General features: G+C 43.3%; 2 protein-coding genes and 1 non-coding gene across 8 annotated transcripts; all 3 read right to left on the reverse strand.

Moving 5' to 3' along the window:
• Positions 1-26,820: 26,820 nt before the first annotated feature.
• Positions 26,821-29,000, reverse strand: Phlda1 (pleckstrin homology like domain family A member 1). The gene is made up of 2 exons (XM_075954354.1): positions 27,721-29,000; positions 26,821-27,348 (listed from the first exon to the last, which is right to left on the reverse strand). The coding sequence occupies exon 1, from the start codon at positions 28,957-28,959 to the stop codon at positions 27,748-27,750; it is 1,212 nt and encodes a 403-aa protein (XP_075810469.1). The 5' UTR covers positions 28,960-29,000; the 3' UTR covers positions 26,821-27,348; positions 27,721-27,747.
• A 4,954-nt stretch (positions 29,001-33,954) lies between these two features.
• On the reverse strand, positions 33,955-59,424 carry Nap1l1 (nucleosome assembly protein 1 like 1). 6 transcript variants are annotated; one of them, XM_075954780.1, is made up of 16 exons: positions 59,297-59,424; positions 51,844-51,880; positions 47,756-47,841; positions 46,677-46,779; positions 41,728-41,869; positions 41,444-41,524; positions 40,545-40,673; positions 39,746-39,817; positions 39,026-39,165; positions 38,545-38,690; positions 38,430-38,449; positions 37,695-37,817; positions 37,249-37,278; positions 36,692-36,742; positions 35,989-36,058; positions 35,223-35,346 (listed from the first exon to the last, which is right to left on the reverse strand). In XM_075954780.1, the coding sequence occupies exons 2-15, from the start codon at positions 51,858-51,860 to the stop codon at positions 36,023-36,025; spliced, it is 1,176 nt and encodes a 391-aa protein (XP_075810895.1). In that variant the 5' UTR covers positions 51,861-51,880; positions 59,297-59,424; the 3' UTR covers positions 35,223-35,346; positions 35,989-36,022. The 6 variants fall into 6 exon arrangements, 4 of the variants coding, with proteins under 4 accessions (XP_075810894.1, XP_075810897.1, XP_075810895.1 ...); XM_075954779.1 differs by having other exon boundaries at positions 33,955-36,058; XR_012908662.1 differs by having other exon boundaries at positions 35,223-36,058; positions 36,692-37,016.
• LOC142839074 (small nucleolar RNA SNORA48) lies at positions 51,497-51,638 on the reverse strand. Its single transcript, XR_012908681.1, has one exon. It is a non-coding gene; the product is annotated as a small nucleolar RNA SNORA48 (small nucleolar RNA).
• Positions 59,425-71,889: the final 12,465 nt, after the last annotated feature.

The raw sequence follows: 71,889 nt of genomic DNA on the forward strand, positions 1-71,889 counted from the left end.
GTTTACATCTCCCAAATGTTCCACCAGAGGAATCAAACCGGGGGAGGGGAGGGGGATGAGTCAGGTTTCTTTCTGTCAGTTAGCATACCACACGGGACTCTCCACGCTGCCGTGGGGGTCAGCAATCTTCTGGTTTTGGTTAAGAAGCCGTTTCCATGGAATGGACATCCCTACCCTCTGTTCACGCTTCGCCAATGATAAAAATTGAGCCTCTCCACTTCCCAGCGATCAGGAGTAAATGTAAACAGACGCATACGGGCTTCTGTGGAAGCCAATCTCATCGTTTCTCGTACATACAGAAGGAGACGTTAGGATGCTCTGGGTTCTGTGGAACCCAGGTCGATAGGAAACCACCCACCAGGATTTCAAAGCATCCGTCCTTCCTTGTATTCACATAAGCAAGTAACAGTAAGCTACTGTTCCAGTAACCCCACGTTCTTGCCAGCACTATAAAGTCGGTCTAATGGGCATCTCACTACCACTTCACCCTTCGTCTGCAGAATGACTAATGATGTTGGCTATCTCTTTGAATGCTTATCTGATGTCTGTAAATCTTCATAGGTAAACGTTAGTTGAAGCCTTTACTCTACGGGTTATTGAGTGTTTTAGTCTTCGTCGTCTTATATTGTATTAGCGGGGAGGTGTGGTGTATGCGCGGTTGTGCCCATGCCAGAGAACAATCTTGTGGAGTTAGTTTTCTCTCTTTACATTTACGTGGGTTTTCAGGGATCGACCCCGATCATCAGGCTTGCAAAGCAAGCACCTTTTTTCCTGAGCTCTGGCATTGTTCCTAAATTAATTTTTGAGGTTAAAAAAATATATATCTGTGGGGCCGGGCGATGGTGGCGCACGCCTTTAATCCCAGCACTCGGGAGGCAGAGGCAGGCGGATCTCTGTGAGTTCGAGGCCAGCCTGGTCTACAAGAGCTAGTTCCAGGACAGGAACCAAAAGCTACAGAGAAACACTGTCTCAAAAAATAATATATATATATCTATGACCTGTTTCGCAACAATGTAATTATATTTGATACTCCTGAACTGCACACTTTTGAAAACAAGAGGGTGATTTTTTTTGTTTTGTATTTCTTTTTTTCTATCTATGTATACCCATTTGTTTCTTCTACATGAGTTTCATTGTAAGATTTTTCACCACAATGTTTCATTCATATATATATACATATATATATATAATTTTCTGAATTACACTCTGTGAATCAAATTGGAGTAATTTGGGCTTTTCCAGGAAATCATCCAAGAACCCAGCTGCTAATATTCCCTCACATACCAGAGACAAACATCTCCATCTCTGGGAAGGGCAGAGAACCAGTCCCAGGCAAGGCTAACGGAAGTCACCCTTGAAGTTCTCAAGGACAAGGAGGCCCCTGAGAAAGTCTTAGTGAAGGGTGTGGTGAGATGGTTAGGATTATTGCCACAGGGTTCTATGGGATGTGTGAGACAAGTGCTAGCCCTGGGCCATAGCCGAAGTCTTGGTACAAAGCACCAAGATAGCCAAGTGTCTCCAGCTTTCCTAGAACTCACTCTGTTACTACATGTGAGATGCCTTACCTACGTCATCGGTCTCGCTCCAACGACTAGCTGCATGAAGTCAAACTGAATCTAGTTCCCGGGAAATGTCCTCAGGATTCTACCCGCATGTGTCATTTCTCTTGTAATGTAGACATAACTGTTTCAATTGAACCTTTTCTTTTGAACTAATTTTAAACTTATGTAAGTCACCCAAAATACTAATATCCTTATATCCCTCACCTTGCTTCCCTTAAGGTCCACAATACCATGCACTCATCAAAGACAGGAAGCTCCAATCAATGTATCACCATTAACAACAAAGCAGGCCTTCCAGATTTCACAGCTGTCTTCTGATTTCCTTCTGTCCAACCCAGGATCTCATATTGCATTTGCCATAACTCTTTAGTCTCCTCCCGTGTGACCCTCAGTGCTCCTGCTTTTTCTGACCTTGACACTTGAGTAATACTGGAAAGTTATTTAGTCAGTTTTGTTTTGCCTGGTCCCCTATGACTAGAACCAGTCTGGGTTGGGAGACACACACAGGGGAGGCAGGCCTTTCTTTGTGTTATATCAGCTCCATTTTTTTGTTTTGTTTTGATTTATTTTTATTTATGACAGTTTTCTCTGTGTAACAGCCCTGGTTGTCTGGGAAGTCTATGTAGACCGGGCTGGCTTCAAACTCAAGAGATCTGCCTGACTCCACCTCCCAAGTCCTGGGATTAAAGGTGTGCACCACCACCATCCCGGCCGTAGGTTCCGTTGGCAAGATGAAGATTCGAAGTTCACAAACGGCTACACAGCATGAGAAAACAAGTTTGCCTTTGACTCTGCCATTCAGGGCCTTTGCGCTGGAGCGGACAAGAAAGCATTTAGACTGAGATTTTGTGGTAGGCAGCGTGGGAGGCCTTGCAATGTCAGACAGGCAAGTTGGGGCTCTATTCTGTGGGAATGGGGTAATTATTAAAAAGATCTTGAGCCGGGGCTTAAGAATTCAAAAGCAGTGTTGGGAGGTGGTTAAGCTGGCCACCGATTTAAAACTGGGCTTGAAAGGGAAAGGGTTAGTGGGGGAGGAAACCAGACAGGCTCTAATGAGTCAGCACAAACAGAAGGTAATGGGGGCCAGTTTTCCTCCAGGTATGTAGGTGTGGCCGAGGGAATGGTCACATCAGAACCAGCATTAGCTTTTTGGTTATATTTTTTGTTTGTTTTTTTATTTTGTTTTGTTTCAGATAGGGTTTCTTTGTGTAGCCCTGACTGTCCTGGAACTCTGTTAAAGCTCTGTAAACCAAGCTGACCTTGAACTCAGAGATCTGCCTGTTTCTGCCTCCTGAGTGCTAGGATTAAAGGCCTTCACCACAATGCCTGACATAATGTCAGGTTTTTAAAAAAGAGGATATTGGTGTTACATTAGGACCTCCAGTGACTCAGAATCTCTGTATTCAGGTTCAAGTCTTTATATTTTGAACATGTTCCCTGACTCATTCAGCACATCAATTAAATGCAATTGGGTCTCAGTGTTTGTGTTGAATTGTATCGTTTAGAAACCGTGATAAAAAAATGTGTACATGACCAGTACTGGCAAATTTTTCAAATGTTTTCAAGCCACAGCTACTTGAGTCAATAGGTGTAGATATGGAATGCTAAATGTAACTACAAACAGAAGAAAAGAGAAGGTCATAGCGGTCATGGCAACTTCTGTTAAGGAGCCAATGTTTAGTATCTTGGGCTCTGCAGCTTCTGATATCAAGAGATAATATATAATCTGAAGGGACCAATGCAAAAGGAAAAAGAGAGGTGGGAATATTTATCCAAAATAACTAAAAAAAAAAGAAAGTAAATAAATAACACGGGAGATCATTACACCAAACATGGACCTTTTGAAGCGTTGACCCTGGAGACCCACGCAGGTCATGCTGGGTAGCTAGTCCTGTCTGCTGCCGCTGACTGGCTCCACCACTGCAGTGCAGAAATAGCCATGGACAAAAAAATGGACGGGCAGGCTGTGGGCAGGATTGAGCCGGGGCTGCTGTCTGCCAAGCCCTCGGGCAGACCATCTGTTAGCATGTGGGTGTGTTCCCTCCAGTTCAGAAGGCAAGGGGAAGCTAATAAAAAAATAGAAGGGGGAGCGATACAGAATGCATTCATTCATTTGCCAGATAAACCCAGCTCACAAGCAAGCTCAGGAAATCTTTAAGTAAAAATCTGGGGGTTCTGTTGCTGTTTTTCTTTTCAAGACAGGGTCTTGCATAGCTCAAACCGGTCTCAGATTTATTACGTGGCCAAGGATGACCTTGAATTCCCGACCCTCCTGCCTCCACTCTCCGAGTGCATCCTCCATGCGAGCAGCACCATACCTGGCTGTCAAGTAAAATATTAAAATTGATATCCATATTTAGTGCAAGGAAGTGGACGGGTGGTATTGAAGGGAGACAGAAACAGGGACATTAGACATCAAAAGAATCTCCTAGACCTCAGGGCCTGACCAGTGCAAGCCGTGCCCCAGATTTATCAGCTGTAGCCTACTGGATTCCATAAGATCATTACAGAAGGTAAAGACAGTTTGGGTGCTTGCAAAAGAAATCAGATAACGTATGATATTCCAGACTGTTCTAGCAGAAATTAGGGAATGGAAGCAGCATCCAGATAGCCCTGTGTGTCATTTTCCCCTTAGGTAACATTCCACCCGTGCACTGTGTCTTACAGTCCAATGACATCATCATTGTCTTCTGCTATTAAGAATTCCAGCCTTAGCCTATCTCAACACTAATACAACTAGAATCATTAAAAGCGAGGGAGAGAGAAACATAATATATATAAGCACGATGATATTTAAACAAAGCAACCAACACATGATAGGTGCTCAAAATCTGTTTGCTCTGTTCCTTCCAGTGATAAAAAGCTACACGAACCCAAGAATTTAAAGAGAGTCCTCAGTTCATCACAGGCATCTTTTTAATGGTTCCTAGCATTTTTTTTTTCCTGGTCCTAATGGTTCTGATGCCCGTGGCCATGGCTGTTCTAGAAAAACATATGCTTCACAGCTGCATACGCAAACCTGATTGCCTCTAAATTAATAATAACAAGGAGGCAGTCCCCGGAGCTGCGAGGGAACCGGGACGCATCATGGTCCCCCAACATTTGCAACCATTTAGTTAGTCATAAATACCTTTAAATCATTATATTAAAAATGCCTGCATGGGAGGACAACAAATGCAATAAAACTCACCACAACCACTTGGGGCCGTGGTCACGGGAGGCCAAGTGGTTTTCCCCCTGTGATTTGTGGGCTCTGGGAATGCGGAATTGGTCAGCAGCTTCAGGAGCCCCTGGGGAAGGCTGCAGAGATACTTTCTGCCGCCCAGGGGCTGCCGTCAGACACCTCATGTCAAACATGGGAAGTTACAGTGCAAATCCTTTTGTCCTGGTAGTCCCATCACCTTACCCATCTAAAATGTCATGTTCGGGAGTAGGAGAGACGGCGCTGCGGTTAAAGCATTTGCTCTTCTTGCTGAGAACCCACGTCCAGTTTCCAGCACCCACACCGTGGCTCACAATCATCTATAACTCTGGTCCCAAGGACTCTGACACCTTCTTCTCACCTCCTTTGACACCATTCATGCATGCGGTGCACAGATACCCGTGCAGACAAACATCCATACGCAGAAAATAAAAATACATCTTTAAAAAGTGCCATGTTCAGAGACTCGGTTTCTTCTTACTAGACTCTCCCTTCGTTTGTGTCAGATCCTGATTTAGCTAATAATACTCATGGGTACCCACATGCCAGACCTCTTAACAGACTCGGATAATCCTCAGGTAACCAGGGGAGTGGGCACTATTCTAAGCCACTGTACAGAGGAGGGAATCTAAACTCAGAGAAGGTGAGCTATGCCCTACAGACATAACATAGCCCACTCAGCCCCCTAGGAGTTTGCTACACCGTTGGGCACTCAGTACACTGTGATTTTATAAGAATATAGCATTCTTCCTCAACGGGTGTAGAGTGAAGCCTCTAGATGGAGAACGGAGTCTCTCTTTAAAGTTACCGTCAGAGCTAACTAGGCAGCAGGTTAATCCACACCACCAATTCCCGTTGAGTAAGTACTCTTCGACGAAATAAATACTGGGCTTGGATTTCATCAGTCTACGGGAGGGAATCCCACGGTGCCTTGTGTCCCGAGGGCACCCAAGCCTGCTTTTAGCTCTCCCACCTAAGAATGGCTACAATCGAGACTGGGGGCTTCTTTTAGTCACGAATTAACAGTGGGGCGTGGTTGATAGACTTTTCACGGAACAGCTTTCTAATCAACTGCCCTTTTTCCTATTTCAAAGAAAATGAGCATCGAAGGCCCAAAGGGACATTGAGGCATTCCCCAGCAGCTGCCTCTGTATGCGAATAGCAGGACCATCCTCTCTACATCACCTACGTCGTCAGCCACTGCCTGTCCCTCTCCAGCTCCACCCTCCCCTGTCTTCTGTCTGAATGAAATGAATCTGAGTCACTTCCAGCCACACTGGTGGGTCACCCTCTTACATGAGTGCAGTTCAGTGCATTCCTGCAAGGATGTGTCTTCTAACACTTTTATCCTGTCTGATCGGGGAGCAAAATCCGAGTAATTGAATTCCGTGTTGTCCCCTGACAGGTTGGGAGCTAATAACTAAAAAAAAAAAAACTCCGCAAGACATCCTTAGTCATATTTATTAGCTTCTTATTTATTCATCAGGGCATTGACTGTCTTACTCGAGTTTTTAATCATAGGTCTTATCAAAATTCACGGAAAGTAGAAATTATTCAATAAGTGTTTGCTGGATGGAATGCAGAAATGAAAGAGGAGCAAGGTGACAGAGCACACACCAGTGATTTCCTGCCCCTCAGATGCTCGCACATTCATGTGCACACATGTACAGACACCGTCCATATGCGTATATGCACCCACACACATGGCTACAGAAAGATTCCAACAGAGACGCCATAAACTCACATATATGCGCATGTATCCACACGCACAAAAACCACACAGTCACCACCATAGAAACACATGCATGGATAAGCACAGAAACCACATGCACAAATCACACACGTCCATCACCACACACACAAATATAAGTGCACACACACTCACAGATACTACACATGTATGACTACCTCCCCACACAGGAGCACACATATACCCCATAGCTCACTAGGGCCCAGCTCAGGAATACCTCAAGAGAAGTGGTGACCAGCTGCTGGCCCTGGTCCCCGAGTTCTCCCTAAAGCAAGCCCCACTATCACCGGTTGGAGTGAGGCAGGGTTCCTTCCAACCTCTCTTGGGCCTCTGGGTGTCTCTTCCAGACCCCGCGCTGCTGCTCTAGACCCTCAAGCCCACATTTTGTGTTTCACCAGCTCCAGTCACTGCTGAGTCCTCTAGCCCTTCATCCTGGGTAAAACAGCATTACCCGTGTCTACCCTCACCTCCCGTGAAGGGGTCTCTGGCAGGGTGCGCAAAAATGCTGTAATTAACCGGGTACTTGAGCATCGCTCACAATAGAACCAGTGTGTCCCAAGTCAATGAATACAGAACAGTAACAGGTGGCACACTGAGCCCTTAGCAGGTGTCAAGACTTTAATCTTTGAAGCAATTTATTAAGCTAGACATTGATATTCTAGTGCCTTTGTTATAGATGACAAACTGTCTGGAGGCATTAAATCACTCGCGGCCAAGCTAGAATGAAAAATCTATGAAATCTGAAAACCAAATAGATATTCTTACTACCGATACACCAACTCTCCTGAATATATTTTATTATCTAGTAAATCGGAATATTGGATTCCAAGGATCCCGTGAAGGATTCCTGATTTTACCACAAACCATGTTGGGCAAGTTATTTAACCTACCTTTGAAATTCAATAACAATAACTAACTTGCAGATTCACTTTAGGAATTAAAATAGTAAGATAGATGAAGTTCCCTATGACTAGGGTCTAACGTCACAAAGAGGTCAATAATGTCTCCCACATCAATGTAGTCTTTATCCATTAATGAGATGTCAGAGGAAAATGCATTAAATTCACAACTGTGTCCCAAATAAAGAAAAGTCAACCTGCTGGCCAAATTGTCCCACTTAAAGGCAAAGCAAGGTATCCCAGAGACATACCAGTTAGGCCACTGTCAGCAGACCGACTATATTCCTAATGACGCTCAGAGTCCGTCTGTCTGCCCAGACTGCTCCCTCCATGTTGTCCAACCACACCTCACAGACAGCTCTCATTCAACTCTTCAGCCCTTCTCTTGCTTAGATTGGAGACACTCTGCACAGAACATAATTGGTACATGGTATGTGGAGGGCTCATGGTTCCCGACTCCTTGTAGACATGGTTCAGAACAGGAACGGTGTCCTTTCTGCCTCACGCAGCATTGAATTCTAAGTTGGGCCTCGTGGTTCATGCCTGTAACCTCTGCACCCGTAAGACTGAGGCAAGAAGGTCATAAATCCAAGACCAGACTGGGGTACAGTTAAGGTTAGCCAGGGATACAAAATAACACCCTGCCTTAGACAGAGACAGAGAGAGCACACAGGGAAATTTTAAACACAGTAGTATTTTAAAACAGTATTAAGCCAGGCAGTGTTGACACACATCTTTAATTATAGCGTTCAAGAGACAGAGGTAGGTGGGTTTCTGGCAGTTTGAGGCCAGCCTAGTCTACAAAGTGAGTTCCAGAACAGTCGGGGATACACAGAGAAATCCTGTCTCAAAAACCCAACAAACAAACAATCAAAAACAATATTAAGGCATGGCGGTGGTGGCGCACGCCTTTAATCCCAGCACTCGGGAGGCAGAGGCAGGCGGATCTCTGTGAGTTCGAGACCAGCCTGGTCTACAAGAGCTAGTTCCAGGACAGGCTCCAAAACCACAGAGAAACCCTGTCTCGAAAAACCAAAAAAAACAATATTAAAATGTTATATATAGACAGTTGTAGCAGCACAGGCCTTTAAACTCTGTATTCACTGGGAAGGCAAAGGCAGGCAAATCTCTGTGAGTTCTAGGCAATCCTGCTCTACAAGGTGACGTCCAGACCACCCAAGGCTATACAGCAAAACTCTGCTTCAAAACAATATGAAAATAAAAATTTGTATTTAGGGCTAAACATTCAGCATTCTGGTACAATGCTTGCCTAACATGCTTGAGGCCTTGCTTTTAATCTCAACAGCGGGAAAAAAAGGAAGGGGAAAGGTTACAGTGTGTGTGTGGTGGGGGAGAGAGAGAGAGAAAGAGAGAGATGAACTAAGATAATAAAATAATTAAAATAGTTCCTATTGTTGGGCCTCAATTATTTGATAATCGCCTTAAAGCAACTTTTCATCTACTTTATAGAGTCAACTGTCTCAATTCTTAATATCCCTTTAGAAGCCTAGACAAGTCAGGATTAACACCTGCTGGAATACAGTATCGTCGCTTGGCATAAGAATAGATGGCTTGTGAAATATAATGAGCGAATTTCAGGTAAGCAAATGCAAACAGAGCTGTCAGTCTGTTTAACTCCCAATATCACACTCTTATTTAATTTGATTGAAATGGTGTAATACTCCACCGTGTCATAAACTGTGATTTAAAAAAAAAACAGTTTCATATGAGAAATAGTGGACACAAAATATTAACCAGTAGTGGTTTTTTTTGTTTGTTTGTTTTGTTTTTACTGTTTGGGAACCCGCCACCCAGCTCCCAAATAAATACACATGGAGACTTATTCTTATGGATGCCCCGCCTTAGCTTGGCTTTGTTTTTTGAGACAGGGTTTCCCTGTGTAGCTTTGGGGCCTATCCTGGAACTCGTTCTGTAGACCAGGCTGGCCTTGAACCCACAGAGATTCATCTGCCTCTGCCTCCCAGGTGCTGCAATTAAATGTGTGCGCCACCGCCCAGCTGCCTGGCTTATTTCTAACCAACTTTTCTAACAAATCGTCCCGTTTCTCTTTAACTATGCTTTGCCTCTGGGCTTTTTACCTTCCTTTATTCTATATACCATTCTTTCCTTCTTACTCTATGGCTGGCCGCGTGGCTGACCCCTGGCGTCCTCCTCGCCTCCTTTTCTAGCTCCTCGACCTTCCCCAGATTTCTTCCCCTCCTTATTCTTTCTGCCCTCCAGGCCCATCTGTTTCTCTCTCCTGCCTAGCTATTGGCCAATGAGTTCTTTATTAGACCAATCAGATGTTTTAGGCAGACAAAGTAGCATAGTTTTACCAAGTGAAACAAATGCCACACATCTTAGCATCATTAAACCAATATTCCACAGCACAAACACATTTGACACATCTTTAACTACTAGCCCACAACATTAACCCAATACCAAGCATATGGCAAGCACTCAGTAGCCAGCTGGTTGTGGGTTCCAGGAGTACTGCAAGCGGTGGCAGTGCCTCCTGTATGTCAGGCACTAAACATTATGTGTTGTATGCACTTATAATGCAAAATAGGGTTTAGCCATAGATCAGGATTTGTGGATTCTATTTTTTTAATTATTTATTCTTATTTTATGTGCATCGGTGTTTTGCATGTATGTCTGTGTGAAGGTGTCAGATCCCCTGGAACTGGAGTTACAAACAGCTGTGAACTGCCAAGTAGGTTCTTGAATTGAACCCAAGTCCTTTTGAAGAATAGCTACTGCTCTTCCCCGCTGAGCCATCTCTCTAACCCGGGGTTTCTATTTTACAGAAGAGGAAACATGCAATGGTATCAAGTCCAGCGTATCAGATCAGAGGGCTGAGTGTTTGGAACTTGGGCTATTTAAGGCCCAAGTCTGCACATGCCTTGTCCTGGGAGTCCAGACTATGCTGAACTGGACTAATAGGGAAACTAGAAAGATTGCATTGAGACCCTGACCACCAGCGATTTGCTTTCTGTTGCTGTCTGTTGTTTTGAGGCAGGGTTTCTCTGTGTAACAGTCCTGGCTGTCCTGGAACTCACTACGTAGACCAGGCTGGCCTCAAATTCACAGAGATCTGCCTGTCTCTGACTCCCAAATGCTGCGATTGATGGCGTGTGCCACCACTGCCCGGCACTCTCTGTGTCTATTAAAGGAGACCTGTAACCTGGACAACTTGACCTCTTCTCTCCTCTCCTCTGACCCCCTTCACCACATCTCAAACCGAGGGTCTTTTACTCCCTTCTTCCCAACCTTGGGATGAGAAGTCACAAGACTCTGGGGCTCCTGTTGAGTTTTAGAACACCGCCCCAAGTAAAGAAAATGTGAGTTTTCTTGGTTCAATTGCAGAGTCTTGGCACGAGACAGGCTATGAGTTGCCAAAAGCCGGGAGGGCATTTTCCTATTTGCTGAGGTTGACGCTCATGCATATAGATCGCTATTCTTTGAAGTTGATCTGCTTTGTTTACAATTATGCCCTAGTCATTAGCCAGCAGGGACTTGGGGAGTAGAATGTTCTGGGAATACTTCCTATGAGGTTTTTCCCAGCCCCTCTGGAATGCCTCTGAGATCCACTTTGTATCTCTGGGGGTGGTCTGTGCGCCCAAAGGGACTTGGCCTTTATCCTCAAAAGGGTTCTCAGCAATCAGCCTCAAAAATAACCCAGGGCTTAGAGAGAGACCTCACTGAAACAGTGTCTGGTTTTGCTTAAAGATGAAAGTCTGGCCTGGTTTCTACAAATTACTTGTAAAGATTTATTTTGCTTCTTGTCAAATTATGTGTCAATGTACAGAACTAATCTTGTGCTTATTTTGTAGACTCTAGGAAATGGGCTAGGGAAGAAAGACATCTCTATCTGGGGAGGCTTTAAGCCTCTGAGGAGAAAGAGCAAAAGGTATAAATCTGACAGACAGACAGACATGCGAAGCACCACTGAACTAAGGGGAGGCAAATTCTGCTTTATTGTCTCAGAAGAAGAGGTGAGAAAGGATACATGTTAATTATTGGAGCACCAGAGGCAAGAACCTTTGAGACCAGGCCCTGAATAGCAATCCATCCTGAAGGATACTTTAAGATAGTATCTCAGTGAATATAGCCCAGGCCAAGGGGAAGCCTCAGGGGTGACATTGTGAACTTTAAAGGCCAATTTCACCTCTGTGACTCTCAAAAAGCCCTGAGGGGGTCATAAAAGTGTCAAACAGACTCTTCTATCCAGGACACAGTAGCAGCCAAGACTGATGAAAAAGACAGGAAGATCAAGTAGGGAGGGGGAAGAGAAGCAAGGGTAGAAGAAGATATGGGAAGGCACAGCTCAAACGAAGGAGCATTTGAGGGGTTGCATGGAAACCCAATACAGTAGAAGTTTCTTAAATATATTCATGTATGAAGGTGATCTGAATGAAGTCACCAAAGAAAGGGGAAGTCAGAGCCCCAACTAGGCATCTCTCATCACCAAATGAAGCTTCCAGTATGGGGAATGAGTTACATATAATCAATATTTGGTCAAGAGGGTCCTATGGGAACCCCCAAACGCTCCAAGGCTATTGGTGGCCCTATTGCTGAAGACAGAGCCTGCGCAACTCCTTGGAAATGGGGAGGTAGAGCTGGTTCCCACCTAGAGCCTTTGCCCCTATGGACTGGTGCTTGTGGCTCTAGAAGGTGTTCTGCATGGTACCAAAGAAGAAAGCTAAATACCAACACTGCTACAAAACCTTAGAGCTACCCTGGTGACCTGCCTGCAAGTTACACTGATACAATAGTGGCACAAAGCCTATGGGAGCAACCAACCAACATCAGATTTAAGATCCACTTCATGAGATGGACCCGTACCCAATGCTGCTTGGGTGGGTGGGCAAGAACCTGAGACTAAATAACCCAGGGCCCTAGGGAAAACCAAACACTATTGCTTTGCTAAAGAAACATAGCAAGTGACTCTTTACTGCTTTCGGCTATACTCAGAGATCAGTGGCTGTTCAGCCATCATCAGAGAAGCTTCCTCCTGCTCAGATGGGAAGAAATACAGAGAGCCACAGCCAGACAATGTACAGAGTGAGAATCCTTGGAACGCTCAGCCCCAAAAGGAATGTCTCCACCGAATCTCTCCCCTCAGGGCTTAGGAAACTCTGTGGAACAGGAGGTAGAAAGAGTGGAAGAGCCAGAAAGGATGGAGGACGCCAAGAATCAAAGCCTTCTAGACACTGCAGGGCTGGCACACGTATGAATTCACAGAGACTGTGGCAGCAGGCACAGGGCCTGCATAAATCTGCATCTGATGGGGTCCTAGAGCTGGAAGGAGAAGTGGGCACAGACACCCATTCTAGCCCAGAAGCTGTCTCCAACCGATAGCCACCAGCAAATGAAAACTCAATTTTCAAACTAGTTTTCCCCAAGGAAGTCTCACTAGGAAATCAGAACGCTCTTAAGAACAGGTCCCATGCCCAGCAGTGGATGGCCAACACAAAATGAACTCAACCTCTCTGGTGGTTCTTTGCCTCATAATTGTCAGATCCTAAGGAAATTTCACCTCCCCAGATTCTAGAAGGCAGAAGGGACAAATGGCCTGTTTGTGGTGTTGAGGCCCAGGCTGGCCTCTGGCCTTCCAGTATTACAAACACAAGTAACACATTTCTAAGCCTGTGCTAGCCTCCTGCTCTTCTCACGGCCTCCTCTACCTAACCCCCTCCACTCATTCTTCCTCTCTCTCTCTCTCTCTCTCTCTCTCTCTCTCTCTCTCTCTCTCTCTCTCTGTCATCTACAAAAAAAAAAAAAAAGTCTTCCCCTTAACCACACTGTGGAGAAAGTCCATGGTATCAGTTTATACAATGATGTTAAGTCAAGACTTTTTAAAAAAAAACCTTTTAGGTCCTTGGCATATCCATATGGCTTCAGGTTTTATGTTTTTATGGGATTCCTGTGTGTGTAAATGGGTGTGTCTCTGCATCTATATTCATTTCCTGTGACTTTTTCTCTGGCTCTTTTCCTTGTTTGATTGTTTTTGCCCTATTCCGATTTGTTTGCTTTTGTTTTATCTTATTTTATTATTATTCCTTAAATTCCTGTTTGTTTCCTAACAATAGAGAGAAAGGGTGTGGAGCCCAATGGGATAGGAGGTGGGGAGAAACTGGGAGGAGTGGAGGGAAGTGAAAATGTCTCATCAGATTATATATTGCATGAAAAATAATCCATTTTCGATAAAAGAAAAAAAAAGACTGACAAACAGCTTAGGACCCCCTCCCCGCCCCAGAGCAGGAGTCAAGGTGGATAGAAGGATCAACCCAGGAAAGGTTGCCGTGGCCTCAGTGATCTGAGATGACTGGGTTCTTAATGCCAGCTACAGCATTCGTGAAGACAGTAGCAGCCCGGTTCACTTCCTGCCACCCTTGACTTCTTCTCTGTGACCCCTACATGACCTCCATCTTTCCTTAGCTGAACTGTCTCCCCACTGTATTCTCCATCTCCACTTTCTTTGTGGGGGATGTGCCACCACACACGCCACCATAGGCCTCGGGACAGGCCACAGGGTCACTCTACCGCTGGGGTCCTGGCCTCTTCCTAGCCCAGGCATTCCACCAGGGAGGCTTCCTTCCCCAGAGCATTGTGGGCGTCTTGAGCCGGGGGTCCATGCACAAGGAGAATGACGGTGCCACTGTCTGGGTAAGAGCAAGGCGGGGGCATTGGACAAAAACCAAAGATGAAGGTCTTGCCAAACATAGTAGGCAGTGTCCACACAGCAAGGGCGAGACTCCAGGGGCAATGGATTTCAGGCAGATCAGGATGGCATGTTGGGAAGAGTTCACACTGCTGTTTCGCTGGCGTTGCCTGCCGGGCAGAGGCACCCCACCTCTACAGGAACCAGATAGGACCCCAGAGTGACAGTACTTCCCGACTCTTCCTGGCCCCCCGTTTCTAATCTACTTATGAAACCACGGGCCACTTTTTGCTGTCCTGGGTGTTGTTGCCTGTTCTGTCTCTGGTGCCTCAATCTTCCATGTCGCTCCTTAGAAAACTACTTCTCGGAAAGTGTCTCTACCCATGCTCTCTCACCCTCTGCTCCCTCTCTGGAAAGTTCCTTTGCTCCTTTATGGAAAGGAAGTGTCCTTCCTACCTGGACACAGCCATGCATTCCGTAGCCTTTGGAGCTTTCTTTCTGCAGACTCGGGTATTTTGAAGGCTCTGTATGCAGTCTCTGAAAGAAAAAAAAAACTTAAAAAAAATCTGGTAGGGATGGAGGAGTGGAGACTGGGATCACTCCCCTTCAGCCACTCCAACCCGAGCCTCAGCACTGTCTCTGCTTGGGAAGCAGCCCTTCCTTCATGACCAGGGACCCGGAGAGTTAGGTCTGAGCCTGGTACTCATGTAGGAATGATGAGAAAAGGACTTAAGAGGATTTAGTGATGATGCCACTGCCAACACATCCCCCTGGGGTGGGGAGGGATCGATTCTAGCACCACTTTAGGAAAGTTCTCTGTGTAGCACTGGCTTTATTATTAAATGAAATGTCTTCTTTCTGCAGAAAAATTAACGTATAGAATACAATCCTGATGCCAGGCGGTGGTGGCGCACGCCTTTAATCCCAGCACTCGGGAGGCAGAGGCAGGCGGATCTCTGTGAGTTCGAGGCCAGCCTGGTCTACAAGAGCTAGTTCCAGGACAGGCTCCAAAACCACAGAGAAACCCTGTCTCGAAAAACCAAAATAAAAATAAATAAATTAATTAAAAAAATAAATTAAAAAAAAAGAATACAATCCTGAGGAGCCTGGCAAACTAGACTGGGAACACCAACTGCTGCCCCCTGTCAGGTGTCCCCAGCAGCCTTATAATGACTATCACCTTCCTTTATGGGTCACTCACAAGGAGCCCCAGGCTAGGCTAAGCCTTTTGTTGCTGTGTTGGAAGTAATCTTCCAGGCAGCTGCTGTTGGAGAGGTAAGATTCCCTGGTCTCTTACGGGACGTCTAGGATCCAGGCAGCAACGTATAACAGACGGCAGCTTTTCCAAATCAAATCAAATCGCGCAGCAAACATTTCTTAAGGGATGTGTGTCCAAAAAAAAAAAAAAAAAAAAAAAAGACAGGATACACAAAAAGTTCTACTAAATTTAATGTTTATTTCCTTCTCTGGCGACTCTTGTTAGGAGAGAAAAGTTGAATTTCTTTTTTATGGAGTGGCTGAGGTCTAACAGATGCATTAGAATCTGTGCCTGTTCAGTACACACACGGCTGGATCATTGTGGAGTGTTTGCTCCTTCGCTTCCCTAGTCTTCTACGGTAGACTCCAACCACTGTTAGAGGTCAGTTGTTCAGAACGCAGCTACCTAATCAGTTGTTAGAAGCCAACCGAAGTCTTCATAGAGGGAGTTTGCGTCCTAGGAAAAGGTTGTTTTCCCTCTGACAAAAGGGCAGTGTCCTGGGAGCTTCGGAAAGTGTGAGCCGAGGAAGTCTTGGGGAAAGTTCCTTCCTCTCTGCCTCCTTCATAGAACTTCAGCAACCCTTGCCCTTCCTCTGTGGGCTGGAGGGTGAGGGAGTGAGTCCTCCCACCCACCTCGCAACTCATGAACTTCTAATTTTATACTTTTTATGTCTCTCTCAGAAAAATATGAGACGTGTAAAAATCCATATTTTTATTTTGTGCTGATTTCTAGCTGGCAAATTCAAAATGAAAATACATGTGAAAAAGACTGTCCCCTGATTCGGCCACTAACACAGCCGTCAGAGGGTTGAGGACACTGAGAACCAGTTAATTTCACAGAAGCCGCCCCGCGGTCCTATTCTACATCCATTTGGCGGCGCTGGATATTCTGTGTGAAAGCCACATTGAAATCAAAGTGTTTTCCCAGGCTCTTGGAGTGCCCGGGTCAAGAACGCTGACAATCTGCTGTCACAGAGCGAGCCTGTCAGCATTGCCCTCTGTCACAGGGCCCAGCCGTCACTCCAGCAAGAACAAGCAGGCAACCTGCTGCCTCGTGACAACCGTGACAACCGCTGTGACTCCCGAGGGAGCCAAGTGCTATGAATGAAACCCCCGGCAAAGGTCATTGTTCGCCAGAGGAAACATGGCATCGCCTGCGGCACACGCACAATTCTGAATTAAAAAGTGGGTTACTGCAAACCCAAGGACAATACGCTTACTGGGGACTCATCTCCTTTCTATAATCTTGGAGTTCTGAACTCTGCTTCAGTCTGAACCCTTCAGTCAAAGGAAAGAGGAAATGTGTTATTTGGGGTTATTGATGTTTTAGGTAGGGGAGTTTTGTTTTTTGTTTTTGTTTTTTTAATTCCCCCTTTCCCTCCTTCCTTCCTTCCTTCCTTCCTTAATATCAGTTAAAGACAGGGTCTCACTATGTAGCCCCAGCTGGCCTTGAACTCAGAGATTCTCCTACTTCTGGCTCCTGCGTGCGCACGCTGGAACATCCAGCTCAAGTGTTGCTGAGTTTAATTTGGTGTTAGGCACATGGCATTCGCCTAGTTCTTCAGAAGGGCCATGTAGTGATCCATGAGGATCTCATAGGTGCTCTTAGAGCTATTACGGCTCAACAAACCTTTTTGGTGACGGGGTGTAGCTAAGTGGTAGTGTCTTCCTAGCCTGTGGGGGACTTCAAGTTAAATCTCCGCCACCAAAACAAAACACAAAAATAAACAAAACCTGAAAGCCTTTCTCAGACACCATTTTCTCTGACACCCAGTGAAGCAAGGAAGTCTCGTCAGCTATGTCCTCAAGTAACAGAATAAATGGTCAAGGCAATGCCACTGTTTTCTTAAACTCCACATGGAATTCCAAGACCTCAGGGTGACTAACAAACACCGAAGCAATCCATGAATATTTTATGTCATAAGAAAAAGTAAATTCCAAATAGCTTTTTAAACCCAGTTTCTAAATAAGTTGTTTTCAATGAAAAAAAATTAAAGAATATAGTCTAAAAATCACACTTAAGATATATGTCTGTTTGCCCAGCAGGGGTAATACAGGCCTTTAATCCCACCACTTAGGAGGCAGCAGCAGGCAGATCTCCGAGTTCAAAGGTCAGACTGCTTTACAGAGCGAGTTCCAGGACAGCCAAGACTACATGGTGAAACCCTCGAAAAATCAAAAATAACTAAAGAAATAAAATATGCCTGTTTTTAAAAATTATGCTTTTAGCTTCCTTTGTGAATTGGCCCCATGTTTGAGGTTTTTGTTCACGCTGGCAGATTATATTTGAAAGGGCTGAGTCACTATAAAAACTATAAAATTAAATAGATTATTTTCAATATTTATAAGGACCTTAAAGACTTCAGTAAATTAAAATAAAAATCTACACTCGGGAGGGAAAAAAAATTCGATGAATCTTTCTTTACCTGGATGCTGAAAAGGCCACAAACAAGTCTAAAAGCTCCAAGTGGTTCTGTGTAAGAATAATCACCTGTTGGGAGGAGTGGGTGGAGTGGGGGGGAGGGAGGCGAGGGGGAGCCGAAGGTGGGGTAGGAGGGAGAACTTTGGTTGGAATGTGAAATGAAATTAAAAATAAGTAAAGTAATTCAAAAATAAAGAATAATCACCTACAGGGCCACCGACATGCTCAGAGTGTAAGGGTTCTTACCTTGCAAGTCTTGTGACCCGAGCTCAATTCCCGAAACACCCATAAAGGTGGGAAAAGGGAATTGGCACCAGGAAGTTGTTCTCACACACACGGACAGGCATACGTGCACTCACGCACACGCACGCACGCACGCACGCACTAGACCCCTGGGTGGGTAACTAGTACCGCGATGCTTCACTTCCGCCTCTGTGAAGGAACGAGGATGGATGATGCTTTGGCTCAACTCCTAAAATGGCATTAGGGTTCTGACTTACCTAACAAAACAAAACAAAATGAATTAAAATTATTCAACAAAAATTATTAAAGACAAAACAAAATGAATACAAACTAGGTTCTACCTGTGGAGACATTCATGAAACTCGGGCCCCCCAGTAGCCCCCTGGCACTAGCATCAGGAATGTCGTGTAAACCTCTGGCGACAGTTACAATCACTCCGTTCTAAGCGTGTATGCTGTAGGAAGGACCACGTTCATTCTCACGGCTTATAATACAGCTTGATAGACACCTTAGGAGTCTCCTCTGCTGCTGTGTCTAAGAGTGAGTCACGGAATTCTCCTCCTACTGAGAAGAGCCCGTTCCCTCCAGCCAAGTCTTGAAATTTCATCACAGGAAATTACATGGGACCTGCACCTCTGCTACAAAACAGGTCTCTGTTTTGTAATGAATGTTTAGAGTGAGTAGAATCAACCCTCAGAGCAAGGTCTGAGAAGCCTCTGAAGAAGCCAGGTCTCTTCTCAGTCCTGTCCCAAGGTCTCAGGTGTAAATTGCACACCATAAAGTTGGTCTGCCTGTCCTACTGGGTCATGAAAATTACTGGGGGGGGGGGAGGGTGGAAAAAAATAACATTCCACCCAACACACACACCTCAAAATGTATGGATTTGGGGTCTCTTGGAAGAATATTTACTTCCTGTAGCCAAGATTTATAAAACACGAGAGACAGACACAGAGACAGGCAGAGGCATAAAGACAGACAGACAGACAGACACACACACACACACACACAGAGGGAGGCTTCTTTGGTCTAAGTGAATCATGAAGCCAGTCTGCCCTTCTGAGGCAATGAGTCACCCCTGACCAGAGCCATACTCCTGGCTAACTGGCTAGAAGCCGCAGAGCTCAGACTTCTTCCAAGACAGTGAGCGATCGGCTTCAGCAGAACTGACTTGAACGAACTACCAGCTTCAGGAGAAAGGCAGCAGAGAGCAGGGACATCATAAAAACTTCAAAACTTGGAGACTCATTTCCTGTTTCTGTCTAGGCGCTAGCTGAGTAACCGTCCAGTGGCTTTGGGAGCACAGGATGTGTGGTCTTAGGGACCGAGGAACGGGTTGGCTCACTCTATTGTAAATGACTTTGGCAGGGCTTGAGAAAATGCAACATGATCCGAGTGTTTTTTTCAAGTTTCCACTTCCGGAGTGTAACTAAACATGGAACGCTTCAGGTGAATGGATGGGCCGGCAGGGAGCGAGCCATTCTCACAGGTTTTCTGTCTCGGAGGCAGTGAATCTGACTCTATCCAGGGACAGCACAGCAGAATCTTTGTCCTCAGGTTCTGGCTCGAGTTCTAGGACATGCGTGCCACGACACTAACTTGTCTATAGTCTTCCTCTGTTGTTGGTGGAATAAGACAAAGCGCCCTGCTGAAGAGACAGGCACAGCCAGCATCTTAGCTTTTCATCACCGGCGTGGCCCACTTCATATGAGGAAGGGCAGTGCTGGAAAGATGGCTCAGCAGTGAAGACTACTGACTGCTCTTCCAGAGGACCTGAGTTCAATTCCCAGCACCAACATGACAGCTCACAACTGTCTATAACTCCAATACATACATAAATACATATACATACATATGTATAATATATATTATGTATAACACCTTTACACAAACAGACAGATATGTAGGTAAAAGGAGGTAGGGCAGCCAGGTAGTGGTGGCGCCCGCCTTTAATCCCAGCACTCGGGAGGCAGAGGCAGGTGGATGTCTGTGAGTTCAAAGCCAGCCTGGTCTACAAGAGCTAGTTCCAGGAAAGGCACCAAGAAACCCTATCTCAAAAAAACCATAAAGAAAAGAAAAAAAGAAAACCAAAAAAAAACCTCCAAACACTGCTAAATGTTCCTGCAGAACAGAATCATCCAAAGTTAAGACTACCCTTTCAAGTTCAATCTTCTTGCAATGTTACAGACGCCGTCCCCGCATCCAAGGCCTGGTGGTGGCTGTCACAAACACAGTCATACATGACATTCCTTGAGGAACAGCCTCTGAGACTATGACTTAGCTACAAGAGATGGGGGGTGGAGCACAGAAATTTTGAGAAAAACAAGGGAAGCAGAATTGGGCAGAGTTGAATGACCGTGCCAACCCCAACAGGGGCATCTGAGGTTAATGACCCTTTAGAGCTGGGTTGACAGAGAAAGCGGGGGAGGGGGGAACTTGCCCTATTTCCTTCCCCTTACACCACTATCTAGATATGGGCAACACCCAAGGAAGGTGTGTGTTTTCAAGCAAGGTGACATTCTGTGAAGGCAATTCTGGGGAGCACAGCAGCCACAAACTCCGTGGTGTCCGCCCTCTGTCTAACTGGCCATTCTGGGTGGAGCTCGGTGGTCATAGAGATGATACTGATTATCTAACCATAGCCAGTAGAATACATTGAGTCCATAGAAGAGGGATGGAAAATGATATCAACATAGTCATCACACTGATTGAGCTGGGGGGAGGTGAGACGGCTCAGGACTTAGGAGGTCCGACTGATCAGTCATGAGGACATGGGTTGGATCCTGGGGCCTACATGGCGGAAGAGAACTGAATCACACAAATAGTCCTTTTGCTTTCGAAGCGTGCTGTCTCCACTTCCTCTGCATAATAAGTAAATACATGCAAAAAACATTTTTAAGACTCTGGCACTATGAATACTTTATTTTCTTCTTGTTTTTCAAGGTCTGGCATGATGGTTCACACCTGTAACCCCAGCCTCTTGGAGGATGAGACAGAGGATTGCCCCTCCAAGGACAGCCTGGGCTACACAGTGAGGTCCTGTCTCCACAATGACGTCATTCCTGCCATCCCATGAGATGTGCTACCGCCTCAAAAAATGCAGTTCATGGCTTCATAATACTGCATTACATATTCTCATGGCTGCAATGATTTCAAACCCGTGTCAGCTGGCCTGAAACACTGGAAACTCCCTTCTGTAGAAATGCTAGGCAGTTTAAGTACTTTAAACACAAACAATCTCTAGAACTCTCCGGTAAGCGTTTAAGTCCATTTTACAGAAGATTTGATTAAGTGAATCAAGATCTATATCATAGGTAAATGGCAGCACTAAGGCTTGAATCCACGACTCCCAGTCTTGCCTTTTTTTTTTTTCGAGACAGGGTTTCTCCGTAGCTTTTTGGTTCCTGTCCTGGAACTAGCTCTTGTAGACCAGGCTGGCCTCGAACTCACAGAGATCCGCCTGCCTCTGCCTCCCAAGTGCTGGGATTAAAGGCGTGCACCACCACCACCCGGCTACCAGTCTTGCCTTTTACCAACCCTGTTTGATAACCTCTATACATCTATTTCAAGTGGCCTTAAAGTTCCTTCTCTATCAGTAATGTACCTTCTGATTGAAGTTCTTCAGAGAAACAGTAGGAAAAGCTGCCAATGTTAAGACTATGGGATTTTTAAAATGTCTTCAAAGATCTACTTTAAAGTTTTTTTGGTACTTAAAAGCATTTAGATGCCAATGGAGATTGCAGGCCTTAGAGATGGAAATTGCATTGGTGTGGATCTTGATTTATTGATACAAATTTAAGATCAATTTTGTTTTACATATATTTCTGCTCTTGATTAAGGTATTGTGTTTGTGCAGCTCATTTAAAAATGTAATATACAATTAACAAATATAGGTTAATAGATAATCATCTATAATAGTCAAGTGTGTAGTCATGTTAGATTTTTCTTGATGTACAAAGATATATTTCAGATGGATAGTTATTCTTCAACTGTGGCTTAGGAGTATTTTTAACTAGCTTTTATGTCTTAAATTAACCCATTTCTATTATTTTATATTTTATCATGAGGCTTGTAGACTACCAGCAAGGTTCTGCCTGGCAGCTTTCTCCTCTGTCAGCTACGTGGCTCTGCCTTTTTTCTCCCAGCATTCAGTTTAGTTTTCCTGCCTAGCTCTATTCTACTAAGCCACTGGCCAAAACAGCTTTATTCATTAACAAATAAAAGCAACACAAATACAGAAGGACCTCCCACATCACAGCTCTCAACTCTAAACAGAATACTTTGAAGGTACCTGTTTGAAGGATGATTCTCTAGTCAAACTTTTACTCTTCCTGGAAACTTAAGGCTCAAGACAAAAAACCCTTTCCAGATAATTCCCTAGGCACCGTTTCTCATCGTCTGGGATAAAAATAATTCAGCTCAAATTCATTAGCATTTTCTCCATTCCTCCTCCTCTTTAGAAGAAGAAATATAGAAAGAGCATACCTCCCCTCCCCAGGAAGAACTGGAGTGGGCTTAGCTCCAAGACCTAATTAGCATTTGAAAAGCTAATTATTTCACCAAAAGATGAGTGAAATTCTAGATTCAAAGTTCTCAATCTTTTAAAAAAGTGAATATAAACTTAACCTTAAAGATACCTCTTCCATCTGAGAATGGTCCTGGCCTTTTGTAAGTCAAGCTCTTCAGAACCTCTGTCACACAGGAATTCAGTGGACATGCCGGGCATTAAAGCCTTCCAAGACACACAAGCAAGTCATTTCAAAAGATACTTTATGTGAAAGGGAATGCATTCTGAAAGCATGAAAAATAACTCCTTTCTACACATTCACACGAATTCTGATCTGACCATGTTCTCAGGTTTACAAAGCAGTTGTGTTTAAAGCCCTTGGCACAGCCAGGTGGGGCTTACTTTAGGGAAGTTGGTACTTCCATTTTCTGAAAACCTGAATTACAAGGCTGGACACAGAAAGGTAACCATCAGGAGAGTTACCCTTAAAGAACAAACAAACAAACATGAACCTGCTTCCCCACTGCTTAGGCAGTCACCAGCCAGTCAGCTACTGAGAACCAAGGAGGATGTGTCTAAAGATGAGATCTTTCCTCCATTGGAGAAAAATTCCTTTCAGAGTGATCAAACCCAGGGTTCTATATTCTACCACTACACTTACAGTCCCAGGCCTAAGAATGCCCCCTTTTCTCTTTGGCGAATAACTTGCTGACAAAGTCACAGCTATCTTTGGCACCCGATCTGATACACTGGCTGCTTATTCAAACTGCAGATTAAAAAAAAAGTCACTTTTCAGAACTAGGTCAAGAATTTAACGATTAGAGCTGGGGATATAGATCAGTTGGAAAGTGCTCGCCTAGCTTGTACAAGGTCCCAGAAGTGAAAACAAAAGGTTCAGAAGTTCAAGGTCATCCTAAGGTACCTACCAAGTATGGGGTCAGCCTGCGCTATATGAGCCTCCCCCTCAATATCTAGATCAGTGGTTCTCAGCCTCCCTCATGCTGTGACACTTTATGTTGTAGTGACCTCCAACCACAAAATGATTTTTGTTGCTACTTCATAACTGTAATTTTGCCGCCGGTATGAATCGGAATGTATCTGTGTTTTCTAACGGGCTTAGGCAACTCCTGTGGAAGGGCCCTTGGGTTGCTAGATCTATAATTTCCTCACTTAAAAGTGATTCTGCTGAGGGTGTTTCTTCACTGAGCCAAACCCAAGCAGATTGCCAGTTACACGAAAAGAGAAAAATGTTCATAGACTGTTCCGTCCCACACAGCACTGTCTGTCAGCTGCAGAATCACTCTACATCCATTCGAATCTCAGACCCTTCCAATCCGGCCCCAAATATGATATGTTAACACCGTCCCCCGAATAAATCATGTCCCCTTCCCTGTGGATAGAAACAAAGCTGGAAACACAGGCGGACCATACTTTCTATCTGGTTTAAAATTGGGACTTACGAGAATTAGAGAGGGCAGGAAAAAGAGCTAACACAGACAGGCCTTTCAGGGGCAGCCAGACTTGTTGACACTGTTTACGTTCAGAGGAAACGCTAAAATATACTACTTCCTTTTTAACTGTCACTGGAAAAAAAAATACATGAATTGAAACGAGAAAGTTGGTTCGATCCATCCAGGATTCAGAAGCCCTTGCTTGTTTGATAAAGTCAGGCTTTCTGAAAGGATCTCACACACTTCGGGACAAAGCAGATCCAACCTGATTTCTACTGAGAAAGTGCATCTGAGGAAGGTCACAGCATCCAGCCTGTTCCCTCAGTGTCTCGGGACACATGAGAGCAAATAAAGGAAACAGTGAAGCAAGAGACCACCTCCTGGGTGCTGAGGTGTCACCCACCCTTCCTTTTTTTCGAGTTATTGAGCTGTGTGCAAGGTTGGCAGCCAACACAAATTCAAGGGCAATAGTTCAAGTTCCAGATGGGACATTCCTTTTCATTTTTCAATGAATACATATAAGTGTGTGTGTGTGTGTGTGTGTGTGTGTGTGTGTGTGTGTGTGTGTGTGTATATATATAAATTGGACCTGCCCCCTTTGCTCTTTCTTGAGGTAAACATATTTTCCAACTTTTCCATGATGAAACCACCTTCCTGACCAGACAGGTTTCCCAGTGTCCTGGGTGGTTTATATCACTTTTCTACAGGTAGAATGAAGCTATCAGGCACACTTCTATTTTGTTTTGTTGAGTATGCTTACCACCCTCGTCCCCCCCCCAAAGGTAGTAATTTCAGAGTATCAAAACAATTTAAAGAAGTAGGGTGGTGGTGGCACACATCTTTAATCCCAGCACTTGGGATTAAAGCAGGCAGATCTCTATGAGTTCAAAGTCAGCCTAGAGCACAGAGCAAGTTCCAGGACAGCCAGGATGGCCAGGACTGTTAGACAGAGAAACCCTGTCTTGAAAAACAAAACACCATTTCAAGAAACTCATCTTTCCAATCTCTGAGATTTCACAGTTTAATGTCCAGAGAAACCTTTGGAGAGGGTCAGTTTAACATGCCATTGCAGATACAAGGCTACAACAAGACAAGAGGCCACAGTTGCATTGATCCCATCAAGAGTCATGGCTACAGTAAGAAAGAAAACATTCTAGCCACCCAGATGAAGCCTGGTTTTGGTTTTTCAATGAGATGACCTAGTTCTATATTTAATCCAACAATAGATGTATCTTTTTTAAAAAAAAAAAAACCTACATTAATCTTAATTTCCCCCTCATTTGGGATGGGTTTTACTATTCTGATAATCCATAAATTTCAGAAGGAAAATTCTGCAGCTGGGAAGAGCAGGGGGCTAACCTGGGTTATATGATCTGCATGTATAAACTACTACCTGAGGGCAGTCTATCAGAAGCTAGCTCCAAGGAAGCCAAATCAAACCTGGGAAATGTGTCAAGACGGGCTCTCAGGGCTCTGTTACACAGGCTATACGCTTTAAACCTTGGCAGGGTATTTTCACAACTACATCTTAGATAGGCCTGACAATGGGAACTGGTCAGCCTTTCTTTCATGTTTGGAGTTCTCATTTCCCCCTGCAACTTTCTAACTAAATTTACGACCTCCCAATCGCAGCGTTCCCCTCACCAAATCTTTCTGTTCTCAGTTCTGGAAAAGAGCATTACAATCTGGATGCTGGAAAAACACTGGTGCCATGAAAATGTCAGGGCGAAAAGGAACAGTTAGTAAAGCCAGGCAGCTAGGAAGTGATTTTCAGCCCCAAGAGACTTTGGTATTACCCGAGACTGCTCTGCTAAAACGGTGTCTGTCTGCTGGCCTTTGTGGCTCTTGATCATCCCTCTGATTTTACACAGAGGAGGGTTTGTTCTACCTTTTAAAAGCACATTCTCCTCCTCCACCCCCTCAGCGTCCTGAACGAGAGGCCGCGAAAGCAAGAGTCTTCTTCTTTACGAGAGGCCGCGAAAGCAAGAGTCTTCTTACTGACAAATTTAGAAGTGGTGGTCCTCAGGCTATAAAGCTGTGACCCTTTTATATAGCTCTTCATGTTGTGGTGACCTCCCCCAACCAAAAGACTATATTCAATGCTACCTCATTATTCTAATTCTGCCGCTGTTGTGAATCATAATGCAAATATTTGCTATACAGAGTACCTGGTATGCCACCCCTGTGAAAAGGCCGGTCAACCTCAAGGGGGTCGCGACTCACAGGTTGAGCCCTCCTTCCTGCCTGAGACTTTAGCCGTCTAACCAAAACGTGGAAGGTTCCGCTTTCTCCCAGAGCAATGCAGAGGAACGAGTCGCCAGCTCTGCTCAGTATTATTTCCAGGCTGACAGATGTTATGACTCCTGGTCATATTCACAGATTGTTTTCAGGGTGCACGGCGAGGGGTTAAAACATGGTCGGAGCCGAGCATGCAGAACTCTTGGTGAGCAGCATGGCATTCTGAACAGTGGTAGAAATACCGTCACAGCTAAGAGGAGCACCCCCTACATTTTAAAATAAAAACGTGGGTGCACTGATAGTCACAATCAAAATGACGTTTTTTGGGGGGTGCCAGGACTGAATCCCAGGGGCCTTTCTATCACTTGAATCCCGCCTCTCGGTTCCATAAAGACTCAGTAAGTTTCCTCCCTCCCGCAGACTCAGTTTACCACGGTACCAAGCCAGCCATTGTGTTCTCGGCTGGGCAGGGCTGAAATATTTTTGAAATCCTGTGTCATTCCTACTGAGTTCTTTATAGCAGAGCATGACCCTGACCTTCAGATTTTCAAAATTATATATTCTGACCCTTTGGCTTAAAAAAAAGAAACTGTACAAACTACACATCTATGAAAGAGACCTAAACAAGTAAAAGTAACGTCCGAGTTTAATTTCAACCTCTTCAAATACAATGAAAGAGCCGCCGTTCTGAGGACGTCGAAGGGATAAGGAATCAGTTTTTAGTGTTTGCCCCCTCCACCACCCCTCTTCTTTTCCGAGTAGGCTTACTAGGAAAAAGGTTTCTGAAAATAAAGTTTCATTGGGGGGAGGGGTTGGCCTACATTCAGAAATGTCTTAGAATAGGCATAAAAAAAACTAATAAATAATCATAAACCAAAATACATTAAAATAAAATTACAGTACATAAATTGCTCCTACAAGGTCCATTACGTTAGAAGATCCTTCCCAAGGTTCATAAATAAAGTCGTCTTGACTCAAAATCGCTTCCTGCACGGTGATGAAGATTATGCAGAAACCTAAGTGAACTGCAAGCAAGTTATCGGTCGGGTGATATCCAAACTACTTGAGCGGGCACGGGTGAGGGAGACTGTTGTTTTTGATCCAAGTGAAACACAATAGCAATGCATTTGTCCCACTTCTCCGAAGTCCTCGAAACCTGGAAAGAAATGACACGGATTGAAATGAATGGCTCAGAAGTCAATAAGTCAGTTCCCTCCCGGTCAGCCCAAAGGATAGTGTCCAGAAAGACACCATGTTGTTATCTTGGTGCAGAGACACACGATAAAGCAGTACACGGCACTGACCAAGGGCGATCATGGTGGTGGGAAAGTGGTCCATCCACCGTGCCGGCTCCCTGGCCGAGTTGCTGTCCTTCCCTCCCCCGCATGGCCTCTACCAGTTATAGCTAGCCCATCTTCTCGTCACCTCTCCAGAAACTTGCAAGGATCTTTCATTTTGTCTCGAGCTCTCTATCCTTCCCAACAACCACGCTGACGTTTCTTGGTGTCCCAAGTTGCTAGGACCTTACCTAGAGGGGCCCTGGGTGCCGCCCTCTTCAGGCAGAGTTAGAGGTGCTGCGGAGAAGCCGGTGGCCGAGCGGAGGCTGCGAGTGAGCAGGCTGGTGCGCGTGCTGGAGTTGGTGTGGATGAGGGTGGGGGTGAGGGTGCGGGTGCTGGTGCGGATGGGGATGAGGATGAGGATGCGGATGCGGGTAGGAGTGGAGCTGTTGGGACTGAGGCTTGGGTTGAGGTTGAGGCGGCATCTGCGGTTGAGGCTGGATCTGCGGCTGGGACTGGGGCTGGAGCTGGGGCTGGAGCTGGGGCTGCGGCTGGGGTTGGGGCTGGGGCTGGATCTGCTGCGTCTGCGGAGGCTGCTGCTGGACCAGGTGTTGCTGCTTCTGCCGCGTAGACTTGACCGCCAGTATGGCCTGCCGATTTTTGTACTGCACCATCTGCAACGTGATCTCCGCGTTCCAGCCCTGGTCCTGGGGGCACCGAAAGTCGATCTCTTTGCCCTCCGCCATCACCACAGTGAAGTACATGTACTTGCCCTTGCGCTCCACGCAGTCTACAGTCTTCATGTTTGAAAAGTGCAATTCCTTGAGCTTCACTGGTGGCTCAAGGCCGGCGACGGTGGGGCCACTAGGTTGGGACGATTCAGCTGTCCCCTGCCCGGGCTGCTGCTGCTGCTGCTGTTGCTGTTGCAGCTGCTTAGGCGGGATAAGCAGCAGCCCTTCCTCGGTGAGGATGCAGCACTTTTTCTTCCAGAGCTGCAGCAGCCCGTCGCTGCGCTTCTCCAGCACTCCTTCCTTCAGTGCCTTGCAGCCGCTGCTCTCCAGCATCCTTCCGGCATAAGGGGTGCCGATGCTCGGCTCGGCCTTTCGGCTTCCAGACGCCCGGGATGGGGGCAGCAGCAGCCGCCGCGCGCTGTCCTCACCCCAGCGGCTTCCGCGGCCGCCTGCCCGGAGCGCGCAGAGGAGGCTGACTCGCAGGAGGCAGAGGGGTGGCGGTGGCGGCTCGGGGTCCCGGCAGAGGGACAACCGCGTCCTGATGCGCCACAAGATCCCGGAGCCGCGAGCAGGTTGCTCTCCGCCGTCCTCCCGCGAGCGCTCACCGAAGGGCACTGGCCGGGCTCCCTCGCGGCGCTTTTCAATGGGCCACCCACCCCACCCCCGAGTGACACCCAGCGGAAAAGGCGGCTCCTGGCGCCCGCGCCGCGGGGGAAAACCCAGCTCCGAGAGGCGCTCGGCAGCCGGCGTCCGCCTCATTAACTTGGGGCCTTCCCAGAGCCCGCCGCGACCACGCCCCCGAGCCCTGGCTCCGCCCCCGACTCCGCCTCCGCCGCCCACGGCCTTCCGAGCCGGCTCCGAGCTCGAGCTCCGGAAACTCCCGGCGGCTCCACGCGGTCGGTCGCCGAGGTCGCCGCGACTGCCAGGCGGCCAGGCGACGAATGCCTACGCCCAGAGGCGCCGAAAGGCCATTTCCCCCCGCGGCCCCGCCCTTCCTTGGCGGGTGGGCTCTCCGCTCTCCGGGCGGGTAACCTGGGGAGCCAGGGTGAGCGCGGAGAGGGTTCCCTGGCGTGACTTTACAGATAGCCACGTAAACAGCAGAGGGAACAAAGCCCCAAGAATGCTCCGTACTTTTTTTCAGCCATTAAAACAGTACGGCCACCGGTTGGGCATATGGCAGAGAAAGGGTGGACTCATGCCAGGTATCTTCTCTTTCCACCCAGGGTCCAGGCAATAGCAAGATTAACCCCCGGCACCGCGCTCGGGTTTTGTTCCCTTATGTGTCATGTGTGTGAACGCGAGACAGAAGTCAGCAGATCCCCTGGTACTGGAATTTAGGTTGTGAGCCGCCGTGTGGATTCTAGGAATTGAACCAGTGTCCTCTGCAAGAGGGGCTCTTAACTGCTCGACCATCCCTCTGTAGCAGCAGCATAGCTGCCAGTAGCTCGTAATCTCTTCGTAACCCTCGGCAGGTGTCTTACAAATACCTATTAGAACCTAACTTTGGGATGATCCTACTCCCGTTCTTGTACTTAAACATTTCCGAGACGCTGCTTCCTGGTAATGCAGGATAAAAGGGAGAGACATTCTCTGGTTTGGGAAAAATAACCCCTAAGTCTACGGTCACCATAGGGTAGGACCTAATAGTCGGGTTGCTGTCACACGGCAATATACAAGAATGCAAGCAAAGAGAAAGTGAAGCACCAAGTATTCACAGTCCTTGTGTACCGCGCTAAGAAATTAAAGTTGCATTTCTAGGCGCAGCCTTTAATCCCAGCACTCGGGAGGCAGAGGCAGGCGGATCTCTGCGAGTTCGAGACCAGCCTGGTCTACAAGAGCTAGTGCCGGGACAGGTACCAAAGCTACAGAGAAACCCCGGCTTGAAAAAACAAACAAAAAAAAATAAAATAAACCCAACCTTTTTATATTTCTAAAAGAAATGTCTTAAAAGTCCTAAAATGAATTTGTATTACAGGGTCTAGCATACTTTTTCAGTAAAGAATCAGAATTGTGTAAAGATTTCTAATGCGATTAAACACGAAGAGTATCTCCTTGTATGTCTATGACTAGATTACTAAACATCTTTCTTTCCCCCCTGCCTCTGTAGAACAAGTGAGCAGTCCAGTTCTTACATGACCAGCTGTCCATCTTCTTAGCAGAATGGCATCCGTAAAGGAAACCTGAGTACCTGAAGCCAGATATAGTTGACAAAGACATACAAAACATTCGCTCTTTTCCTAAATTACTTGCAAATGTCACAATAACCTACATAGATATCAAATGTACCCACTTAACTCTGACTAGACTTAATAAAACGAACCACAATGAATTTTAGAATTTTGTAGATTGAAACACTGCTCAGTTTATTTCAACAGCCACCATTACCACCTCACTGGCAATAATGGTCTTTTTAAGAAAAGCAAAACCGAAAGATCAATGGTCAGAAAACGCATTGTAGGAAATAGTTTAAAAAATGTTTTGCTTTTCATAACTAATGGCTCATTCAACTTTTGAGGACATCGCTGTTTTCCACCTGTCTGGCACACACAAGTACTCATTGCCAAAGAGAAATAGACTTCTGAATTGAGAAACTATTAGTAAGGGCCCTATCTAAACGACATCCAAACAGTTCCAGGACTGAATGAAGGAGTGGGTGCATCGTTATCACCCCATACATGGATGTGTAAGGGGTCTGGGTATATAAACGTGCAGCCAGCTTACAGCAGTTCAATTCAGAGGTGAGAGCTCAGTTTTGTAGTATTAGCTGATGGACGGGTGCCCCCTAGTGACCAATTGGTGTAACAAAGCTCACTGCCTCTTCAGAACTATGGTCAATTGTTCTCTAATTACAGGGATGCAGACCAGCTTCACCACACAGCTCCTACAGTTGAAGGTCCTCGTTGTGACACTCCAATTCCTACCTCCAACCCCTGTACTTGTCCTTTTTTTTTTGCTCCTTTCAGGCAAGGGGAGGTATGGGGGAGGGGAGTTTCCACATTCACAGCACATTTGCAGACCGGAAGAGGTCTTCAGACCCCAGCTGGATCTAAAAACCAGTCAGGTCCCACAGAATGAAAGCCTCCTCTAAATAGAAACCAGAGCAGTAGTTTAAAATCTGTTTCACTAGATACCCAAGCTCAATCTAAATGGCAGTAGCTTTACTGGCCACTGAGGTTTTTTCCCAACTAGTATATGGCAAGCATCTATAAGCACATTCCCCACAATCACACCTGACCAAGACAGCCATCTAAGAAAGGCTCATAGCCCAGGAGCCCAGCTCATCAGGACGAAGATAGAATGGTTGAAATTCATTTTCCTTGTCTTCTCTGGATACCAGAGATCACACAGGTGTTCCTATGTGTCTTTGAAATTAAGGGTAGCAAACATGAAAAACTTTCAGTAGGGCCATTGCTTTAGTAATATTACCTAGTCTATTAGGCACGTGTTACCCAGGGAAGGCTCTTTTTTCTTTTACTTGTATTTTTTTATTCTTTATTTTATTTATTTATTTTTTTGGCTAGGCAAAGCTCTTAAAACACTAAGCAAAAATTTAAAAACCTGGAGGCTGAGCGGTTAAGAGCACTGGCCGCTCTTCCAGGTCCTGAGATCAATTTCCAGCGACCAAATGGTGGCTCACAACCATGCGTATCTGGTGCCCTCTTCTGGCGAGCATGCATACACGCAGGCAGAACAATTCTAATATTTTTTTAAATGTTGATAAAGAAATCACATCAAGTTCTAGAATTATTTTCCAAACTATGCTCACAAAGTAAACTATCAAGTTTTGTGTTGAGAACTTAATGAATTCCATGGTTACATCACACCTGGCGCTAGATCTATTTTAAAAACTTACTGTCACACCAGGTTTAACTTTCTGTCAAGTAACTCGGGAAAAACAAAGACTGTGTATGTAAGCAAGCACACAAAATGGCAGTAAAATGCCCAGAAAATCTCCTAGTTCCAAAGTCAGGATGGGAAAAAAGCTGCAAAGAAGCTACCCTCCTTGTGCAGCACAGGTTCGAAATCCCCGAGGGCCGCCCTCGCTGGAGCAGCGACACCCAGGCAGTAACCTCATCTGGGCGTACTTACCAGTTCTTTGTTGCTCCCTCACTCTAGCCTTGGTCTTCCGGTGAGCCTAGGACCCTCCCTAGCCTCGATCTCAGTGTCAGCTTGGTTCCGCTAGCCAAATGTCATCCACTTCCTGCTCACCTTCAAAATCACAGCCACCCACCAGCCACAAGTTTTTACCCTAGCAGAAACTATTTTGCTGAACCACAGGCATTAAATAAGCCTGCTGGGTGTCACTGTCCCCGATCAGTTGTTCCGAGTTCTTCAGTTTGAAAGCACTGCCTAACCATGAGCTTTACTTCATGCAAGTCTCACTTCCTGTCACCAGTTTTTATGTTATTGTGTCCAATTTCTTTTGATATCAAAGAACCTACCTACTTCTTTTTGTTTGTTTTTCGAGACAGGGTTTCTCTGTGGTTTTGGAGCCTGTCCTGGAACTAGCTCTTGTAGACCAGGTTGGCCTCAAACTCACAGAGATCCGCCTACTTCTGCCTCCCGAGTGCTGGGATTTGGCTAACCTACCTACTTCTTGAAGGAAGCTGCAAACCCTGAAACTACAGTAGGATGTCAACAAGAAGCAGACTACTAAGGATGTAAGCTTTCAGGGGACTGATGGAATCATCTTTAAATGGGAATTCCTAGACCATTTCCACTTCTCTAAAAACGTGTAATAAACCTTAAGCAGTCCAAGAACTTGTTTTTTTTCTTTAAACCCAGGTTACAATTTAATGTCTAGAATTGTAAACCAGTATATACAAACAGCAGATAATACTGTTAATACTTTGCCACTGCCAGATACATTTACTTTTAGTAGTGCAGTGGTTTAAAAGTTACCAAACACTGGTAACTATAAACACCGAGTTTATATAGGAATATTTAAAAACTGTGTAGCATGTTTCTCAAAGTCCCTATATATGCTTCTTCTAAATTATATATTCTGCAAATCAAAAATAAAATGCCATTTAATTTAATTTAAAGTCAAAATTAAAGACTAAATCTTAATACACTAACCATTAAAAATGAACTATAATCTTAAGCCAAACCTGAAATCACAACACTCATTTATTTCTGCAAGCAAGATACGGCTTTCAGTTTGTAACTCAGCTAACCCCACAAATTTAGCCTTACAAATAGTAATATAAAGACTCTCAGATGCAGCTAACCCTAACTCCTAACCCAACTCCATCATACCTACACACAAAAAGATCTGCCAAAGTTAATGTCTTCTCTTATGGAAGAGGCAGACCCCATTCTTCTGTTGCCCACTCACCACTAGCAAAGACAGAGCAGCATCAGCACCGCTGTGAGGAGCCGTCAGACACTGGCGGGGAACTGCAGTGGACACCCACCAGCGGTGAGTCTACTCTGTCCATTACCGGACCTCAAAGATCATCAGCCTTCCAGCTACTTCCTCAAAGTTTGTGTTTATAGAGCTGTACAGGGCTTACATCATGTCTTAGGGAAAAGAACTTCTTGACATCACATGAATAGAATAGCACTGAGAATGTAAAATCAGAATTGCACCATGGAATCTTTCTGTTCTTCACATCACAAACTCAACGTGGCTAAGATTCTCTGAAAATCAATTTTATTTTAACAGGTCATAGTGGTTTAAGCACAGAATAGCTGCTCTCCAATCTTCAAAGAAATTATGTGTAGTTGTAAAAACTTCAAGTATCACCAGTATTTTATAAAATTAGATCCAATTTTATTAAGGATTTCAAATTACATATTTCAGACTTCTAGAATGGAAGAGAACCATTTGGGGACTGACAAAATGTCATAATGAACACTGACCCCCATGTCCAAAGCACATTCCGATCATACAACAAGAAGCAGCTACCTGTTCACTTTGGCAACAGCTACTTCCTAAGTAAGGAAGGGAAGACTGCGCTAGCTCTTTAAGTTCACCGAAAACGGGATTCTATCTTTAGATTACAAACTTTAATGTTCAAGAAAATAAGCTGTGTTTAGATGAACTATGATTACAGAAAATAGCACAAACAATCTAATAGATAGCAACCAAGTCATTTTCAAAATAAAGGAAATAATGTAATTGGTTAAGGATTTCCAGTAGTTAAAAATCTCAGGAAGAGGTTAGTTATAGAATGTGTTCACATCCTAAGACCTTAATACTGAAATTTCACAAAAAGAATATCAGCTCTCCACAAAAGGGAAAAAAAACGACGTCAATTTGATTAACAGCAGGAATGACATGAAAGACTGTCCTCCAAGCACAACCCAATTACCACACCCTGGGAGGCAAAGCCCCTTTCCCCAAAATGAACAGTAATTAGCCTGAGGTATTTTAAACGTGGCTCTTAGCATCTACAAGTTTAATGTCATCACCCCCTGCAATGGCCTCATTACCACTTTGGGATTTATTACACGTGGTCACTTGCAACACTCAAAGGGGGGGGCACTAAATAAAAAGACAGGAAACCTTGAATATCTTGAAGTCATGTACTATTTCATCCATTCCCAGAGTAGGAGATACAAATTCTCCAGTTTAACAATTCAAGCTCGGTGTGACTAGAATGCTGACCATCACACTGTGGTACAGAGGCCTGATTCTTTTGGGCATTTAGTAAGATTGAGAAGATGTGAGAATTACCCCAATATGCCTTAACATATCTGTGAGGTAGTTAAATCAATAGTACCACCCATTCTCAATTCTCCACAGTAAACAGAAGCATGGCTAAGTGGCACACTACCCATCCTTGAGCACTGAGTATTCAAATAAACAGTCACAAAGATACTTAGTTCTAACAAATAGAATTTAACCTTTGTTTAAAAAAAGTATGGTACAACACTTGTTAGTTTTCAAAGCACATGTGTATGTACTCCTTCCTCCGAAGTTGGTCAGCATGGAAAACTAGGCATCCCTGAACTCAAGCTAACCCTCTGCAAGCCTCAATCAGCACAAACTGAGACATGATCCTGCGACAGACAGCTCAAACTGTGTGACATTTTTATTTTACGCTATAAAAACAAAATTAGGCAAACAAACAAGAGAAAAATTCAAAATAGGTTCAAATGATGTAAGTCCATCCTTTCCAGGAAAGCAGAAGGTAGTCCCTACCGCAAAGAAAAGATATTTCATTAATGGAGGTTTTCAAAGTACATTTAAATACTATCAGATTAAGTTCTGGAAACAAAACAAAACAAAACAAGAAAAACCAATGCCTAGCATTTGTTCAGCTTGCTTAACTAATAGCCATGAATCGACTTCTGTTACAGCATCTAAAATATAAAACTCCCTTAATAACCTCAGCTATTAGGTTTGATCTTACTGGAAATTCTTAACCACAATTTTCCTTTCTCCAACATGTCAATCACCGCATCCCCTAGCAACACTACAGAAGCATTAGTGGATGCAGGCAGACTTCAACTTGTTCTTCTACCAGCTGAAACCAACTTTGGTTCTTTAGGAAGGCAGCAGCTAAACCAAATGAGTTCAACAGTTGATTTTCATAATTGTATTACAATAGCTACATGATGAAAATATTCCAGAAGAACCAAGCTGCAGCAATAAATGAACATGCAATAGAGAGGATTTATATGCATTCAACATATCTGACAGAACTATAGTAAGGAGTCTAGGCAGAACAAATTGGTCTTTAAAATATCAATTTCCTTTCCTTTAAAAACTTACTGATTCTACCAAGAAAATACAAAACCATAAGGCTGTGAGTAACTGAGTCGAGCTTAGGCTATTACAGGGCAGGCCGTCCTCAAGGCCAGGCCTTCTGCTTCACTGCTGCTTGCACTCTGCAGGGTTCTGATCCTTCTGTTAAAGGAAAACAATACGTCAATCTAGCTTCTGCCTACTCGGAATTGTTCAACAATAGTTACTTTATCAGTGTTATAAAAATGAGGGCGAAAACAAGTGATGTGGGTTAGTAACAAACTACTGAATGTTAGCAAGTCACTTATATATACAATAAAGCTTTATCTGAGATAATCTTCAAAATAATCACCCTGTTGGACATCTAACTAAGTCTTTATTCTCAAAGATAACCTGTTTATATTTAGCTATTACTAGACTAACTCATACCTATCCAAGTATTGTTTTACTTGCTTATTAAAAAGTACCTTCCTTCCTGCTACTTCACAGCATATGGTTGATGAATGAAATCAATCAATCTCTGAAGAGAAGCAGCTTTTAGGGACTAAATAACAGTAACAGTAGTTGGAAGAATCCAGCACACAGCACTGCTTGAGTTCAAAGCACTCCTGCATCCAGATCTCCTTTAGCTAGCCAATTAAACACTAATTATAATTTTCCTTTGAGAGGAAAGCAATCTGAGCAATAAAGTTTTAATTCTTAGAAAGAGCCAAGTCCCAAATACGGAGCATGTAGGAGTCTCGTCTACTAACTTCAGTCTAAGTTACACTGAAAAGAAGCACGGGCTTTGCTCACCTTTGGGTCATAGTCAGGGTCATTTTCCTCATCTCCTTCTTCTTCCCCTTCCTATATTAAAGTTCAAAATGCATCCATGAAGTAGGTACATATTAGGAAATATTGACTCATAACGTACAGAAATTTTAGTACAAGTTACTCTATGGGTCAACAGATTCTCATGATTAGAGTTTGTTGATAATACAATTTAATTTGAAAGCGTCTAACATGAAAAATTTCCCAACACAACTTGAGACATCCAGACAGCTTTTATTGAAAAGATTTACTGCAGCCAACGTTGGAAAAGTTTACTGCAGCTTTTGACTTCTTCAAAGAGCTGATAACCCTGCAGCAGAACAAAATTATTTGAAATAAAAAAAAAAAAATGTTGCTGAGTTTTGCAATTTATTTATTGAAACCTTATACATACATTGTTTGGCTGTAGAATTCTAAAATCATATTTTCCAAAATTATCCCAAATCACACAATGATTATGGCAAAGGAATACATTAATCATTCAATAATTTTCTCCTCAATGTGTTCTACAGTGCATTATTTGTTCATTTGGTAAACATTACCTCATCAGCTTCTTCACCTTCTTCATCATACTGAAAAGAGAGGACAAAGTGTGAGTGAGTATTGCATCAGCAGCACCCATCAACAGCAAATGTAGTGAGTTAAAAAAGAAAAGCCAAAAACTGCAGAAAAATTCCCCACCTTTGTGCTAGCTACAGGCTGTGGCATTTCCTTATTTCTTTATCCTCTATACAACTATGAACACTCAAAGAGCTCTGTTGTTTCATGACATCAAATATACCCATTGGTAACCAAGTTGCATTAACTCAATAATTTTTCTAACAAAAAAAAAAGTAAAACTGAAAATAATGAATCCAGATATCCTAGACACTTCTAAACTGAGAAAAGCCATCCAAAGCATTTGCTTAACTATGAATTCATCTGTCCTACTTCCTAAACAATCTAACCGTCAAAGCTGTGCCCCTCGGCAGGACTCAAGCATACTCACATCGTCGTCATCGTCCTCAATAGCCTCCCCAGTAAAGTACAGCACTGATCTCGGGATTATCCGCTCCCGTAAGAAGTGACCAATTTCAAAGTCTGCAGCCAGTATAGCCTCCGAATCATCATCCTATGAAGAAAAATAATTGTCACATGCAAGTTAACTTTGCTCTCCTGTCACTTAGGTCAAGTGGTCACTTACATGTTAGCAGGCCAGCATATACAAAAAAAAAATTATACTAAATAAAAAATGGATCTATTTATTTATTATATGGCTTCTTGTTTAAAGAACAAAAATGCAACTTTGTGACATCCCCTTTGGAAAGACTGGAAATAGGGCTGACAAGATGGCTCAGCAGGTAAGGTTCAGCGGTTAATAGCACTGGATTCTGTGGTCAACACCTGCAGGCCACCCACACCTAGTTAAGATTCCAGCTCAAGCAGATTCTATACCCTCTTCTGGCTACTGCAGGCATCGTGCATACAAGTGGAACGCACACATGTTCCCGAAATACCGCACATAAAACAGTATTGAATCTTCAGCAGGGGTGGTGGCGCAGCCTTTAATCCCAGGACCCAGGAAGCAGAGGCAGGTGACTCTTTGGGAGTTCAAGTCAGCCTGGTCTAAATAATTTGAGTTCTGGGTCACCCAGTGCCACAGAAAGCCTGTCTTAACAACAAAAAAATTAATGTCTAGCTTTTTGATTTCACGTATGCTAAATTGAATAAACACTCAACTCACCAGATCTCCACTCTCAGGAACTGCAAAATCAAGAAAAGAAATCCAAATGTGAAAAAATACACCAATATTTACAATAAGCACCGACATACACAACCAAAGCTAACACACCACTTACCTTCAGGAGGGGTAAAAAAATTAAAGAAAGAGTCATTGGATACTGTTTTAGTCACAGTACGAACTGTCCCACGACCCTTGTGTTTCTGCTTCTTTTTAATGGTTTTCAAAGTAACATTCTTTCCTTTTTTCCAATCTATCTGGCACCTTAGGAAACAAAATATATAGGATTCATGGTATTTTACTACACTTGACTGCTAGATTTTAGAAGAGTATATGTAAATTTTTAGAGGATAATTAAACTTAAATAATGGGAACTTTCCAAACAAAACATTAAAGATTTACAATAGCAATAACATATGATGTAAAAGAAAGTGAATAACATTCTTTCCCAAAAATACACATGCTAGAGCCAGACCCAGAGGAAAACAGCAGAGACCGCAATGTCCGGCAATGCAGAATCTAGCAGGATACACAAGGGATGTCATACTGTAAGCTCTGCCTACAATTAAACGAAAAACACAGTAGCACAATTAACTCACCCTGTACAGCCCATAATTTCTGGTCCATCAAAAGAAAAGGGATCAGAATCATCCGGTTCTGACCTCATCCTGTAAGTCTTTGTTAACACTTCATTTGTGAAATATTCATTGGGTTCAAAGTGAAATTCTAAGATGAAACTCTTTAAAAGAAAACAAAAGTGAGTTAAATTCTTAAACCGTAAATTTCAATGCATTAATTAACACCCAGCCTGACCAGTGATTTGATAAGCACGCAATGCTGTCCTCCCACTGAAACAATCCTAACAGGAATATAAGGGAACTCCTAATTACGTGAAAGCTAAAAGTAAATGAGGCACAAGACAAATATGGTTTCAAATTGAATTTATGTTAGGTAAATCTAAATAAATGACCAAGTGCCCCTCTTTCCATCTCTCCAGAGACACTAATTTTGAATATGAAGGTGGACTTCAACACCACACGAAGACTTTACTCTTCATTTACAGCTCAGTCCTCCTCAGGGAGGCCCTTGGCACCATCTACCTGAAGGCATTCCAGGCACACTGAACACACTGTTATTGTTCTATTTTATCCACTCTGATCTAGGATCACTGAGTATCCATACAGAATCCCATCACCAAGCGAATGTATTTAATATAGAGAGTACCCAATGTCTGCTGCAATCCCTCACTTCCACCCCTAACTCTTGAAGGTTTAAACCTGCCTGTAAACACTCCAAACTATATATTTAAGCTGTCTTACCATGGGTTGGCCAGCATCCGAGAACTTCACTTTAATATCTTTCAAGTGCTTCAGAATAGGCTCATCATGCTCCTACAAATTCAAATAAACATTATTATCTAACTACAGTGAGGTTTTGTATAGCAACTATGAAGCATAAAGCTTTCTCCACCGGAATGTTATGGTTTAGGGAACTGAAGCTACCTCATACTAACTGACCCATCTAAAAAATTCAAAAAGCCTACGAAAGGCCTTCTTTAACCAAACGTTTTCCGATTAGATCTGATGCCCTTCCCCGTCTTTTCCACACTGGTAAAGCAGGAATGCAATACACACTCATTAAGTCCATTCCTTTCTGCTACTGTCACCGCCCAGTAATCACCACAACCCAGGCCAAGGGCTCAAGAAGTGCGGCAGTTTCCCAGCGAAGGCTAACATCTCTGCTTTTCTGGGAATAAGATATTTGCAAATGAGTTAAACAGCTTTATATTCTAAGGCGCAAATATCCCCTGGATTAGCAAGTTTCAAACTGAAAATATTTCAGGGCAATACAAATGAAATACCCAAGTTTTCTCACCACCCTGCCTTGAGATACCAAAGCACAGGAAACCAAGAAGGTACTATAAACTATGAGAAGGAACCAACTGACAGTGTCAATCACACCAAAGATACTATTTTATTACTAAATTTGACCAAATACTTTGATCAAAGTCAAATTCTTTCTATAAAACTATAAGTAAAGTGAAGAAATTAGCAACCACAAATATTTGAATGTCAGACTTTTTTTTAGGTAAACAGGTTGTTTTGTGAATTAAATTACCTGAACCATATCACTGAGCAAATCAACATTCTTAAAAACTGTCAACCAAAATTCTGGAATCCCTTTAGGGTCTTCTTTTTCTTCATCCTTTTTCTCATCTTCAATCTTGACCTTTTCTTTCAGTTCCTCCTTGAAAAAGGACAGCAAACAACTAAATGATTACACTGGGTCTTTGGATAGGCTTTTATGACCCCTATTTCACTAAGGGTAACTTTCAACCTTCACTGTTCTGGTTTAGCTGTGCAAGTACTGTCCTCATCCAAACCTCATTTCCACAGAAATCAAGAACCACCAGGCAGATCAGGGCTGCAGGGATACCGCAGGAGACGCTATGTTCAGCCTGGCACTCTGAATCAGAATCATGTACTGATCAGACTCTCTTAAAAGTAGAAGGCCACGTAACACAGCACAGATCCGACACAGCTGCCATTATTCACTGCGGGCAGGGCGATTGAAAGCTGTCTGGCTCCTTGCCCGTCATCATAAAATTCAAAGGAAACCACACAAAAAGCTCAATAGTATAAGACAATGCCAGACTGAACGAAGAGCGGCTCATCTGCACTATCCACACACAAAAGAAAAAGGCAATCCCTGGGTGTGAGAACACCAATGAGAGCCAGAACCTACAAAATCATTTATAACGCCACACAGCATTGATAAACGCACTTCTGAACTAGGTGGTGATGCTTTTAATCCCAGCACTTGGGAGGCAGAGTCAGGTGGATCTCTGAGTTTGTGGCCAGCCTGGCCTACAAAACCTAGTTCCAGGACAGGTCCTGAAGCTACATACAGAGAAGCCCTGTCTTGAAAAGCAATAAAAACTTAAGAAAAAATGAAAAACAAATGCACTTCTGAGAAGTCTTTGTCGTAGGAGACAGGAAGAGCCCGTTGGCACTCACCGAAACCTCTTCCTCCTCATCCGCTTTCCACTCACATTCTTCTTCTGTAGGCTCATAAATTGCATTAATGATCTCAAATCGCTAAAGTAAAATAAAATAAAGAGCTTGTATAAACACATTAGCACCCCAGCTTAAAACTACTGGTTTCTAACTAATGCCTCATAGATATAACCAGTAAATAGCACAAAGCTTAATAGTTTAAGGGTTTCACTACCCATACCATTCACTAAGTATCAACCATTCACAAGTATGTTTTCCTGAGTTAAATAGCGTTAATTCATTACCTTATCGAATAAAGGCTGATAGAGAACAGCATACTTCCTTTCGAGATCATGAACTTCCTCATAGAACTTGGCTTCTATCTGTGCACATTTAACCTGAAGATTCTTGAGAGCGTTCACTCGTCTCTTGACTACTTTAGGCAAGCTGGAAGTTTAGAAACCAGATACATAAGAATCACAGAAAAACACAACTCACATTTTATTCACATGAAAACTGAAACATAAGTTTTTTATAATAAAGTTCAGTATGAACAGAATCTCGGTGATAGATTGACAATGTATAACGAGTCGAGCGACCAGCCGAGCTTAATTTGATTTGTGTGCAGGCGCTACCTCATCTGTATTAACTGGGGAAAGGAGTGTACTTTGGAGAAATGGGTATTTTCTAACACTTTCTGTATTTAAATTGGAACTTGAAATGACATTAAGAACATATCATGATGAATACGCCCGTTCATACCTGACACAACTGATATAATACAATACACAATGCGATTTCTTGTTCTTGGAGGGTACGAAGGTCTCAAGGATGCCCGTTGCCCTCATCATCACGCCACTTCTACCTTCCAAGTACACACCTGGTTGGTGCTCTTTTTTGAATTATATATTATTAAATTCATAAAAAGTTCACACTTAAGCAAGACATACCTAATTTTAGAAAATCTGATTAAGAAATAACCTGAATCCACATTTATTGTCTTTCCAAAATTTTAAAATAATTCTCACCTAACCATTTAGAATAGCAAAATCAAAGAATTAACACATTCAATTAGATCAGCTCTCTATTTCTTACAAATAATTCTACAGAAGCCTGACACCCTGCAGCGCAAGGTGGAGCACCAACCCCATGCACTGTCACACCTCCTCAGAGCAATGCAGTAGCATAAGCTGCTGGCCTTTTTCCTCACTGCAAAATTAACCCTAGAAATTTTAGAGCAGGTCACAAAACTCCGGAAGGCAGGCACACACCTCCACAGTCAACACTAAGCAAGACTATTTGCTGTCCCTCGTTAGTACACAAACTGCAGCCTCAAGAGAAGATGACAAGTCAGGGGAAACCATTTTGTAAGAAATCCTTAATCAGTTCCTCCCCTGGACAACCACTGCCTCTTCCTATTCAATAATATTAAAGACAAAATTCCAAAGGAAAAAAAAATTAAGTCACAAAGGAAAAGGAATCAAATTTATACCTGTCTTCAAAACTAAACACAGTTTCTGAGAGAAAAAGCCTTGTAGTTTGAAAAACTGTCTTCACAATGCTATGAGCTACTGGTCAAGATAAATGTGTTGGGTACATTAAGCTTTTGCAAGAGGCAAACCATATTATTTAAAGCGAAAAATTCAAGTCATACTATATAAAACATGGTAGTAAATTAAACTATTGTCTTGAAAAAAATATTTATAAGCAATACGCATCTTTAGAATATTCTACAAGCTATACAGTAAGATACAGCTGTCTGAGCCAGAAGTAACAGGTAGAAAGAAAGACAGCCCCAGTTAGCTAAACACAGTAAATATCACTTTCCTCAGGATATGACACCCTCTTCTGGCTTCCCTTAGAACCACACACATGGCATACACTTGCAGAGAGGTTAAAGACAGACATATCAAGAAGCTACATAGGAAACCTGAGACCAGAGTAGTCAAATTGGGTTCATGTCTCAAAAGGCTGAACTTAAAAAAAAAAAAATTAACTTATGGTACCAGACAGAAAGACATAATTAATATAAGAAAGCTAGAGTATATGTTTCAATGGAAAAAGTATGGGCAAAGAAAACTACTAAGTACAAAGACAAAAGTGCACAGGCACACACAGCCATAAGTGAATTAAATTCAGTCTACAGTGGGAACATATCCTTCCTAGGAACCTCCAGACCAAGTAAACAACTACTATAAAGAAGCAGAAAGCTTAAGCAATTCAGTTACGTTGAACATTTTTGTGGTCAGGATGTCTTCTTCCCTCCAGTTGGGGGCTATGCACAGGTCAATGACAACACTGGAGAGTTCTCTCCTCCCACTCTGAGTGGGTGCCAGGGATTAAATTCAGGTAGTCAGGTTTCTACCTTACTGCTCCCCATTGAAATTTACAAAAATAAGAGGGGAGGCGAAGAGATGGCTCAGTGATTAAGAGTGCTTACTGCTCTTACACAGCACCCATGTTGGACTGCTCACAACCACTGGTAAATCCAGTTCCAGAGGATCTAGTGTCCTTTTCTAGCCTCCCTGGGCAACCACATATGCACATAAAAAACAAATCTTAAGAAAAAAGAATGCCAAGGCTATGAAGGACAGATTAAATCAGAGGCAAAGCAAAGCAAGTACACACTATGGCCAGAGACATCTAAGAGAGCAGTCACAGAAATATGCAAAAGAAATCCAAATTAAAATTAAGGGCCAGGCACTCGGGTGCAGAGGCAGGCGAATCTGAGTTCAAGTCTAGCCTGCTCTACAAACAAGCTCCCTTAGCCTGCTCTACAAACAAGCTCCAGGACAACCAGTGCTACAGAGAAGCTCAGTCTCAAAAAACTAAAAAACAAAAACAATAAAGGCTCTAAGAAACTTTAGCAAGTTAACTGAAGATTTTATTTTATTTTTATGTGTGTTTTGCCTGAATATCTGGAGTCAGATAACTGGAACTGGAGTTACAGATGGTTGTGACCCACCATTTGTTGTTCGGAACTGAACCTGGGTGCTCTAGGATTTTAAATCCTAAACTACATACATACATATATACATGTTCAGAAAACAGTAAACCAAAATTACACTAAAGAAAACTTGGGACAGACCAAATAAGACTTTAAAATGGGCATGACAGTATCAGTCTTTTATTATCAGTACTTGAGGCAGGCGGAATGTCTGAATTCTAGGTCAGCCTGGTCTACCAAGTTCCAGAACAGCCACCTCCCCTCTTAAGTGTATGGGGAGAGATGGACTAAAGGCTAGAAATCTCTCAGGCGTTTTGAGCACTTACTGATCTTGGAGAGGCCCAAGGTTATGTTCCCAGCATTTTTATGGTGGCTAAAGAGGCATCCAAGACCTTCTAACCTCCAGAGTCTGCACACAATTTCACATAAACACAGCAGCAACACACTCAGAAACAATCACTTAAAAAGTAGCCTCAATCTCCCCAAAGCATTAAACTCCAGATTAAAAAGTACAAGGTTTTTTGTTACTTTCTAAAGAAGTTCTGGCAGGAAGACAAAGAAAAATAAAAACATTCCTGCCCATTGTTAAGCAAATCTTGGCTTATAACTATAAGCAACCCATTGGAGTAAGTATATACATAAGCTTATCTCACAAGTGACGTTAACATATTAATTATGTTTATTCCTTGGTGATGAGGCTAGTTTGACTTCGAATGGGGGGCTACAAATGATTTTAGCAGTATTACTGAATACACTATCATTTAAAAACCAGCATTTCTTCATATAAGCAGGAATACAATATAAAAGAGTACTATTCACAATAGGTTTACCACAAGCAAAATATACAGAAATGAATATAACCAATATTCTAAGAAAATCACAAAACTGAAAGATAGCATGTAACTATCAATACAAACATATGGATGATAAAGATACACTGCCCTGTCCATCTGTGATATGAACGCCACTCTGACTTTCTGAGTTAAAACTGAGAGCCTTGTCAACCGTGGGAGAGCTGCTGGTAGGTGACCCTGATTCCATTTACACTTAGGACCGTGTGGAAGGAAGCATCTGTCAAGGAATAAAGAATCCTGTCTTGATCAACGAGAAGACTGCCTAGAGCTGGGGTTCCCGAAGCCCCCAAAGCCCCTGTCTCAGGTGTTGTTAACACTATGAAGCTACAGCTACTAAATGTGTCAAAGACAAAAACAGACAAATTCAATTATTTAAAAGAACTTCCTGTGTTAACAGATGGTACATGTATAAATCAAAGTTCCTAGCTAATAGTTTAATAAGAACTTACTGAAAGACAAGAAGGAATGATTTTACCTGCAGCAAGCACACAGCTGGACTCTGAAGGAAACTGAAGACCTAAACGTGAGAGATCCAACCAGGCACAAGAAAGAAGCTGCTCAGAAGATTCCCTAAGCAATTAAAGCCCACATGTCATGAGCACAAAAGGAAAAACAAAACACTATCCATTTTGCTAATATAGAAATTTCTGTTTACCGAAGGATGTCAAAGGTTAAGATTATTTACAGTAATTTAAGAAGGTATGATACATTAAGAATTTCTGAAAATATGAAAAGACAGTAACCTCAGTAAGAAATGGACAGAGGGGACAAGTCTTGCACATTTTCTGAAAAGCAGCTCCAAGTTTACTAGACAGTACAACAAGAGCACACCTTCTAAACTGGTTGAAAAGAAAATAATCCACAAAAAACTGGATGGCAGAGACATGGCAGATAAAACCACCTTCTTACTAAACATCTCTGGAAAGAAATCCTAGCACCTCTAGAAATCTTGCTACAAGCCCTAAAGAATGTTTGCTCTCTAAGTAGAAACTATCACCAATTAACAGTCCAAAGGATTTATTAAGAGTCCCTAAGAGGCGATAAAGAATGATGGGTCCCATCCAGTACAATCTTTTTGGACAAAAGTCCAAAAGCAAAGCAGGCAACCTCAGGGCAGACACACAGAACCACGGAACATTTCCACTAAGCCAGGATAGGAGACCTTCAAATCCTAAAGCTGAGTTAGGGAGCACGTGAAGTAATCTGTATTTTAAAAACCTGCATTTCTAATTCTGTACATTCCTAACAAACTTCTAAACAAATCATAGAAATGGCTAAGATGTTTACTTCCTACAGATTTGAACCAAGTCAAGACCCAATCTAATCATTCTTACTCGGGAAAACCTTATACTAGATACTAAGGGACATTAGTGTTCCATGATCACACAGGTAAGCTTCAATGTTCTTTTTATAGAAAAGATAAATTAGGAGTAGGGGAAAAAAGAATTTGTACCTTTCAATGTATCCTGTTGGTGTGTCTACCAGACCATCCAGTCTTTCCTGAAGGGCTGCAAGAATCTGAGGATTTTGCATCATCTGAACAGTCAGCTGACGCGCTTTTAAAAAGAAAGGGAGCATTGAAAGAAGGATTTGTAAAACCGTTTCTGCAGTTTTCACGGAACACCCAATCATGAAGTCTTCCTAAGAGGCCCATAAAATGTTGGTATGAGGAGTAGATGTGTACAGTAAGCTAAGGACAACCCAGCACTCAGAGAAAAAGCCCAGGATTTCTCTAGACCATCATCACAAGCACAATAAACAAAATCCTCTTTCCTGTCATTTCACAGTTCACACAGGGAAGCTCGATGCTTTGTGCCAATGCCTACTCAAGTCTCTACAAGTCCCACTTACCAGAAAACTCCAAGTGCACTTTAGGCTAGAGAAAACTGAAGGTGTTATCTGGATGTTTATGTCTGATGCGTAATAAAAATGGGCTTTTACTTTATGTACATTTAGAGACTATAACAAAATCATTTTCAATTGTATTCTTGCAGACCAATTTGCTTTTAAAAGTAATTCAGTAACTAGATGATACACAACTATAGTAACAGACATTTAGCAGCATCAATTACAGCAACTGAAAAAAACACTGGAACTCAGTATTTTCATTATTTATCTGCTAGGTAAACTCTCACTGAATCCACATACATTTATATGTGGATTTTTGGGGTTTACTAGGGTACATTTTAAAAGACAGACACAACACTTTCTACCTTAATTGAATAGCAAACATAGTTTTAGAAGCACTGCCAAGTTACTCCCACTTCCGACCCTTCTGGTGTGACAGAGTTAGGTGCTCTAACTCCAGCAATAGGTGAAATGTTATTACATTCACTTATCTTCCTTGCTTACTGCTTCCTTCCTTACACAGGAACACATACAGTTATTACACTCAAGGAATGGATCGGGAGATAAGGGACAATGGACAGGGAGGGGGCCCAAAAAAGGGGGGAAGAGACAGTTTCTATTTTATTCTCCTCAAGAGCACACATGCCAGCAACTGCTGGCTCCTGAAGTAATTTAAAAGAATACCTTTGATTTTTGTTTCTTCACCCGTTTCTTCTTCTTCTACTTCTTCAACGTCATCCAAATCTTGATCAAGTTCAGACTGTTCTTTGCTACAATGTCATAGCATCACACCATAGTTTAAACGTATGAATTACAAAACAAAATTACAGAGATACTTCATTTTCCAATTAAAAAAAAATCTTTGTTCTTTCAAAGGACAAAAATTCAAAAGTGATTCTGTTTTTTAACTCTAATACGTAGTACTAACTGAAGTCCTTCACACATCCACTTAAAACCATCTAGCTAAAATAAGCCAGCTTCAAGCTTCAAAAAAAAAAATGCAGTCTGGTAGGTCTGCACCCTCAGGAAGCATGCTCTCAAGCTTGTATCCAATGCCTGCATATCAGTTAGGATAGCAAATTACCAAGACCAAGTCCGTTTTATAACTAAATAACTGGGCAGGCTTTGGCAATGACATTTTATTTGCTGTTTCATGTAGCCTATGCCGGCGCCTAACTTCCTAAACAGCTGAAGGCTCTGAACTTGATGTTTCTGCCTCTACCTTCCAGAGTGCTAGGATTACAGGCCTACACCAACATGCCCAATCTATGGCAGGGACTTTTAAGGTTGTGTTTACTTGTTGGTGGTGCAGTTTGTTTTTTGTTTTGGACAGTTTCCCTGTGTACTTCTCTAGCTGCCCTGGACCCCAGAGGTTGATCAAGCTCAGATTACCTCCGATGATTCTTTCTTAAAGCTTCAAAAATGATTTGGTTTCTAAGATTTCACTGTCATAGTCAGGATGGCATGGTGACAGATAATCCTATCTCAAAAACAAGCCAGGTAGTGGTGGTCACACCTTTAATCCCAGCACTTAGGAAGTAGAGGCAGGCAGATTTCTGTGAGTTCAAGACCAGCCTGGTCTACAGAGTGAGTTTCCGGACAGGACTACAGAGAGAAACCCCATCTTGGGGGGAAAATCTCTGCTTATGAATATTTTACATCACAGCAAAGATGGAGAAGTAATGTTTAGACCTTTGAGCTAACTCCTTGCTTAAATTTTAGCCAGGACAGTTTCATTAGAAGAAAGACATCTTTCTCACTGTCTTGGAAAACCCTACTTTGTGGACATGAGATTCCGTTTAGCAATAAAGAGGGTGGGGTTAAGGACAACTTTCCTTTATATTTTTGTTTTGTTTTGCCATATGTAACAGGGCAGCCTACAAACCAGAGTACTGAACTCAAGTAGAATCTCTGACCCTATGACCTTAGGGCTAGTTCCAGGGCCAACTCCTTAGGATCTTCTGTGCACGCACAGCCAGGGGCTGCTGTTAGGTAACAGGCAGGCGCCGCTCTTATTTATGCTCAAATATTTACTCCAAGTCTTTAAAAGACATTTCACAAACCTTATCATATGGCCAAATCCAGCCTACTTCTGTTTCTATAAATACTACAAATTTGTATTAGGACATAGATATAGTAATAAAACAGCAAGGATACTGCAAGCAGTTTTAAGGCTCAAAGTAATTAAAGACACTCCTAGCTCTTCCTTTTGAGGACCCCTTCTCTCACCTTCCCAGGACTAACAGCCACACAGAATTAAATGGAGGGGAAGGGGAATCAAGCTGTTATAATCAATCTGCAGTTTTAATTGTTTAAAAAATGATGGCTGCTAAGACTGCAGATTAATGACATCCAAGTTTAACTCTTTCAAAATCACCAACTCAAAAACAAAAAAAAAAAGGATGAAAGTATTTAAAGGGTTAAGACTAACTATCAAAAAAAGGGGAACCAAATTTTGAAGCCAGAAAAAAAGAAATGACAATCAAATTTATTAAAATCTAAGTAAGAAATGTTAGGACAGTCTTCAAGAATACAAGCTAACAGTATTGGTAACATTATTGAGTGCCTAATATGACTGCTTATAAAACAGACGCTGAAAACCTCCCTAGCTGCCTCCTTGATGACAAAGTGGAACCCAATCAACTCCCAGACACTACTCACCAAGAAGTCATAGCAATGACCCTACAGCAGAGTCCCACAACAGACCCGTGTGCTTTCTAGCCAAATATTGTTAAATCCCAGATCCCTCAACACCAATTTTAACAAGCAGATGATCAAGCACTAACCCATTAGAAAAAAAGATTACAAATTAATCAAAACCAAGAGGAGAAAGGAGTGGACAAGACTAAATAGGAAAGCAACATCCAGAGAAAGACAGTGAACAAAGACCAAGAGAGAAGTAAAGCAAGATTTGAGGATACGAACAGAAATATAGTTTCCGTATCTGTCCAGAAAGAGCAAAGAGGCAAAGATGAAGAACTGAAGATAAGTTGAAGACACTCTAAGACAGACATCTAACAAGAGCTGCAGAGAGAGAAGAGGCAAGAGAACAAAGTCAAAACGTGCCCTCGACAGAACGAGAACCACTGGACAGGGCAACTGAAAGGGCCCACTACTGAATGGCTGTATCAAGTAATAAAAATTAGACAAAACTAAATATCTTCAAAACCAAAGCCAAACTAAAGAAATTTATCAAGCTGGGCAGTGGTAGCACATGCCTTTAATCCCAGCACTCAGGAGGCAGAGGCAGGTGGATCTGTGAGTTTGAGGGCAACCTGGTCTACAAGAGCTAGCTCCAGGACCCTGTGAAATTTAACAAAAACAAATGCAATGCATATGTGATCAAAGAAGTGTGGCTTCTGAATTTCAATATCACACTGGAGGCAGCCCCTTCAAAATCCCGAGTAAAAAGCATTCCCTAGAATTCTAAACCATATACAGGCCAACAGTCATGCGACATGTCAAAGTAATCTCCTTCCTTGCCCTCTTCTAAAGACAGCAAGCATGTACAAAGACATGGGAAATAGACATAAATTTGTATTTGTTTACCTTCTGGTAAAGTTTCAGTCCCTGCCCCTACTCCATGCCCTCATTATCTAAAACCACAGCAATCTTAATCACCAGCGCTGTAGTCAACTATTGTGAGGAGCTGGGAGACTACTGTCAAATTAAACACGACAGAGCAGCCTATCCCATCCTCCCTGACCATAACCTAACAAGACATGCCCCCACACTAATGGAAACCTGCTTACACCTGTGTTTCTAGCTGCCACAACAAACCTTGCCAAGCCTCAAAAGTTAAGCCACTAAAGCAACACCGCTTTACAAAGCTAAGTCAGTGCTTCCTATTCAGTTCTTACAATTCAACAGTCAGCTTGAGAGGACAGCTCGGTGGCAGGTATGAAACCCTAAATTCAATTCCGAGTACAGTCCCACCCACATCCCAAACCAACCGTAACATTCAAAAATAGCAAAGAAATGAATGAAAACCAAACTGAAGAGTCCTTAGAGTCGGGGTAAGAAGGTGGAGCACGCAATTGAAGGGCTCAGCGGGGAAGAGTCCAAGCAACCTTCTCACTGTGACTTGTGTGGATGCTGTTGCTGTTCCAATTCTACATGTGCTTACACAGTGTTAATAGGAAAAGGCTGGGAAATGCATACAGGATGATCTACCACCATTGCTCAGCACTTCCTTCTTTGGGTTGTAGACCAGGCTGTCCTTGAACTCACAGGCCTGACTGCCTCCCAAGGGCTGGTGTGTACCACCCCATCCAGGGCACAGCACTTTTTTAGGACCAAACACTGACAAACAGTTTACTGTCATTTGTTCTAGAACACACCCTGCAGACCAGGCTGGCCTCCAACTCACAAATATCTGCCTGTTTTGGCCTCCCAAATGCTGGGATTAAAGGCATGTGCCGGTACTTATGTGCCCTAGGCATGAAACAGCTTTGGCCACCAAGACAGGCATCAAGCTAGGATGAACAAAGGACTCCATCTGCTCTGTCCCTGGCTGATATAAGACAACACCACCACCAAGGTGTCTCTTTGCCCATTGCCAGGGACTGGCTTACTGAATGAGTGATTACATATAAAGTATTTTAGATTAGATATTCTACCCAACTTCCCACAGATCAGGTACCAAAGGATGTCAGGAACACATTTTCACAGTACACAATCAGGTACCAAAGGATGTCAGGAACACATTTTCACAGTACACAATTTGACGGACACTAACTATGCCACAATACAAAGAAACATCTGCCACTTACTTGTCAATGTCTGCCATCTTGTAAGAACTCCAAATATCTAAGAAAAAAAAAAGAATCAGTATTATAAATATGATTTAAAGCAAAGAAAAACTTGAAGTGGAAGATTATAAATCAATAAAACATAATCTAGTAATTGTGTATTCCCTTTAAAATAGCATGCGTTAAAAAAAAAATGGTGCCTTTAATCCCAGCACTCAGGGAGGCAGAGGAAGGCAGATCTCTGCTCCATAGACAGTCAGGACTGTTACAGAGAAATCCTGTCTTGAACGGCACCCCCATTTATGGAGAAGACAACAATACTCAGAGGCGAGGTGTTGCAATTTCACAGACAAAGAATGCACACCTGTTACAACGAACTGTGGCTTCTGAATTCCAACATCACACTGGAGGCAGCCCCTTCAAAATCCTGAATAAAAAGCATTCTTAGAATTCTAACCCTAACCATTAAGTGTACAGGCCAAGAGTCCTCTTCTAAATATTAGTTGTCTTTACGCAAAAACTTCTAATGACAATGGTCAATTTTTACTTAGCCCCTCAGAATCATTTTTTGTTGTTTTCAGAAGACAGGGTGTTTCTCTGTGTTACAGCCCTGGCTGTCCTCTAACTTAGAGATTCACCTGCCTCTGCCACCTGAGTGCTGGGATTAAAGGTGTGCAAATACACCACCTTAAAAAAAAAGACTGTAAAGGGCTGATTTCTTGAAGGGTAATGTATGTGTGTGAAAGTGTGTTATGGTAATCATTTACTGAAAACAGCCAATGTATGTTGAAAATCTGTATAAACCGAATATGGATCATCAAAAAAAAAAAAGACAGGTTTTCATCATATAACCCTGGATGGCCTGGAACTCACCATGTCAATCAGGCTAGCTTCAGAACAGGTATATCTGCCTGATTCCCTAGTGTTGGGACTTTGTGTTTTGATCCCTTTTATTTTAAAATGACATTTATTTATTATTGTGTGTGTCCCGTGGCATGCGTATATTAGAACTTACAGCTTTACCCAGTAAGCCATCAAATATTTTTTAACTCTAATTCATTTCAAAAATGTTGCTTAGCTGTGTGGTGGTGGCGGCACTCTAATCCCAGCACTCGGGAGGCAGAGGCAGGGGGATCTCTTTGGATTCAAGGCCAGCCTGGTCTACAAGAGCTAGTTCCAAAACAGGCTCCAAAGCTACAGAGAAACCCTATTTCAAACCCTCCCCAAAAACAAAACAAAAAAAAATTTTTTTTGCCTAACTACTATCCTTTTATGAGTCCAGAAGGCTTTGAAAATCTAATAGTTCCTGCATCTTTCAACTATTTTATAAAAACTGAACAGCCCAAGTAAGTACTTTGGAAGCTAATGCAGGAATATTATTGAGTGGTAGACGACAGCCTGAGCTAAGATTGCCAAAAACCTATCTCTTATGGCATCCCCTTGGGGTCTAGACGCTTCTAAAGATGTCCACTGAATCAGGGTTTGGATGAGGAAAGAGCAGTAACAAAACCCAACACCACTGCAGCTTAAAGAGCACAGTTTAGTTCTCAGTCCTGTGACCATCACTAAGGTGGCTCAGATGCGCAGGGCAGCCTAGCTCTGCGGGACCACTCAGAAGCCTTCCAAACTTCTGGGAATTGGCTTCCCTGCCCTGTTGAAGACTCAGCCACCAAAAATCCACACAGCATCAGCAGGGACAGTGAGAACACGAAGAGGGCGCTGGGAATGTCTTCAGACTGCAGCCCAGACAGCGCTGTCATTGCTGCTCACACTGTATGGCAAGAACTTAGCAACACACATCCCATTGGACAGAGTATAACGGGAGTACATGGGTGTTGGTGTCTCAGTCACAGGGGGTCACGGGTGCTGTAGGAATCAGCACATTGGCCCTCATCACTGAGCAATGAGTCCTGGTTCTCCTCTCTCCATCCCTTCCCATTTGCTTTATGCAGTGTGTACTGAAATTAATTGTCTCTAGCAGCAGTGTTTATAAAATGTTTAGTAAGCATTACGAATACTAATTTAAAATTGTGAAGAACATTGATTCTTAATCTCTAATGAAAGCAACTGGGATTATATGTTCTGCCTATTAAATCACTAAAGATTTCTTTCGAGACAGGGAAACCGGGGTGAACACATGTTCTTAAATATGGGTTAAGTTACTTTTCCTAGAAAGTAATTTGGCCACGGGAATTAACTGCACACTACACTAAGCTACACTTCCAGCTCCCTAAGACCTTTGTACAAAAGCATAAGAAACAATAATAGTTCCACATAACAAGATAGTAAGGACAAAGGAGTTTTTCCTTAAGACAGGGTTTTACTCTGTAGCCTAGGCTGGCCTAGAACTGTATAACCCAGGAGACTCCAACTGTTGGCAATCTTACCTCAGACTCAGAACAAAAGGATAGTAAGCATGAACCAAGCTGACACCATTTTTCATTCTGTACTATTTTGTTTTACAATATGCACCAACGTCAGTGAGTAACACCACAGAACTTGCTGGGTTAACTAAATACTGCATCTAGCCAACATTGCAGCTGTTAGTCATTCACAGTTAGCATGGGGGTCAATGCTTCTGCAAGCTAATAGGTTAGGATATGCCACTTAACAGCATACTCTGCAAGGGATACTGTGACAGCTGACACTGTTAACTGGGCAGGATCTAGAAGCACCTAAGGCCAAGCCTCTCAGCATGCTTGACAATTATGACATGAACTACAGTGAAAAAACCTTCCTAAATGCAGATAGGAGCATCCTATGGGCTAAGTGAAGGAGTGCTAACCTTCATCTCTCTAACCAGTCGATTCAAGCCCCTGACACCCACCATGACTTCCTCCCCATAATGGAAGGGAAAAGGGAGAAGGGAGCGGAAGGAAGGAAAACTTCTACAAGAGACAACCACCTATTGAAGATAACAAATAACTAAAATTTGACATCAAGCTAAATAGGTTGGCTTAACAGTAATAGGTTCAACTGAGAAATGAACTAAGTTAAAGAGAGCTATACTGCAAGCATGGCAGAAAAGAAAGAAAATAAGATATAACAAGATCTGAGACTGAATACAAAGTCTACAAGTATATAGGATTTAATGTTAAGAAACAACTAAAACATTCCTGAAGTGATCAAAGACCCCAATCCACAAATTAAAAAAAGCCCTATAAATCCAACTTTTCTGCCGAAGATAAAAACTCAATGAAACATGCTGATATAGCAATAGAAAGACAAAATATTGCCACAGGTGGTGCAATACATGTTTGATCCCAGCACTTGAGAGTATTAACTAATGGGTTTAGACCATAAGCAACCTCACTAGACTATTCTATTACATACACCCTTCACTAGAAGGGAGTGACTGCAGGCAGGCAGTCTAGGGGAAGAGCTGTCTATGTACCCAATACTTACAGCTGTCTGTTTCCACATGCTTACCACTCACTACATCCTCAGAATATGCTCAAACTGCTGGAGTGATACCCCAGTGGGGAGCTACAGGCGTATGTCCCATATCCAGCTAAAATATTTCCCACATCATTAGAGCAGTAAAACAAAATACAACCCCCTAACCAAAGTATACTACCACAAAAGGAAGAAACGTCAGGACCGTTATCAGAGAAAGTTCAATGTGTAACCCAATACTGCACAGACCATCTCAGTGGGGAGTTTCTAACTTCCCTTAAGTCAATTATTAATCTGAACTGAAAGGAGTAAAAATTTCCAGAAAGAGGTGAGGCAAAACAAAAGCCCTGTCTACACACGCTGATCATCTTATGGTCTTGGATATATCAGCTGGACACCAACTTATCTTCTGGTCAATCGTTTTCTGGAAAAATTCCCATGATATTCATCAGCAGACATTTCCTCTTTAGAAAATAACAACTGATGATGAAGCAGTCACTTTAAAATGGAGATGGTTTAATAAGACTCCAGGAAACCCAGTTCTCCCCCCCCACACACACACCCCAAGAAGGTCAGAAGTGGCTCTTCTGGAGTCCTCTCACCAGTTCAGGACACAGCACCAAGGTGGCTCCAGCTGAACCTCACAGTTTAAACGCTTTTTCATTTCGGTGAAATCAAAACTGGCCAGGCCATATATTAAACTCCCAAACTAAATGGACGACCAAAGAACATTACCTTCTGTAAGTACAAAAGCTTCCCATGGTAGAGTATCCTCGAACCCAACAGCAGATGTGGAAGGGACAGGCGTCTGACAAAAGCCCTCACTTACCAGTAACAATTTATCTACACGCACAGCTTATATATGCAAAGGCTTCTAAGCAGCCACTATTTAATTACATGCAAGCAAATTCCATGTTGGAACAAAATCACCTGACTACACTATAGCTTTCTGCCACAGAAAAATCCAGAGCAGTGCTTGTGAATTCCACACTGGTGTCCAGAACTTCCAGTCTGACAACATCCTTTATAACTCAATGTATAGCCCTTAATCTAGCACTCAGGAGGCAGAGGCGGGAGGATGTGTTCAAGACCAGCCTGGTCTACAGAGTGAGTTCTAGGACAGCCAGGGCTATGCAGAGAAACCCTGTCTGGAAAAACAACAATAAAAACCCCACCAACATAAAGGGGCTCGAGGCATGGCTCTTAAGAGCACTTATGTTCCCTGAGAGACCAAGAGTCCACTCTCAGTGTCCACTCAGGCTAGGATCTGACACCCTTTACAGCTACCAGGCACAGATGTACACTTGAGCAAAACACGATTTAAAAGACAAAGTTATCGTTGCAAAACTAAGGAACTCTAGATAAGCTTTTTACCACACTAGACCTGTTCTTGTTAAAAATGTCAGCACTACCACCTAAGTCGTACAGGTTAGTTTCAAAAGAAAGTTAATGCTACCTGACAGCATTAAATAAACAAACGAATGAACGACGCGGATGGAATTTAAACAATGCCGTGCCTTTAGTCTCTGCGTTCCACTGGCAGAGGCAGGCAGATCTTAGTTCTCGGGCAGCTTCATCTACACAGCAGACATGTAGGAAGAGGCTTTAAAAACAAACCAAGCCTCAGTATCATTGTGCCTTGACTGTTTGTTCCCCCTGGAATCCTTACAGTTTTCTAACCTTTACTCCTATGTGAGTGGGTGTTCTGCCTGCACGTGTCTGCACACCATGCATGTACCTGTTGGATCCCCTGGGACCAGAGTTATAGACAGTTTTCAGCTGCAATGTGGGTGCTGGGAATTAGAACCAGGTCCTCTGGAAGAGCAACCAGCGCTCTTAACCCAAGCCAGCCTGCCAGCCCCTGTAGTACTCTATTCTAGGGAAATCACAGCTCATTTCTAGTGTAAAAAGAATATAAACAAAAATGTGAAAAGCTTTACAAAAAAAAAATAGTCCAGATACATTTTTAGAGATAAAAGGCTATTCCAAGGTACAGCTGTTACTTCTTTTTGGCAGGGTTTCTGTGTAGCTTTGGAGCCTGTCCTGGAACTCACTCTGTAGACCAGGCCGGCCTCGAACACCCGATGAAAGGCCAGGCTCACCACATCTGCCTGGTGTAGTAGTTACTGCCTACAAACCCAGTAGGTAGCATGGTCCAGTGGTCCATGATTGATGAAGAACTAAACAGGCATGAAGCAGCCATTTCCACCACCTCAGTGCGCAAAACAAGAAATTTCTTTTAGCTCCCCGAGGCAGCAAATAATGAAATAAGCCATAAAATTCTAGTCACATTGGCTCTGCCAAAAAATTTTTTATCTCAAGAAAGGCCAGATCAGGTGCCACACTCAGTATAAAACACTGTCAATTATAGGACCCAAGACTAAAAACAAAAAACCCCAGGTATTTTGCAACAGATAAAACTGACAAAACTGCCTGGCGGTGGTGGCACAGGCCTTTAATCCCAGCACTCAGGAGGCAGAAGCAGGCAGATCTCTGAGTTCGAGGCCAGCCTGGTCTACAAGAGCTAGTTCCAGGACAGGCCCCACAGCTACAGGGAAACCCTGTTGGGGGGGGGGGGCGCTGACAAACTTTTCTCGCTGATATGTTGAGTCTTTAACTATTTAATAATCTAAATGCTGACTTGAAAAGAACACCTATTGGTTAAGATTTTATGACAGATGTCTAAGTCCCTACTAATGCTAAATTAAATCCTCCAAATCCAGATTTGGAATTAAAGTAGGTGTATAGTTTAAACCTGGAATGTGTATTTCAACTGTAAACAAGCTTGAGACACAAGAATTCCCCAAGATCACCGAAAACCCCGTTTACCTGCAGTTAGGTTTCCCCTAACACAACGAAAATTTCTCTGGATATTAGTGCTTAGAGATGTTTTGCTGGCAACTGTTTTCAAAAATAACAAACTCTTGTGTTGGTTCTCCTGAAACCAGGTTAGTATTTTGAGTCCTTAAAACGTTGTCTTCTTGGAATTTTAGAAACAGGAGATGGTATGAAATAGGAGCCCTTGAGGGCAGGCTGTGCCTGGTTCACCCATTGATTCTGGAAGTCTAGCCCTCCCGGCAGGACCTGTCTCCTCCCTTCATTGCCACTCCTGAGATCTTCACAGCAATGTGGCGCACTGAGCTCACTCGGTATATATTAATGCCCTGCTCCATCTCATCCTCCATCCACTTCATCATCCCGGAGAGGAAAACTACGTTGTTGTTCTATTAGACTGCGCCCCCCCCCCAACAAACCAGCCTCCTTCTTTTCAGCTAAGGACCATTGAGTTCTAAGGAGACTTAAGATCAAGTTCTCCCCACATAAATAAGACCCCCAGGCCAAGGTACCCAGCGAACTTCTAACTGTACCTGTGAGACACAAAACGCTCTCGTTAAAAACAGCTAAGCTAAATGCTTTTGCACGTGTTAACCCCTTAACAACCCTGGCCGAGCAGGCTTCTTACCCCCCACCCCCACCCGCCCCGACCCCGGCGCCATCCTCCCATGCGTTTGCACATTCTCCTCCGGGGAAGCGTGTGCAACCTCAGGGCTGGTCCTCGTCGCGACCCTCTTTGCCTACAACTCTTGGGGGGGGAAGTCGGGTGGGCCCGGGCATGGCGGGGGAGAGCGGGGGTCTCCCGCCGGCCGCAGCGCGTCTCCCACGTGCCCGGCTCCCGAGCGCAAAGGCCTCGGCCTGCGCAGCCCCATCCCTCCCTCCCCGCGGGCGGAACTCGCGGCCACCGTTCTTTTCCATCCACCCCCACCCCACCCCCGCGGCCTGCTCGCCCTGCTCTTCTGGGGGGGATTGGGGTTGGGGGGAATTGGGGTGGGGGGGGACACCGAGGCAGCGGCGGCCCGGGAGACCCGTGCGCTCAGCGGCGTGGCCTCCTGCTGCTGCTGCTCCTCCCTCGGCCTCGCTGTCCCGCGCGCCCCGCAGCCGGCGGCGCTCGCCGGGGTCCCCCAGGCCGCACGGCCCCTCCGGAGCACTGCCCGCGGCCTCCGACACCCCGACATACACACACACACACACACATACCCCGCAGGTCCCGATCCCCGACCCTCCCGGCCCCAGCCGTTACCGTTCCAGGAGGCTCGGACGCGGAGCCGGGCGGCCGGAGCTGCGCAGGCAGTGACTCAGGGCGGCGGCGGCGGCGACGGCGGCGGCGGGAGGAGCGGGAGGCGGCGCCGCGAGCTGATGGCGCTAAAAGAGACCCGAGAGCCCGCCGCTCGCGCTCATATACAATTAGCGTCAGCACGTAGGGCCGCTCCACCGCCCTCCTCCCCCCGCCCCCTGGCCTCGGCGTCGCCTAGCAACGGGCGCGGGAGGCGGGCCCGGGCCCTGTTGCCTAGTAACAGAGCCGTCCTTCTTCTTTCTTCTCCCCGGGAGCCCTAGGCTTCCCGCCAGAGTGGGTCCTCTGCTCGCCGCGCACCCTGCCGGCTCCTCTCCCCTCCCCTCCGCGGTGGGATGGAGATCCCAAACTCACTGCGACGACCCTGGTTCTCCTTGCCCGCTGGGTTAGGGACAACAGCCTAGTCGCCGGCTTGCTACATCCCGGCTCAGATTCCCATCCGCACCCAGGCCTAATTCCTGCAAGTCTTCCCCCACTCCTCTCCGCTGAAATCGGTTTCCCACCCTGGCTAAGAACCACAGCTCTTGCCTCGTGAACACCGCAGCGTCACCTTCTGCAGGTTTTGCTTCTAAGTCAAAGGGGCCTCCACGCCTTGTCGGGTTTTCTGCAACGATGTGCAAGCCTTCATTTCTGCTTTCGTTCATCTGGTGGTAGAAAAGGGCACATTTTGTGTATTAAAATGCTTTATAGTGACAACAACCAGTGTATCAATTTTTCATCTTCTTGAAAAAGTAAATCCTATATAAAACCCTTAAGCTTGTGAAACCTTGCAGCTCTTTTTCAGCTGGCTACAGATCACCTGTTAACTCTTTGTGTTGTTCGGGTTTTAGGCAGGGCCGCACTGTGTAGTCCACTCTGGTATCAAAATTTAATTCTTCCACAGTGTGGGTATGTGCCACAACGCTAAGAATCTATCCAAAAAACAAGTGTGGTCTAACCTTCCACACACCCTTTAAGGGGACTATCCAATCTGTGTCTGTAATACTGAGGAACTGCCTACATTTTACATTCCCATTCTCCCACAAGCCTACACTGGAGTTTTCCGGACTTTATATATCATACAATAGAACAGTATTGGAAATACAAACAATCAGGCATGGAAGAAAAAAGTAATATTCTCAGCTGGGCAGTGGTGGCGCATGCCTTTAATCCCAACACTTAGGAGGCAGAGGGAGAGAGGTCTCTGAGACTTCAAGGCCAGCCTGGTCTACGAAGCGAGTTCGAGGACAGCCAGAGCTGTTACACAGAACCTGTCTCGAAAAACCAGAAAATAAAAAAATAAAAATAATATGCTCATTTAAAAGGCTATGTGCTATGACTCTTTGAATGAAGAAATGCAGGAATAAATAACTGCTCTTCGAGATTTGTCAGTGTGGGGCCTGTGGGTGTAGCTCATTTGGTAAGAGTGCCTGTCTAATATGCAGGAGGCCCTGGTTCAGTGCCCAGCAACACATAAACCTTGTGTGGGGTCATAATTCTGAAGCAGCGGCACGCCAGAGCTGGAGGCAGAGGAATAAGTAGTGTAGGATCAGGGAGTCCCAGGCCAGTGTGGAAAACTGTCTCAAAAAAATAAAGAAAGAAATCACCGCTAATTTCCAACAAGATGACTATCAGTATCTAGATGACACACAGCAGTTCTTTGGGGGAAAGTGGAATGTGGGGTCACACACCAGTTAGGCCAGACCTCAGGAGATAAAGACAGGATTTATGAATTCCAGTGCAACCTGGCTACATACTGAGACCTTATCTCAAAACTAAACAGCTTTTGGCATCTTAAGATTTTTTAAATGTGAAAGGAAAGGTCTTGGGACCTTTCCTTTATAATGTATTTAGAGTTTAAATATATTATATTTTATATTATATTTGTAATATAATCCCAGAAACTTCAAAATGTCTGTAGTCTCCCATTGGAGTCCTCAAGTACGGCAACGATCACTTCCATTTTTGAGGATGCCATTTTAAGAGATTACATGTGTTTATGTGTATGTGTGTGCTCGCAGATGCACATGTACCACTAAGTGGGTGTTCCTGTCAGAAGAGAGCATTAAAGGAATCAGCTCTCTTGTACCATGTCGTCCCACGGCATCTAACTTAGGTCACCAGGCTTGGTGCTAAGCACCTTTACACACTGAGCCGTCTCAGGGGCTTGAATTTCTTCTTTGGTGCCCTCTAACCATAGTGAGACGAGAGACGAGTTATTTCTCTAGCTGGATAAATATGCTTCAATTTACTCACTCATTGGGGTGCTCTGTATGGGAGTCTTTTATTTATTTGGCATTGAAACGATGTCTTCTTTTTTTAAAGATTTATTTATTTATTTATTTATTATATATCATATGTAGTGTTCTGCCTGTATGTTTGCCTGCACACCACAAGAGGGCATTGGATCTCTTTGTAGATGGTTGTGAACCACCATGTGGTTGCTGGGAATTGAACTCATAACCTCTAGAAGGGCAATCAATGCTCCTAACCTCTGAGCTATCTCTCCAGTCCCCGAAACGATGTCTTCTTAATATGTATGTAAAGTAGATGAACAAATTGTAAGTTCCCGCTGACCGAAGACCTGTCTCAAGCCCGTCGGAGGCAAAGACAGACTTCCTCTGCAGGCAGCCTAGCTTCAGAGCCTGTGTTCATAGTCTCCCCAGTTAAAGGCACAGGATGGAATTCTGGTATGCTAGCAATCAGTTCTACAGCTCAGCAGGCATGCTTCCTCCAGAGAAGACACCGGGCAAGCCTTTGAAAAAGTGACACTGAAGAGTCTCAAAAAGAAGTAACAGTGAGGGGCTCGAGAGATGGCTCAGTGGTTAAGAGCACTTGACTGTTCTTCCAGAGGACCTAAGTTCAAGTCCGAGCACCCACAAGGCTAAATCATAACTGCCTGTAACTCCAAGATCTGACACCCTCACACAGACATACATACAGGCAAAACACTAATGTGATGTGATTTCCCTCTATATGCTGTGATTACCATTAATGAATAAAGAAACTCTTTTGGACCTGTAGGAGGGCAGAACTTAGGTAGGTAGGAAAAACTAAGCTGAATGCTGGGAGAAAGAAGGGTGGAGTCAGAAAGCCATGTAGCCCCACTGGAGCCAGAGGGAACCTTAGCTGTTAAGCCACAGCCATGTGGCAATACACAGATTAATAGAAATGGGTTGAATTAATATTTAAGAGTCAAACAATAAGAAGCTAGAGCTAATAGGCCAAAGTGATTTAATTAATATGATTTCTGTGTGATTATTTTGGTTCTGAGCAGCTGGGACAAACAAACAGCCTCCCGGCAACACCAATGCACATAAAATAAAAGGTTTTTTTTTGTGTTTGTTTGTGGCAATACTTTGTAACATTACTTTGTGGCACATTAACATCCTTGTTCCAGGCTGGGCAGTTCTGGGCGGTAGTGTTGCATGCAGGCAGTTAATCCCAGCACTTAGAAGGCAGAGGCAGGCAGATCTCTGAGAGTTCAAGGCCAGCCTGGTCTACAGATCAAGTTTCAGGACAGCTGAAATCCTGTCTCAAAATAAATTTAAAAAATAAATAAAACAAAAACATGTTCCCAGCAAAAGAACAGCCACACGAAATAAGGTCAGTGAAGTTGTTGAAGGTCACATAGGAAATCTAGGACCAAGTCCAGAAGCGCTGACGTGGCAATCTCTTTTTTGCCTAGTCACGGAACTCACATTTAGAAAAACTCAAGCCATGGGCTGTTTTGAACCAAATAAAAGAGCGAAAGCAAGACCATCAGCATTGTAGTTCCTGACTGGATGCAATATGATTGGTGTCGTCATGCCTTCTCACCAAGAGAGGCTGACTGCACCCTCAAACTCTGAGCCAAAATGAGTCCTTCCTTCTGTTGCTTCTGTTTGGTTTATTGTCACACAATATTTTTAAAAAGTAACTAATACAGGTTGGTATTGAGTAATTTGTTAATTGAATTTGGACTGACTCATAATTCAGTTTTTTCCGATGTTAAACCTGATCTAAATATCAGTTCTTTTTTTGTTTGTCTGCCTTTCGTTCACTGAGGCAGGGTCTCTCCATGTAACCCTGCCTGTAGGGCAGTACTTGCTGTCTATGTTGACTAGACATTAGTCTGCCTTTGCCTCCCAAGTGCTAGGATTAAAAGCATGTGCTACCCAGTAGAATTGACCCTGTTGGCCAGGTCTCGGGTAAGCTGACCCTGAGAACTTGGGAGTGGGAGACAGCTGCCATAAGTGAGTGACTGGGCCCTGCACCTCACCTGGACAACCCAGTAGAGCTGGCCCTGGTGGTGTGGGTGTTGGGGAGCCAGCCTCCAAGGACTCAAGAGCAAGAGACCTGGCCCTGCCCTCTGTTGCCTGTGGCATTGTGGGAGCTGCTCCGGGCAGTGCTGGAGAGCTCACCCTGGCAGTGAGGATGAGAGAGAGCTGGTGTGACAGACTGACCAACCCAGCTGCCACCCAGGTCCAGGACCAGGGATATGAGCGGATGCACCCCAATATGCACCTGATCTGTGAACTGCTAGAAGAGGTGGAAGGGCCGATCCTGTAGATCTGAAGCTGCAGGGTCTCCATGACACTGGGCAACACCAGGATGTCCAAGAGGAATCCCAGTGAGGGCCCAGGATGCTTAGTGTTGCATCAAGCCAAACTCCAAAACTGGTAGCTCAGAGTATAGCTGGAGGCTTCACCACACAGACATGGTTGATTAACTCTTTAGTTCCAGGTTATTGGTTGTGGTTTTGGTTTTTCGAGACAGGCTGTCTCTATGTAATGGCTGTTCTGGAACTTACTCTGTAGACCAGGCTGGCCTTGAGCTCACAGAAATCCGCCTGACTCTGCCTCCTGAGATGCAGGCTACTCATTGACAGGGTAATGGGCATTTTATCAGGCTGTTGAAGTGGACTGAGGTCTGGTTATTTTTGTTAGTCATAAATATGTTATTTATTTATTTATTTATTTGAGACAGGGTCTCACTCTGTAGATTTGGCTGGCCTGGAACTTACTTTTGAGAACAGGCTGGCCTCAAACCCATTGAGGTCCATCTGCCTTGGCTTCCTGAGTGCTGGGACTTAAGGTGTGCTCCCCTACGCCCAGCATAGGATGGTACTTTTTGTTTTTGTTCTGTTTTGTTAAGACATGGTCTGTACCGGCACAAAATAAAGGCAATGCAGATATCAAAGAATATTTACCAGTTTATTGTTAAACTTACTGAACCAAAGTTCCAGCGTAGCACAGGTAGCGAGGAACAAAAAGGGACGAGCCGTCTCTCCGCGCACCTTTTATTGGCATGGATTCGCCTGAGGCAAACCCCGCCCTCTAAAGGGAGCTGATTTAACCCCTTTATCTCCCCCTTTTGTCTAAATAAGACACAACTAAACCAAATATAACTATAACAATAATAACAAATGATAAATATAACAAACAATATTGAGAGCAAAAGTTTTGCTAAAGAGTAACTACAATTAAATAATCTTCAACTCCATCAAAGATCTGAGAAGGGAGTAAATATTACTTAACAAAAAAGAGATATCCAAAATGTGCAACAAATGACAGAGACAACTGACTGCCTGGGCAATCACCCAAAATCTCGTTTGCAATGTTGAGTCAACCAACTTTGGCTAAGGCCTAACATAACTGACATACCATTCTCAAATGCAAGGAACTTTCTTAGGATTATCCTACCCTGTCTTGGCAAGATAAGACAATCCTGTTTATATCTTAGTCAGTAGTTGAGGTATGGGTTTTTCTTAACCCAAAGGCCAGTTCTGCCAGGAAGACAAGCTCCCAGTGGAGTGTCTTTGGTGCTCAACGTTCTCTCGGGAGTAGAGTGGTGTTGCCAGGAGTAAATTGTGTCTCGATGGCACAGAATTCTAGGTTAGATTAAAGGCCATTTTCTACAGCTCTTCAAAGAAGCTGAAGATTATACTATCTATACTGAAAATAATCTCTATGTATCTAAAAAACCTGATTAACCTAAAAATAATATGACAAACATGTAATTCTCAATACCTATCTAATTTGAAAACTAAGGGAATAAACAATTGTGCAATGTATGAAGACAATGATCTTCACTTGTAAACAATGTCATTACTTATCAAATGTAAACAATGTTATTACATAAATAGTACCAGAGGTAGAAATGTACATTGTGATATGATAGATGTATCCATACAATATAAGCATACTCTTATACCAAAATAGAGGTAGGAACACTCACATTCAATATTCAATATATCAATATACAAAAAACAGTACCAACATAATTTTCTAAAAACAGTAAGTCACAAATACCAATCATCCCATCAACCCAGTTAATCCCCCTCTTTTTTTTTTTTTTTTTTTTTTTTTTTATATATATCCCTAATTCCATACAATATCTCCCCGTCCCCTCACCCCTAAACCAACCACTAAAAGACGTCCCTAACCCTGTGGGCAAACTCTGTTGGGAGAGGGGACGTCGTCCTCTTAGATTGCTTCTAGCTGACATGGGGGCGACGTTCTTCTTAGGGGCCCCTGTGAAAGCAAACGATGGTAAAATTCCCAAATTAACCTTTGACTTAAGAAGACTATAATTAGTCTCTGTGTGTTTCGAGAAGGTCCGGCCAGAGCATCGTCAAAAATGTGCATCATATGAAATTGTCTCTTGCAATTGGTACCAAAAAACAGATCCAAAATTAGTGCTTAAAAAAAAATTCATGACGTCATAAAAACCAGATTGAGTTGATGTTGTGGGGCCCCATCTTCATCCTGGAAACTTCAAAAATTACTGTAGGAAAATATGTTCCTTGTTATGGGAAATTTAAACATTAACAACAAGGACTTATACTGACATATAAAGAAAGACACAGATGTGAGGGAAGGCAAAGAAAGTTTATCAAGTATAAAATTATTCTTATTCTGTCCCATTTCATGGCTCCTGACCTGAGACAGAAACTTTGAAATATCTCTTATCAACAGGCTTGGAATTGAAGAAGGACTGAGCCATAGTCCAACTCCAAAACCAGCTCTACACATTTATAAAAAAGTGTTCAATAAAACATATAAATATAAATAAATATATATAAAACCAATACTTACGATACGTATAGAATTTTATTGTTGATGTTTAATGGGTCGTATCTATTTTCCATCCATCAGTAATTAAATATTCAGGGTCCCTCAAATTCTTTGGAGATGAATATTTTCCTGTGGAGATAAGAAAAGAACCCTGCCCCCATCCTATTAGTAATCCTTACCATCTGTATGTCGGTCATCCTTGTGAATGAATTGTTATTTATCTTTTCCAAGTGACTTCTCTTCCTCAAACCGAACCTTTATTAATTTTGACGGTATCCATAATTTTTCCTCACCTGTGGAGATAAGAGCAAAACCCCTTCCCCAACGCAGCACATCTCCTGGCTTCCATTGTGAGGTCAGTACATCCTTGAAATAAACTGGTTGATTTAGTTCAGCAGACTTTTCCATTATCCAATGTCTTTCTGCAGCCGTCGTTCCCTTCTCGTTAGCGTTGAGAAAATTCAAGGTTAACAAAGCATTATGTAACCTATTTCTAGGGGTGTTTTCCACCCCTTTCTGTTTGTTCAACATATCCTTTATAGTTCGATTTGATCTTTCTATGACTGCTTGACCTGTAGGATTGTATGGTATACCTGTAACATGCTTGATATTGTAATGATCAAAAAACCGTTTCATCTTCCTAGAGACATAAGCAGGACCATTATCTGTCTTTATTTGTGTAGGTATACCCATGATAGCCATGACTTCTAATAAATGAGTGATTACTGAATCAGCTTTTTCTGAACTTAAAGCAGTTGCCCACTGAAAGCCTGAATAAGTGTCGATGGTGTGATGAACATATTTCAATTTGCCAAATTCTGCAAAGTGGAACACATCCATCTGCCAGATTTCATTTCTATGAGTGCCCTTTGGATTAACTCCTGCTGGCAGTGGCGTTTGGTTATAGAAAGAGCAGGTAGGGCATTTCTTCACAATCTCCTTAGCTTGTTGCCATGTAATAGAAAACTCTTTCTTCAAACCTTTGCTATTAACATGATGTTTTTTATGAAATTCAGAGGCTTGAAGCACACTACCAATCAATAATTGATCAATTTCTGCATTACCTTGTGCTAGAGGACCTGGCAGACCCGTATGGGATCGGATGTGTGTTATGTACATAGGGCAAAGCCTGTTCCTGATCAAATCTTGAACCTGGATAAACAATGAGGTTAGTTCTGTATCATCAGGTATAAATTCAGCAGTTTCAATATGTAAAATAACTCTTTCTGCATATTGTGAATCAGTAACTATATTAATAGGTTCTTTAAAATCTCTTAGTACCATAAGAATGGCATATAATTCTGCCTTCTGGACAGAATCATAAGGACTTTGTTCCACCTTACCCAAGTCTTCTGATTTGTAACCTGCCTTCCCTGATTTATTGGCATCAGTATAGAATGTACGGGCTCCAGTTATTGGAGCATCACGGACTATTCGAGGAAGGATCCAAGAAGTTCTCTTTATGAAGTTGAGCCGCTTGCTTTTTGGATAGTTGTTATTAATGTCTCCCAAAAAATTAGCACAAGCTCTTTGCCATGGTTCATTATCTTCCCATAATTTCTTTAGTTCATCAGCAGTGAAAGGCACTATAATTTCTGCTGGGTCTATGCCTGCTAGTTGACGAAGTCTCAGCTTGCCTTTTATAATTAACTCAGAGACCTTTTCCACATAAGTTTTCAGTTTCTTACTTGGTTTATGTGGTAAAAAGATCCATTCCAAGATAATATCATCTCTCTGCATTAAAATTCCTGTAGGAGAAATTTTCGATGGTAATATGACGAGAATACAATCGAGCTCTGGATTCACTCTGTCCACATGTGCCTGTTGTAATTTCTCCTCAATCATTGTCAGTTCCTTTTCTGCTTCAGCTGTTAATTCTCTGGGACTGTTTAAATCTTTATCACCATCCAAGGTCTTGTTCAAATGAATTATTAGATCAGGTGTTATCCCAATAGTTGGTCGTAAACTGGAAATGTCTCCTAACAGTCTTTGAAAGTCATTAAGAGTCCGTAAGCGATCTCTCCGAATTTGTGCCTTCTGTGTCTTAATTTTTTGCAAACCTATTCTATAACCTAAATAATTAACAGAATCTCCCTTCTGAATCTTTTCAGGAGCAATTTGCAATCCCCATTTAGGTAACAGTATCTGTATTTCTTCAAACAGCCTGTTCAAGGTATCTATGTTTGAATCAGATAACAATATGTCGTCCATGTAATGGTATACAATAGATTTGGGAAATTTCTTGCGTATTATTTGCAATGGTTGGTTCACAAAATATTGGCACAGGGAGGGGCTATTTAACATACCCTGGGGGAGGACGGTCCAGTGGTACCTCCTCGAAGGTTGAGAATTGTTATAAGTAGGCACTGTGAAGGCAAATTTTTCTCTATCTTCTTTTTGCAAAGGTATAGTGAAAAAACAATCCTTCAAATCAATAACTATGAGAGGCCATCCTTTTGGTAATAAAGAGGGCAACGGAATTCCAGATTGCAGAGGGCCCATAGGTTGAATAACCTTGTTGATGGCCCTGAGATCTGTCACCATTCTCCATTTACCTGATTTTTTCTTAACCACAAATACAGGAGAATTCCAAGGGCTGGTAGATTCTTCTATATGTCCAGCATCTAGTTGCTCTTGTACCAGCTGTTCTAAAGCCTGTAGCTTTTCCTCAGCTAAAGGCCATTGCTTTGTCCATATTGGTTTCTCAGTCAACCATTTTAGAGGCAAGGCTGTTGGTATTTCTGAAGGGACATCAATTGCTTGTTCCTGCACAGCCCTAATGGCCGGTTTTGTCCTTTTGTAATAACTTTTAATATTCCTTTCAGAAATATGGGCTCTAGAAGTAGCAGGAATGTTAATTTGAGTATTCCATTGTTGTAATAGGTCACGACCCCATAAATTCATTGCAATATTGGCTACATAAGGCCTTAATTTTCCTATTTGTCCCTCAGGCCCTATACATTCAACCCATCTCGTGCTCTGCCTTACTCGAGATAGGGTTCCAATTCCCAGGAGCTGAACATTTACATTCTGAAGAGGCCAATATGGATGCCAAGATTCTGGGGTAATGATACTTACATCAGCACCTGTGTCCAGTAGGCCAGTAATAAAAATGCCATTTACACACACTCTCAGCTTAGGTCTTTGATCATTTATAGAAGTTTGCCAAAACACACGTAACTCATCTTTCTGATTACTATTGCTTGTAACAGTAGGCATGTGGCTTTCTAATTGTCCTGACGAGGCATGTTCTCTGCAGAAACTGGGAATGTCTGAACCATGTTTGCCATGGGGGCCTGAGAGGCCCCCCCTCTCACGTTTCCCGTCTGTATCAGGTTGCCTTGTCTATCTCTTGTAGACCTGCATTCATTCGTCCAATGTCTGCCCTTCCCACATCTTCTACATAAACCTGAAGGCTGATTCCTTCTATTCCTGTTATTTCTAGAAGACGCATTATTATTATTTCTGAAAACCCGTTGTTTACAATTCCTTTTCATATGACCCATTTTGCCACAATTAAAACATTTGGTATTCTGGTGTCTCCTTTTACCATTGGAAATTGCTTCTTCTACCCATGCTTCAGTGCCATAGTCAAATGTGTCAACATCTAGTGTATGCAAGACCCATTCTTCCAAGGACGCTGATCTAAACATTAAAGGCCTCAAGATCCTTTTGCATTCCACATTAGCATTTTCGTAAGCCAAAGACTCAATTATTATACGTCTTGCTTCTGGGTCAGGTATCCCCATTTGTACAGCCTTAGTTAATCTTTGTAAAAAGTCACTGAAGGGTTCTCTCTGACCCTGTTTAACTGTGACAAATGATTCCATTCTCTGTCCTGGGTCTTGTACTCTGTCCCAAGCCCTTAAGGCTGCTGTAGTACACATAGAAAGTATGTTTTCATCCAAATTAGCTTGTTCCTGAGGGTCTGAAAAGAGCCCTTCACCTAGAATTTTATCTAGGGAAACGTCAATTCCCTTCGCCTTTTCCTGCTGTTCTAAAAGTCTAGCCTCTTGCCTGAATAAGCATTTCCATTTTAAGTGCGGTCCACTCTCAAGGACCGCGGAGCTCAGCTGGAGCCAGTCCAAGGGGGTTGCTTTGCTTGTTGTGGCCCAAGATTTTAGCATCTCTTTAACAAAAGGGGAGTGCATCCCAAAAGACATGATGGCCTGTTTAATTTCTTTGAGATCATTCATACGGACAGGCTCCCATGTATCTTCCTTGATGACCCTAGGGTTTCTGGAACCAACCACCTTTTCTGTTGTTATTACAGGAAAGGCATGTAGAGCTGTAGGTAGAGCTTTGTGAAAATTGTCCCGGAGGGATTTATCCACAGATGTAGTTAAAATTTGCCTTTCTACCCTTTGCTCTTCTTCTTCAGAATTTAGAAATTCCTCAATCTTTTCAATTCTATTCACCATTGCTTTTTGTAATGTCTGAATCTCCTGCCCAGAATTATGTTCTAAAGCCTTCATTGAGGATTCTAGAGTATGAAATTTGTCCAGTAGAGATAACTTGTCATCTTTGGACATAATTTTTATGGCATAAACCGTGCCTTCTTGTATTGACAATCTTTCCGCCAATCTGTCATACGCTTTAGACAAAATTCGATTGTCACATTCAGCAGTTTTGATTCTCTCAGTTAACGTTTCAGTTCCTACAGAAAGGGACTGCTGAAACTTACGATCTAATTCAGCTGTTCCTTCTTCCATAGTAATGAATTTCTCCTTAACATCAGAAAGGGACTGCTGAAACTTACGATCCAATTCAGCTGTTCCTTCTTCCATAGTAATGAATTTCTCCTTAACATCAACCTGTACTTTTTTTAGATTTTGCTCAGTTAACCGAGTCATGTTAAACAAAGATTTGTTTTCTTCCTGGAGAACTTCAAACTGATTCTTGAGAAGATTGTTGTCATTCTCAATAGTTTTTAAACGTTCAACCTCTGCCTTAAGAGATTTGATCATTTTCCTATTATCAAACCAAATAGTGCTAAGGAAAATTAAGAATCCCAGGAATATCCATATATGTGGTGTGGTAGACACCTCTTGTAAGATCTCCCAAATGGTGCATTCAAAAGAACTATTGAAATATGCTGAGGTCACGTTGTCAGACATTATTTAGAAAAGAAAAAGTTCTCTTACCTGTAATAACTGGTTCCTGCCAGTGGTGGCGAAAGAGCCCAGTTGAATCCACGTGTCCTAAATCTGAAATAAAAGGACTCAAAAACAAAATTGAAACAGACACCAAGCTGATAAGTATTTTTTGCCGGGGCTCTCAGGCCGCTGTCACGTGACCTGAGCGCTGGCTGCGGTGGGGGTGGGAGGGGGAGCAGACACAGGCAGCGCGCGCGCGCCGGCGGGCGGTTGCGCAGGGGAAATCTGGCCGGGGCGGCTCGGAACAGAGTCTTAGGCGCTGTTAAAAAGGCTCTGTCGAATCAAACTAACTGCTTGATACTCTAACAAGCAGCAGGGAAAATCGAGCCGCTCAGAATCTCAGCCGTTT

This window comes from Microtus pennsylvanicus, chromosome 20 (assembly GCF_037038515.1).
Source record: "Microtus pennsylvanicus isolate mMicPen1 chromosome 20, mMicPen1.hap1, whole genome shotgun sequence".
In the NCBI taxonomy this organism is placed as follows: domain Eukaryota; kingdom Metazoa; phylum Chordata; class Mammalia; order Rodentia; family Cricetidae; genus Microtus; species Microtus pennsylvanicus.

Excerpts from the sequence above, each read along its gene's own strand:
- Phlda1 (XM_075954354.1), bottom strand. The coding sequence starts at position 28,959 with ATGAGGCGGACGCCGGCTGCCGAGCGCCTCTCGGAGCTGGGTTTTCCC.
- Nap1l1 (XM_075954779.1), bottom strand. Across the intron at positions 46,780-47,755 it reads TGAAGAAACAAAAATCAAAG|CGCGTCAGCTGACTGTTCAG; the intron begins GTATTCTTTTAA and ends TCTTTTTAAAAG. Across the intron at positions 41,525-41,727 it reads ATCAGCCTTTATTCGATAAG|CGATTTGAGATCATTAATGC; the intron begins GTAATGAATTAA and ends ATTTTACTTTAG.